Below are 66,333 nucleotides of genomic sequence, written 5' to 3'. Positions count from 1 at the left end.
TTTACTGGTTAAGCAGTTTTTTTTGTTTTTTTTTTGTTTTTTTTTTTTGGGGGGGGGGTCAGGGGTAGCAGAAGGAGGCTGACAGTGTTAAAAGGCCATAAAAGGTAGCTGAAAGAAAATTGGGAAGAGAATGAGGAGGAGAGAGAGCAGGACTGACTTTAAGAAGAGTAAGTAAGAAATGCTATACAGGCAAAAAAAAAAAGGTGTGAAGTTTTAACTCTCAACAAAACTAACATCTGGCTATTATTAAACATGACATTCCTTCAAATACACTGAAGAAAAAAAAAAGGACAGTAGTATTAATCATCCAGTATTAAGCAGAATGCCTTTTAACAAAGTTAAGAAGGGCAGCATGAAAAAGAGAAGCCACAGTATCTAATTATCCTGAGAAGGTCCCTCTAAGATCTCCCTAGTTTCCTAGCTATTATCTCTTTAGCCTTAGATACCCAAAATGTATAATCTTTCCTTAGATAAAAGGATAAGTACTTCCTTCAGGGAGTGATCATCCAACCTTCCAGGTCCATCTGCCGAGGTGACAAACCCTTCATGTGCCAAAGGTACTGCCACACAAATGATAACAAACCAAGAAGTGATCAACTAGATTAGGGAAGACTGATGTTCTTGTGCATGGGTATCCAGAACCACTTCGTCATTTGTAAGTTCAGTACTTGATATATGAGTATCTCCCAGGAATTAGTAATCAGGTTAATAGTTTAGAGTATGATTACAGAATTTTCTCTCAACTAGAGTAGTCACAAAACCTACATAAATGTAACTTTCTAAGGAGCTGAATGTATCTTCTCTCTTCAGACTAAAAAGCACATATCAACAAGACATGAAACCCTGACTGAGAGGAGTTTGTTAACAAAACAGAGCAAACATTACAAAGCAGCCAAATTTATTTGCTTAAAACAGTGGTTTTAAGCTGACAGCATGCTGCCAACTCTTCTATGTTGCATTTTTTTTATTCAATTGTTTGCATTCCAAGAAGTTTGAAAACATTTCTTTCCCTATTGATTTTGTCCTCTCCTATTTGACAAAAGCTGCATCTTGCTAAATTTCTGTGCTGCCAACACAGCTGTCTTTTGTTTATTTTTGTGTGCACCAGCAGCAGCAAGCACAGCTTGGAAAACACATTAACTGGCAGCACTGAACAGCTTGCGGGGAGGGCTCATGCCTGCTTGGGCTCTGGCGGGTCACTCCAAAATTAAGGTTTAAATGATTCTCTCTTGAAAGGTTTTGGCTTCCTGTTCTATTTGGAGAGATAAGGTTATGACAAGAGCCTATCAGCTTATTTTAGGGTATTTTAAGAAGTGTCTATGACAGATACGTGTGCAGATTCGCTCCCTCCATTTGATTACTTTTCAGCTGACATGACTGAAATCAATCAAAATAGCTTTATGCAAAGTAAAATCCATTAAACGTATTAAAACCAAACAAAATGTATGCAGAAAGTGACAGGCTTAGCTCTTCAAGCTGTCACCACTACAAAACAAATGCTCAGCAGGGCTGGCTGTTTTAGTAGCGGGGTTCAGGAAAGCAGGGAGGATGAGCCTCGTGGCTTTGGTGCTGTCAGTTGTAAAGGTTATGATGGGCTTGGCAGAAAATCAATCCCTTTCCAGCACAACTATGGCCATGCTATCCATGTCTTTAGAGAGTACATGCAGCTTTGGGTAGATTAGGAAGTCTTGCACTCATTTTAAAACTTTTTTCTTCAACTGCAACCTTTCCTGAAAGGCGTTCCAGCCATCAGGAGCCATTTGCTCCTTAAAAAAGGGGAACAGAAAGAACATTACCTCCCAGTAGGATTTTGTCTGACAGCACAGGCCCAATTGTAAGAGGGACAGTAACAGACCTAAGTAGGGAAATTTAATTCAGGCTTAACTAGAGATAAATTACATATGAATCATCTGCAATCTGCTCTGTTGTGGCTAACATTCCCCCCACCTTCTCCCTAAAGCGTTTGCTTGCTACTTCAGTACTCTAAGAACAGAAATATACCTCGCCTGGTGCTATGCATTGTCTGCGTCCACAAGAACCCAAGTAATCACACAAAGAGTGGAGCTGCAATCTTAATTTAGGCGTTAAACACCTCAATTAACTGATTCTCTCCTTTACATATTGAGGGTATTTGCTGGCTCCTTAAAGCTATGGCTTTTTGTGCAACACCGTTTAGAAACACATATGTTCCGCAGCCACTTATTCTGGAACCACATTTTTGCTTGTTTTTAAAGGACTGCTAAAAGGGAAATTTCAACCCCAAACAGCTGCTTTAAGCTATCAACTGAGAATGGGCTCTCCAATGCAGACAGCCAACTTATCTCCCGAATTCAGAAAGCAAGAGAAGCACTTTTCCCAACATCCAACAAAAAAATGGAAATTTTAGTGGTTTTTCGTGACAGAAAGCTAATAGCACTGGAAACGCTTTTAAAAAGAGCGATATCTCATCTGACTTTGAATTCAGATAAGTGTCTATTAAATGCTATTAAAGTCATCACTGTGATTAACACTATTCAACTGCCAGCTCTGATGTAACTACTCTGTGTCCAATTACTCATCTCGTGAGAGCTTACCAGCAGCACCAACTCATTAACACACTTCATGGCATTTACTCATGGCAGCAGTTGCATAGTGACCAGTGACTGCGTATACCGAATGCTCCCTCTTAGCACTCCTTTACACGTAAAGACGTTTTAAAAAAAATCCATTTAGTAGCATTAACATCCAAGACAGTGCCGAGGGGTCAGAGTAAGTCACCTAGGATGCTTTTATTGTGATTTCTTCCCTGGCTGTTTGAAGACAGAGTTACTGCATCTGAGCGTTGCCTTTTTAATGGGTGTGTTTCTAATTCTTCCAAGCACTGGTATTTCACTCTAAAGAACTGACATTTGTAGCTCTATTTTCCAGCCCACTTCCTTTTTAAAATAGGCATTAATAATACTTAAATGCACTCCTGTCTCTCTCTTTCACTCCTCCATCACTTAGAGGGTGGATTTTGCTTAATCTCCCTCTGTTCTAAAATTTTTCCTGCCTTTCTATCCTCTGTATTAGGAAAAAGGAAAAAAAAAAAAAACACACACAACAAAAAACAAAAGTGATTTGTAAAATTGTCATCTCATCTATGTCACACCCAGAAGATGTTACTGTCTTAGGCATATTTCTTTGCAGGAGAGGGTGGAGCACGGAAGGAAAGAAAGGTAGAAGTATGAATTACCCAGAACTACAAGGACTACATTGTATACCCACAAAGCAGCATGACTAAAGCTGGTTTTCAATCAAGCACAATGTGAGAATTTAAGAATGCTGTGTTTCAAAGATGCAGGCTCCTTTGAAAGGCAATTTTTCTGGTGCTGGGTGCTAATATGCAGCAGCAGACATCCAATTGAAGTCTAGTAAAATATGAAAATAATTTTTCATTGAACATTTGTCTTGAATCCTTCAGCTAACTTCTACAGCTTCATAGATTTTGACTAGACTCAAACGTTGGTTTTGATGAAGGCTCATACCCAGTAGAAAGACAACAAGGAGACAGGCAAATTAGCCAATTGAACACTGTTGGACAAGTCATAATATACTGTAGATGATGCTAGGAAGGCCTGGAGAGATGACATCATTCTCTCACCGCAACTACATACTGTTGAAACCCAAGGGAGAGAAGGAAAACAACAGAAGAAAAAAAAAAACACCCAACACCTGAAATCCAGAAAATTTTAAGAGGAATGATAAGAAAAGCTAACATAGCAGATTAGTACTTCAAATTAATAAACTAAAATACTAAACATAGCACCATTCCATATATTTTGGAATATTTAGTTCAACTTCATCATCTTCTTCTAGAGCTCTTACCCGTCTCCTCCCCACCCATACTGGTGAGGCTTCTTTTAACAGTATTATGCATTATAGCTGCTAGCTACTAAAAGTGATAGTAACGTCACAAGTGAAACAAATACTGGAGTTTGCATGCCAACCCAAGGATGGTAAGACCATCCATTGTGATTTTCAATAACATTTTGAAAGCTCTCTTCCAAAATCTATAGTTGTGTCCTTTCTCATACTTCCCTTACTGATTTACAAGTCAAAACTTTGAAGTATTTTTGAGTTATAAAAAAATTTCCATAGTTTTTAATCAGACTGTCAAGAACAGATAAGGCATCTCCAAAAGCAATTCTCCCTCCCCAAATAGTATATTAAATCAAATTTTACTGCAGATGACATGGTGAGACTTACTTATTCCACTGATAAGATACAGACTGCTATTTTCAACCTGTTTACATCTCCTACAGATCTGACCAGTCTTTTTAAAGCTAGTAAGAAGTTGCTGAAAATTGGAGAAATATTTTCTATCCCTTCTGAAATCTGTATTAATTTCAAAAGGTTATTCCTGCTCACAAGGATCAAAGAAATGATGTAATTGGTTATTCAGAAGGAAAACAACTTTTATGCTTTAGAGGAGAAATTCTGCATTCTGAGCTTAAGAATTAAGTTTATGATTACCACAGACAGCTTTGTAAAGGTGTATTTTACTTTTCTCCCATTTAAAAAAAATAATTCCAAATTTGATAAGACATTCTCACATGGCTGTAAGTCCACACTGAAAGACTGTTTCTTCTGTATTGCAAATCTGCCCAAAGAGATTAAAATAAAAGACCTATTACAAAGAATTAGGCTTGTTCAGTTCCTTCAGGAAACTTGGCAAATTTCAGAAACTAAGCTATACTATGAACTTACTGACATTTCATTCCTCCCTTCATGAATACAATAGCTTCCCCCTCTCCTGATAAACCTCGGATAGCTGTGAAATCAAACAATTCTCTATGAATCTTACTATACTAACAATTGAGAACTCTATTTCCAAGACACCAAGAGGCACTAGTGGTCATCAGAATTTAGCATGATTCTGAATATCTGGGTTAGAAATCATAGCAATGGGAGATTAATCACGATTACGCAGGACTGAAGGCTTCCTTATCTGAAGTAGGTTCACTACAAAAATTAATACCTACCCTACCAGGCTACCCTCATAGAAAGCCTTCACCACGTATTTTAGGACAGCAAAATCTAGGATGGAGAAGGGGTTACAGCCTTCTCAGTGGAAAAGCAACTGTTGTTCAGCAAAACAGCAAAGTCATTGTCTGGGTTGCTATGCAATGAGATGGTAGCTCATGGAAGAAAGGCTGTGTTAAACTGTAAGATCACCCACAATAATCTGGCAAAAGGCTCAAGTCACCCGGGTAACTGCACTGCCCACACCAGCTGACGGTTCAGAAACAGCATGGACATAAGCACACTGCTGTTCTTGCCTTTGTTTAGACATCTCAACTCTTCTACCTCCCTAAGCAACACTACATTTCAACACATTTTGATCAACAGGGCTGACATATTGCAATGCCATGTGCTTCTAAATTAGGCATACAATCTTGCTGCCAGATGTAAAACATTTCTTGTTTAGATGCAGAAATTACTAACACATTTGCCATTGAGCCTTCAGATCTTGTTGAGTTCTGCTAGCCAGGCTAGCAAAGCAGGATAAAACACAGCCAGGGGATCTAGCATGTAATGGATCTAACAGTTGCAAAACAAAATACACATTCATTAAGACTCTTTCATCCTTACCTTAGATTCACATCTCCTTAGAAAGTTTAGATCCTGAAAATTTACAAAATATGGTCAAATCAACCATATATTAATCAAAAACTATTACTAAAATGTTCCTAGTTTGTGTTATTAAATTTTCTTGTGAAGGTTGGAAGTGTATTTCTTTTTAAATAAAGTTGTGATAAATCAGACTGTTACTTTATGATCAACTAGCTAGGGCTTCTTGCATGTGGCAGGGGCAAATCACAGTAAGCATTGTGAGGCTTTTATTATAAGCCACGAAACTTGGCAACAATGAATGAGATTTTTTTTTGAAACCTAGTTCCCACTAAAATCATTCACAAAAGTGAAAGAGTTAAGTGCATTACGCATTAATATTAATGAAATAGAAAAGTCACATTTTAAAAACACTACAAGCTGGCTCACCAGAGTATGACAAGAAGCCAGCAATCCTTGGGTGAAATATTTAAGGCACTTGAGGGTAGTCAGTTTTTAAAACCAGGTAATAAAGATACAGTCGCTTTAAACTTCTACTTTAAATAAAAACCACAACAAAATAAAGTAACACTGCAAAAAATTCCTCCAACCATAAAGTTCAGTAAACAAATAAACACTTAAAATTAAAATAAAATTCTCATTTGTTATAGTACACACACACAAAAAAAAAAAAAAAAAAAGGAGTGGCAGAAACAGAGCATATTTAACTGCTAGAGCATACATACTGTAAGGATCTCTCTCATATAGAACAGTCCTTTCTTTTCAGGTTGCCAGATAGCTAATAAAGTGTGTTTGTTAGAGAGAAATAATCCAGTGCAGTTAAATGTTGGATTTCCAGTTTACAAACCAGAGCATCCCCGAAAGCAGCTGATTTTCTATCATTCTTGCTTGGGATATTTCTGGTTAGCTTTCTTGCTCTTTCTCTGGAGCATTCAGTTTTATTTTCCCCTCTCCATACACACAAAATTAAATGTCTCTGAAGAGGCCACATCATTCTCTTAATATCATCTTTGGTACAGAACAGAAGTAACTTACACAGCACAATGGTGTGCTACTTCTGGTCACCCAGTTCTCTCACGCACCAAGCCCATTCCTACAGACCACACACACAGTAACAAGCTTTTCTTTGATAGTGACAGCTTCTCTCCTCCCAAATTCCATAGTAACATCACAATTAAATATAACATATAGCATTCTTCTTAAGCACTAATTTAAACTTTCACTCAAAATTCACAAATGGGTATTCTCACCCACTAGCTTATATATATATGTTTCTTACCACCTCCAGGGCAGAGGGAAATGACCAGCAGCCCTGGGACACATTTTACAATTCTGCTCCCAGAGACAAAATAGCTGTACAAATCTCCATGTCTGCTCAGTGGTTTTTGAAGGGAGGGGAATAGAAGGAAAAGACAAATGGGAACTCAGGAAAAGGAGTCTTGGCTTTTTGTTAAATGTTTGTCCATTTGTCATTTCTTCCTGACACGTTTTGCCTATTGTATTAGAGGCTTCTTCAGTGGAAAGCAGTTCCTTAACTGAACTTTTTTTTGAACGTTGTGGATTTTGTCACTGTGTGGCTGCTGCCTCACAGCTGAGGAAATTAAAAGGTGAGCCCTGAGCATCATCACCAGCCCCAAGGCTCTTAGTGTCTCTGAGACAGTCTGCCAAGATGTCCTGTGGATCCCTCAAGAACACCACTAAAACAGTGATGTTGTCACTGGATCCGTTTTCCTTTGCAGCAGCCACCAGTCTTTCTGCTGCTTTGAGACCCACTCCTTTGGTTTGCATTAAATGATCTAGGACCAAGTCTACAACCTCATACGGCTTGATAGCATCAAAGAATCCATCACAGGCTAGGAGCAAGTAATCTTCAGAACCAGTCAGCTCAAATGAATCTCCATCTGCATCACCAGAGATGTAGGGTTTCTGACACACATCACCTAAGACAAATGATCAAAGCAAAGACTTTATTACTTCAAATGTAAGTAGTTCTTCATCCACACCTGCTTTCACCATCCTAAAGGACAGATAGATCATATTCCAGAGATACCTGATGCAGGACCAGAGTAGTGAAAAGTTGTGTGCATATATGTGTGCGTGTGTGTGTATATATATATATATACACACACATATATATACACACATATATATAGTGTATATATATACACACACATATATATACACACATATATATAGTATATATATATGTACACACACACTAAATATATATAAATAAATATAAAATTTGTATACTGTGTGTATATACACACACACACACATAAAAGTTGAATAATAAGCTTGGAAGGGTTTCGTTTCCTTTGAAAACTCTTGGGGCCTAACTAAATCCAGTAATTTCTAGAGTTACTCTAATTCAAAATCTTCCTAATTTTGCAGGGAAATGAAGGAAATTCTTTCAAAGTTTACTGTCTTTGAAATATATTTGTGGAAGGAGATATTCAGGTCTTCATTTTACAAGCGCACCTCTTGCACAGCCTTCAGAATGCTATGAAAATAAGGTATTTCTTAGCTAGCCAGAAATACAGCAAAACACCACAAGAATCTGCTTGTTGTGCTTAGTTCATCAGTTTTGTAGACACTGTAATCAAATATGGATCGCTATTGATCCAAATAGTATTATACAAATTTATAATAGTTTGCTTCCAGTCATATATTACAGTTATCTACTGCACTTGTCCAAGGTCTGTTCTCTTTTTGCCTTATCCTTTGAGTAGCAAAGCAGCCTTGTTTAATAAGATTCTGGAATACTACAACTGAAGTGCCCTACCTTGATGGATATATGCTATTTGAAGGAGGATGTGGTAATCTGATTTAAGAGCTGCAGTCAGAAGATAAAGTGAACCAAAAAACACAACAGACATTTAGACACAAATATAAAGAAAGCTAGATGAACGTATTTTTTTAATACTTTCTCCACTTTTACACATGAAATTCTCCAAGTTTGTTAAGCTACTGGAGAACAATACAATGTCAGCGACATTCCAAGGAGCAAAAGCCTTATAAAATTTGAACTGTCAAGGCTCACATGCAAGATAGATGGTAACAGTGGTTTACTCTATTCAATTGATACTAAACAAAGTGTTATTTATAGTCATACAGTCTCAGATGATGCATTTTGATCAAATTTAATCTGAACTGTACTAATTCTGATGGTTTAATCTTACCAATTGCTCTGGAGACAGCTAAGGTACCATTAACCCGCCAGCAGTCCATATAGGTTACACAGCCACCCAGAGCCTCAATACGTGCTCTCTCATCCTGAAAAACAGTAGAATACAAACGTTATAATGAGTCTACTTGTGGTTTACTGACCTTATTGTTAGTCATTCAAGTAAAAAAGACAGAACCCAAAACCAAGCACTGCCTTAGCTTCTGTATTTATAGCACGAATATAGCAAATAAACACATATCAGAATCTAGTTCAGAAACATGCACTTAATACGATTACTGGAAACAATCCACCTACTTCCCAAATGTGTCACAGCTTGTACAGAAAAAAATCATAAATATTAAGTTTCTGTCTCATCATGTTCTTTTCCATATGAAAGAGTACCCTTCCAGTCACTTCCTTCTATCCCATAAAGCTGGGTAAATATACACGTTTGGAATAAAAGACAAGACAGGTAGGCTATGTCACAATTAAATGTTGTGTTTGCATTGATACTACTTTTTCTACTTCAGTTACTACAAATATTCATGCTACGAAGGCAGATAGTCACACAATGCTATCTAAACTCACAGGATCCCCACCAAATTTTGTGTAATAAAATTCCTGGATATTTAAAATATATAGGAACTGCAATATACTTTAAGCTGGTTAGGCTAGCAGATTATCATTGGCTTTTGGATGGCAGTATAGAATATTATCGAAGTCTTCTGTGCTACTTATGTTAACATTTTAAATAGCTATTAATCTCAAAGTCTATTTATAACAGGCAGTTACACATTCACAAAAAAATCCTGTGAAAGTTTTCTAATTACTATAAATTTTGAAAAGACAGTCCGAGTAGGAACTGAAGTCAAGCCTGCCAGTACCATTAGCACTTTGTTGGAAGCAGCTTTTCAAAGCACACGAGTAGATGGAAAAAAAAAAAAGTCATTCTGTAAATCCTACTGCACTACACAGAAGTATGTAAAGCACAAAACATTTGAGCAGGCTCCATTCCAAAAGGTTTCAAGAGATATTCTGACAACACACACACAAAAAGACTTACTTCTCTCTCTGGTTTGTGAGGTTCCATTAACGTCACGGCATTTCCTTGCTGGACAAGCATTACTTGCGAGTCCCCTAGCCATGCTATGTGTAGCTTGTTCCCTACAATCAATGCAGATACACCTGTTGTACCACTCCGCAGCCTCTGCAGAATAAAGCAGGTGTGTGAGGTGAATATTCAACAAGCTCTGCTTGTCGGCAAAATTACAAACTTAAGTTAATTAAACTGAAATGCAGTGCAGTAGACCTGTGATCATAACTCAGGTACGTGAAAAGGGTACAAGATATCAGACAGATCTGAAATAAACTATTTATTCTAGCATACAGATAGCTGATACCAACTCTGTTATGTTCTTCCCTCTCTGCTCTTAGTTCCCAGACTGATCAGTTACTGCTAAACAAAAGATAACAAGAGTTTACATTACAAGCACTGTTACAATACTGTTACAATTACTGTTACTATAAACCATCCTTCCATTGTACAGATTTGAAGAAAGAACATTCATCATACCAGCTTGATTCAAAGCAGATGGATAATACTGAAGAACTGAAGTCTGTTATAGATAATTTTTGTAACTATGGAATACATTTTCATCTTGCTACCACTTGTGACATTAAAGATATGAAGAAAGAGGAAGATGGTGACCACAGTATCAGAAAACCAGAAACCTTTTCTCCAGGTAAGGAGTAGGACAACAGAACACCTAGAGACTAATTCCGGCAAAGAGGCAGCAGTGTTCTTTCAATAATTGGTATGTCAGGATCACTTAAACCACATAACACTTCTTTTCAATCACTCATCTCAAACTTGCAAGCACTGCCATTTTGTTTTTCCTCAAAGAAAGAAATAATTTGATCAAAATAAAACCTTTTCACGTAGCATAATTTCATAAAGAAGTCAGCACTTCAAAGAAGCTATACTGCCAGAATTTTCTGGATAATACCATGTTGTCCAACAGTTCTTGCTGTTATTTAAATACAATGGAATTAATCTCTACCCACTCACCTCTCTTTTGGCTTTGGAAAGAAACATTTCATCTGTCTTCTGGAAAGAACATTTCAAGGCCTTTGCGGGATTCTTAACAATCTCTTCGTGTAGCCCAACATTTACATGTAAATGGGTTGCTGAATAATTAGCAGCATCCACTCCACCATGGCCATCAAATACCGCAAAGTAAGCGCGATCGATGTCATCCTTTTGTGGGGAGGGAGGGAGAAGAAGAAATACAAGCGTTAAAAATAAAATAGTTCCTAAAGCAGTACCGGCAAGGGAGCAAAGGTTCTCTATTCTGGGCTTTCTTCCATATGATGTTGTATAGGTAAAGGCAATTTAAATCAGTTTACCCATGTGCTAAATGGATAAAATGGGTAATTTACAGGGGCATTATTTTCCTTATTGCTTGTCATTTTGTCATTTAATATCCTTGAATATTTTGGAATTGAAACATCAGGCAGTTAGTTATGTAGTTCCACTGCTGTTGTTCTGTTCCCAGTCTGTCCTTTTTTTTTTTTTTTTTTTTTTTTTTAGTTAAAACCTATCAGTTATCTGAGCCACAAGAACATTACAACTCTAGCAACATAGCAATAGGTAACTTCCCATCTCCCTACATCACTTATAACATGAAGCCCAATGTCCCAAGATCTTTCTTTTTCAGGGCATTAGTTAGCCCCTAGCAAAAGGATTCAGTAAGCACTTGCTCCAGGAGACATGATATGTACGTTGTGGCTACAAATTCTTACCATTTCCCAGATCATCCATCACTAGATCACTCTGTTTAGAGGAACATTGAAAAGCTAACAAATTGACCTCCCCAGTTTTGTCCAGACTTACTGATAAACCAAAGAGCTGATTGAACTCTGGGAGCAAAACATGTCGGTCCTCCATTTTCCGTCGAATGTTACGGATGGCATGGATGGAAACAAGCAGGAACCGCTTCAGTGGTCTCAGTGGTGGCAACTGCTTCTGCCATTCAAAGCAGACATCCCAAAGCTTGTTAAAGAAGCAGCGTTGCAGTGACTCTCCATCCAGCACTGACAGCACAAAGACAAAACAATAAGACGTGACTCATCATTTACCCCATCTTTCCTTCAAGTTTCTCTCCTTACAGCTGCATACCCTTATCCAGCACTCTGCCTCTACAAGCTCTGCAAGAATTAAAATAGGCTCCTGAGAATCATGTGGAAAAAAAGTGCCAATAATGGAGAACAGGGTACCACTAAGGACAAGAAAAGCTTCTTGTACTTACTGGTTGTCTTTCAAAAAGAGGCTCATCAAATAGGTAACTACATCAAACAACAATCATAACATGGATCCAAACATCAGTCTGGTGAGCTAGACATAAATGTGATTATTATGTAAGTAAAATGCACAAGGTATAGTGGTAGGAGTACATCCCTACAAAAAAAAAAAAAAAAAAAAAAAAAGATCAAGTGGCAGAAATTCCAACTCAATAACAGATTGCTGTTCTCTTCGACACAAGAGTTGAAAAAATATTAACCAGACTTTGGGTCAGGTTATGCCCTATTGAACCACTTCCACTGAAGCATCAAGGAAGTATGAGAATATATTTTATTGAGGTCAATAGCTCAACTCATAGTTGAACAGAACAGAATCAAATTATAAGCTGTCATCTTTATCTTTTTAAACACACAGGACTGTAAAAGCTAGAAAAAGAGACAGAAGAACACCTCTGCAACTTTCCTGCTTTGTCATGACAGAGCAGAACCATAAAGACCTACTGAGCATAGTGTGAAAAGCTCCAGCCAGACACTCAAATCCTTTTCTGGATAGGTCCCAAAGATCAATTAATCCAAACTTATTGTTCATCAGACTGAATGATTTGGTTTTTGGCATTGTATCTGGCTTTGCAATATAGCATCTCTCAGAATAGATAATAATTTGAAGTTCTGTTATTTATGAACCCCACCTCAATGCTAAATCAACTAACTCCAAAAACATTGAAAAGATCATGTATACAGCAAAAATAATATACTGGCCACTAAAGCATGTCCTGAAGAACTGCAGTGCATAAACTATCTTTTCTATTTCTCTTTTATCCTTACTCCTACTAACACTGCTAGCATTAAAGCTTCCTCAGAATTTATTTTATAACTTTTAGCTCTGAAGAATTTCTTTTCCTCAGCAATGCTAGATGGCCATCTTCAGATGCATCTCTGAGCCTGGAGAATTGAAAGCTTAGGTTTAAGCACAGATCTTTGATTAGCAGTCACTAAATGTTATCCAAAATTACTTTTGATTTGCTCAATATACAAATATGAGGTGGCAAGATATAAAAACTTTTAAATATTAAGTCATCCCATAGACAAATATACTTCAATAGGACAGCACCCTAAACAGCCTTGTCTACAGCTATTAGTCAAGACATGTACAGGTATATACCAATACTGACCAGGAGATTCAAATATATATTGCTGTTTAAGTACCAAGCTTGTGAAATTTGACATAGACTTTTGTACCTTAATGCCAGAAATTTTTCTGCAGTGCACCACATCAAACAGTAGTATTCGTATAGGTACACATACATACCTTACTTGTATATAGTCATTTCTCTTTCATTCCAAGAACGCTTTTTGCCAGAGTTGTTATTGCAATGTAGGAAGAGAGCCCATAGTGTGCTGTAGCACAAGGAACATCTTTCTTCCTAGCTGTACAAATGCACACCAGCTCACGTGTGCAATAACGTGTAACTGCTACAGTTCACATCAAATATAATTACAGGGGAGTCAATAACGGGGCTCAACAGAGCGCAAGATGCTCTGATGACCAGTGGCCAGCTGCTCTGTGAAATATTTGTGCTGAAAAACTACAGAATTATCACACGTGGGTTACAATATGTCATTTTGTATTTTCCTATATAGGTTGTGTAGTACCAAATAAAGACACACTACCGAAGCACATAGTCACAATACAATGAGATGCAACCCCCCCCAATGAAGGAAAACAGAAAAGAAGATAGTTTTGTATCACTTTTGACAAGGGAAGATCTTACTGTGCCTTACGGTTGTTCCTGCAACCACAATACAGAACCCCTGTTTATGGAAGATCAATACTTCAATGTCCTTCAGTTTCCCCTGCCCGAAGTCATGCTCTAGCACTGCTGCCCATACCTTTTTATTTTCTAACAATTGCAACAATCTAGTTGCACAAAGCTCTTTTGTCCATTCATCTCAGGCAGCATCCTCTCCAGGTTAGCTTAGGACTGAAGTTGGGGCAATCGCTCACAGACCAACACATAGAACAGAGCGCAGATACCAGTGAGACTAACCTCAAAGTGATTACAAAAGGCACCCAGGAGAATCTCTGAAGGCTTGCAGAACATACAAGCAGGTGGCAGTCAGGCATGCTGAGGGTCCAGCCCCACTGGGGGGCAGCAGAGGGTGTGATCCCCTGCCCCCAGCCCAACCCCACTCCCCCTGGGAATCTCAGGAGGAAGAGGGACAGTGTATGTTGTTTAGACCCCAGCGAAGTTGATACGAAGCCAGCTCTTCTCATGCACAGTGCTAGAAACTCGCTAAATCTCTCCAGACACAGAAAGGCTACAACATTAGGCAAGGGAAGAAATATTCAGGGTGCAGCAAGATTTAATTGTGTTTTCCCGCCCCGTTTCAGGTTTGTAAATGCCTAATGAAGTAGGCTTCTCAAGAGTGTTGTGTCCTGGCCACTGCCACAGCTCTGCTTGGAGATGCATCTGCCATGGCACACTGAACTGCCTTTGAAGTCATCCCAGAGCAATGGAAGGATGAGGATTTCCCCTTACAGGATAGACTTGTTGTCAAAGACATCTCTCTTCTCCATTTTTTAATCTTCAACTGCATCCTGCTCCATTTATATTCTTGTCATTAGGATTGAAGGTTTAGTGAAGCCTAACGTTAAGTACTTCAGCATGTAAGTGCAATATGACCATCTGTTAGAGGGCTCAAACCCAGTACTCTATCACCACGGTCTGTTCTCTCCCTGATTCAGTCAGATAGGAGAAAATGCAAGTGCCACGTAAAAGATACATGATTCAAATTCTTCATAATCCCATCCTCATGGGAGAGGGCAGGGAGAAAAGAGGGAATAATTGATAAAACACAGAGACTTGATAAACTTGCCAAGAAAAAGACCTTTAGTTTTAAGATATTCAGTTTCTGGAGGGCCCAAGATCTAGTTTCCAAGAACACACAAAAGCAACATGGAGTACATGGATGAATTTAAGGTGTTACTATGGCTGCATAATAGCAATTGTGATGATGCCAACATCAATGTATATGTATACCTAGCTAAAGTCAGTCTACCAAAGGAGACGAGGCACTTAGAAAATACTAGAGGTTATCAACTTCAGTTGCAAGTTGCAGTAGTTCATTGAGAAAAAGGAAAGTTCTTAACTAGTTCAGTTCAGGAAGCACTGTGGACATACTCAGTCATTAATTATTTTGGGGAAGATAAACACTCTTCCCTTTCCAGAAAGCCAACCCACACATTCAGTCTGTGGCTCCTGACACCACGTTTGCACAGCTACTTTTTATTCCACAGGAGCAAATACAGTTCTATTCACTACTGTTTGCAACATAGCCTAACCAAATATTCTGGGAAACATTTCAAAACACTGAAGTCTTCCAAAAGACAGCCTCCGGGAAAACCACAGAGGGAAAAAGTATACTTACAGGTGAACCTTTCCTCATCTCCTTCTTCCTCCGTTTCCACACTTTGCTTCTTAAATTCAGTCAAGTCTGTTCGAAGAACTTCATCAACTGCAGCATGGATCAATGATGCTGCAAGAAGTGCTGAAAAACCTCTGCTGGTAAGAAAAGGAAGGGAAAGACAAAATACCATTAGTTTAAATTGAGCTACAACCTCACTGTTTATGACTGCTGACCTCAGCTCAGAGTTAGAAAGCATTCAACACAATCGATAGTTCCAACTTTATTAGTAAACTTGTAGAAGAAACCATATGCGTGATGTTTATTCATACAAATGTTCAGTGCGATCTTCGGTTAGACAAGTGCTTTCTCAAGAATGCAGAGAAGTGCATGAATCATGTTTTCAAACTGTTGCCTCCCACTTCAGCCACAGATGGTATGTTCAGCTCTCCAATGGGAATGGCTACCTCCAATTCCAGTCTCTGAATGCAACGTTTTCTTTCTATCCACTACAGAACACAGCTCACTTGCAGCCAAAATGTCTCACCACAGTCAGCATAGAGATCTCTGCACTGTGGCACACACGCATCTCCAAAATGTTACTTAGGACTGCAATTCCCTTCCCGCCACAAGAGAAGTCATGCTCAGTACTAACCCACAAACCTGTCACGCTCAGTTTCTCCTGACTGGAAGTTCTCCAAAGAAATTGCCTGGGAAGAAAGCACAAAGGGTTGGCACCGGGGACTAGGCCTGATATTCAACTGAAGCTTTCAGGTGAGCTTCTAGAAGACAGTAACACTACACAACCTACAAACTCTCCTTTTTAGTCAGTGTTTTACACAAGCTGTCTGCCTTATCGAAACACGCTTGTTACAGTGCTTCTGAATCTGTGAAAAAATAAGCTCCGTCCAACTTGAAAATGGGACTACTAGAAAATGAGTCTTTTATATTCACTATATGCCCATGGCAGGCACTAACAATTACAGTATGCGACACACATTCCAGACATTTTCTATGAGCACAATGAAGAATAAGCGTGGACATCCACAAAAAGAATTTTATCTGTTGTTCATGGAGTGTTTGATGCCCACAAAGCCCCAAATTATGCAACCAAAGCAAATAACACATTAAGGCACCTGCAGCGAGTCAAGGACAAGCTGTTTTGCAGGGAAACATTTAAAAATTCCTGCATAAAACTGGCAGGCTAGAGAGTAAGAAATGGTGGAAGCAAATGGTCTCTGAAGAGGCTGAACAAAGATAACTGGTTCTGTGTGCACAGAAGAGAGGAGGGGAAGACTGTGAGCTGCTAGATCCCAGTGACAACAATCTGAAATGCATTTTACCATTGTGCTTCTGAAAGAGAGGCCTTGTCATATCCTCAGAGCCACGTACGAGTACCTCCTGTGGCAGCAAACAAAGAGCATTGTGTTAGTCAGCAGGCTGCGAACAGAAGCGTGTTTTATGCTCCGCATTCGGCAGTGGTGATGGCCTTCTCTAATGAGTCATTTCAGTACTTCAAAAAGATGGCAACGTGTTTCTGCTCCTTTCAGTGCTAGCTGCAGTCATATCATCACAGGAAACCAGCAATTGGCATTATTTGACTTTTTTTTCTTTAAAGACTAATGCATTTAGCAGTCAGTTCCCTTCCTACTTAAAAGTAACAATGCAATACGATCACCATGACACCAACAGACAATCATTTAAAAGGTCAGGCAAGAAATACATCTGAAATGGAGATGGCTAACAGTCCTCCTTCCTGTTTTCCCTAGGATAGGTGGAAAAGAAACAAACATGAGAATACAAGCCACACAAATGCTATCAGATGCACTGATGATGCTCCTGTAAGTCAGAAACATTAGTTAAAGCAGGTTCTAGCTCCAGAAGTATTAAGAGGAGCAGCTATGCATTTAAGTGCATAGAAAACCACAGCTTCAGCCACCTAGAAGCCTCTTCTGCTCCATGGGAGAAGAAATTAAAATCCAGCCTTGGTTTCCAGTTCGGCACCGGAACTGATTGCCACTTCATAGCCTTCTGCTTTACAAAGCCCCAGTTTGCTGAACTAGGTCCCTAGAAGGAACCTTAAACGAGAGGCATCGTGCTAAAATGCCATAATTCACAAATCCCACATAAACCACTACTCACAGGAAGCTGGTAACTAGGAACAGGTTTACAAGTTATTAGGTCACATCCTTCAACTGTGTCCAGTTGCCACCCAGTTCCTAAGAAGGAAATCCAAGATTCCTCAGTACTGATATGCTTCATTCAGCTTTGCTTCCTATGCATTTCCTCCCTATCCTCCTTTAAAGTTTTACAAATGCGAACAAGGAAGGACAATGCCTGCTTACTGGGACTTTGTTAGGCAGCCAGCAAGAGCAGTGGGCAGCTGGTTCTGACACACTGACATGAGGGAAAATAGAAGTTTAAAAAACATGACCCTAAGCCCAAGAAGCCCAAAACTCCCTGCTGATGGGCTGAGCCAAGCCTAACTTAATTTTCATGAATCAGAAGAAATACTGTAACTGCTTCCTAAGTGGGAAAACACCCATGTTGGGAGGAAGAAGGAAGCTGGTGGGGTGTGTTACATGGAGCGGAAGCTACCTTCTGCAGGAGTCCCAGAAGAAACATGTCAGCCCCACTTCTATGACACATGCAACGCTAACTACTTAGCCTCAGCCCACACAGGCTAGCAGTAAACAGCCTCAGAGTTTCTTTGCCACAGGCTATTTCTTTGTTAACAAAAAGGGTGTGTTTTGACCACAGCAAAAATTTAAAAGAAAAATAATACATGTTGGAACAGTGGAGATGAGGCACTGTAGCTTCAACACCAGCTAAGTCAAAACACCAGTGGCTGGGGCAGAGAGTTCATATCCTCCAGCTACTCCATGGTAAAATATAAGCCTTGTTTTAAAGACCTGAGTACAGATAAAAGCACTAAGTTGAAGAGTAAAGCCACGCTTCTGCTAATAAGTAACACAGATTTATATGCCATCCTCCTCCTGCTAATAAATAACACAGATTTATAAGCCATCCTCCTCCTTGAAAGATTCTGCACAACTGGACACATACTGTACTGTTAGAAGGAACTATGTAAAGGTTTGCAAAGCTTCTCTTGATATCCATACCTTGCAGCCAAAATAAAGTTACACACGGAAGCAGAAAGCAATTATGACATTTTGCATAGCCTCAACTTGGCATGAGTTACAGAAGTGAACTTACTTTTCTCCTTGTTCACTTAGTTCCTCTCCTGCAACACAACTTAGTTCTCTATTTTATAACACATGAAAAGAGCAACTGTCACTGACCCATACGTATTGTCCTTTGGAAATAAAAGACAATGCACACAGGTTTCTTCAGGAACCAGAAACCCTGGTAAGATCACTTTATTTGGGTCTTCAAATACCCCAGAACACCTGCGGTGAGCGTTGCCACCGGCTCCATTCTGTCCCATCAATACAAGTGATATACAAGTGAGCCTGTTCAGCAGTCTGCAGGACACAGCTGCATTTTCAAGGGGTCAGGCCCCTCCGCCTCACCCAGAGCCTCAGCTATGGCTGCGCTTCTTTCAAAGGCTTGAAAACACAACAGGCTTTCTGTTGTGCTGTGCCAACAGCTTGCGGCAGCTTTGAGGAAGCAGGGAGTACTGCAACAGGCGGCAGACTCCAAACAGCTGCTCTTCGGCACTTCCAGCAGAGGAGCAAGCTCTGTGTAACCTGGTGGAGGGTGGTACAAAGCCCCACGAGAACCTTCCGAACACCCGATGTTTACACAAAGCCTGCTGCATTATTTACTTTTCTTGGAAGGAAAATAATTCACTCTCCCTAACACACGCTCTTCCACGGCAAAGCCAGGAAGTCTCTGTGTGTACAAGGACAAGCACAGGAGATTGCCGACTGTGCTGCCTACGTTGGATGATCACTTGCCACCTCTCAAAGAAAAAAAAAAGTTGCATGACATTCTTTCAAGATATTAAAGTGCTGCCACAGCACCACTGTACAATTTTCTCTCTCTTTCAGAGTATGTATTGTATATAATCTATATACACACAGACAGAAAGAAGTATGCAAGTACAGGCTGTGCAACCAAGAGATGCTGTATCTGCTAGCAAACGCTTCTAGCTTAAGTCAGCCGTAGCAAGAGCACAGGGAAGATTTATTTTTGCTCTTATTTGCTACACAGGGTCTGTAACAGCAGAAGAGCAGATACACTACAGCTTTGCCACTAAAGCAAAAGCTCGTCACTGTGTAGTCAGTATGTGTTTGCAGAACATTGCAGCCACATCAGCAAAGCCATTTTAATGCAGGTTTGCAGATGCTAGCAGTTCTCTATCAAGTCTCTCACGATGCTGAAATAATACCAGGTCACAAGTTTCCTAATAAACAAAAGCTGCTTGTATTCACTGTTTTCTCCCCCATCTGCTATTTTTGTTTCTCTCCCCCAGATTATGTATCAGGATATATACATATACATATGTATAAAAATCTTGTCTCCTGTCAAGGAGAGAACATCTGAAATCCCAAAATGAATGGGAAGTCATTTCTTGCATTAATGACACCAGGTCTTTAGTAGATGAACACTGATGGAACTAAAACAAAACCAAACAAATATAATACAAATGCATGAACAATGAGCAAAACATCCAAGTTAAAGGGAAACACGATTTCACGTTTTCAAGCAGAGCCAAATAAATTAAGTACCCACAAGTCACCAAAAAGTTTCATCATCATCATAGATTTAATCTTTTTTTTTTCCTTCAGCGTTTACTCAAGTTCTTTTCTCTATTGCATTGCAGGCTTCCCCATACACATGCTTTCTTTTTGAAGGCAAGGTCTTCTAAAAACCCATTTACTGGGCACTAAATCAACAGTTTGTCCAGCCTCTATATACTGCTGGAGGCAGGTCAGGACTGCCAAAAATGTTATTAAGCATACACACATCCAGCGAGAGCTCCACATCTTTTCTGGCAGGATGACATACAGCTTGACAGGAGCTTCTGAAGCAGCAGCGGGCAAACCAGCTGCAAGAGAAATCACGCTGGTTTTGACCATCACCCAAAATTACCAGAGCCAATTTGTTAATCATTGACTAAATTAACTAGGAAACTGCAAAAGTGCTACATTCTTCTTGTACATTAACTTTATCAAGGCTTCCAATTCTAACATGATTAATCATAAGCTGCTGAGAACTCTGGCAGGAATGGCCTTCTCTTTCAGGAAGGCTGATGCACGTACCCTTCCACTACCAAGCACAACTGGTTCCACAAAAAGCAGAAAGTTTGTTTGAAGGCACTGGCAGATGAAATTCACTTTCCTGAAATGAACAGACCGCTGACACTGTAAACACGTTCCTAGCAAAGAGAATTATTGGTGCATTACAGTAACATACACTAAGTGGTAAAAATTAGGAGTAAGGAAGAAAGTTTTAGGTGATTCTTTAAAAGCAGAGGCCATGGTAGCTGGGTTATTAGCTTCCAGAGAGAATGGCAATAAACAGGGTTTTTAGAAGAGATTGGGTAAACCAGAGGCAACATAAGTCCCCTCCCAATCCCACTCCATGCGAACATCACATAAAAAAGCATCTTAATTGCAGAATTAACTATTCTAAAGGCAAGGAATTGCTGAAAATAAAGACACCAGGGCAACATCCTGGGTGCAAGCATTACAGTGTAAAACACAAAGACACAAAACAGGATGCTGAGGTAACTAAGAGATGAAACATTCGTTTGGGAGGGGTCACAACAGGAAGCCAGAGCTCACAACTGTTATTGTAGTAAAGTCTCCTCAAACAGGAAACCTGCTGGAATTTCACATTGTTCTTTGGCTATGTGACAGGATGGCCTTACAGGTTTCAGCTCCTTTCATGGCAAAGAAGACAAAGAAGAAACTTCTGTATTGGAGCTCTGACTTCACCTTGTGTTCTGTTTCAGACAAAGTAAAATTTCAGGTTAATTTCTAAAGTTTTGGAAATAGCTAATGGACTTCTCACTCACATTGATCTATTTTCAGATTGTCGTAAAACACAGCTCTTATCCAAAAGTGTGTTAATTAAAATTCTGCAAAGCAAGATTACTTAAACCTGCCCCAATTCTTCAGCGTTTTATGCAAGTATTTAATTCTGTACAAGGCGGGCAGTTCCATAGATTTAAATTAATTATTTAAAGTAGAAGCATCTGCAAAGCTTTGGTGTATTCGCAATTTAACCCAAGCCCTGTGAGGCAGCAAAAGTGGCTGTCTTAGAGTGCTAGCTACATTTGCAGAAGGTAGTTAAAATAACTCATTTTAGATTTGTAAAGACATCCCAGGGGTTAGCTGGACACATCCAACTCCTTCCACACAAGTGACGTGTGTAGCCTCGGAGGAATAACAGCATTCAAAATCTTGTCGTTGGACACAGATGTTATTCCCTACCCCGTTGTCTTCCCAAACACAATCCTGATCGACGGCGGAGGAAGAATGTTTCTCCTTGTAAAGACACAAAGGTTTGCACCTCCAAGCAACTAGAACATGAGCTAACCCTCACCACATGCTGTCTCAGGAGCTAAGGATATTGCCAGACCGTTATTAGCTCAGGCTGCTCAAGGCACACTCCACAGATCTGCATGGGTGTGAACGAAGTATCTGACAATGCAGAAATAAGAACTGTGCACCAAACTCAGCTCCCAGTAATGCTTTGATCTATAGACAAGTCCTTCATCATCACAAATCATCACATAAAACACGCTCTGCAATGCTGGAGTGTTACAGAACTCAAACTGAGCAAACTCAGAACAAGCTTCAACGCAAGCAGTCAGCAAGGTACACCTAACAGCACCTGCAGGGTGAGAGACCTGGGGATATTAACACTGAAATATTTTTTGAGCATGAATATTTTCCACTGAGCTGCCACCTGGGTGTTAGGGATATCACCATGATAGCCTGCAACAGCACATCCCTGGATCTATGCTACAGTGACCTCTTTGGAACTTGCTTCCTAATCAGGCATCACCTGTGCATTTTTAACTACTTTTACACAAACGTTTAAATGCTTCCTAAGGCATCCAAAGCTTTTTTTTTTTTTTTTTTTTTTTTAATTTTAGCAATCTTCTTTCTCCTATTTGTTTATATTTCCTCACCTATCTTTTGTCAAAGATTTGGGGGAGTCAGATTAACTGCAAAGTTTATTTAGCCTTAAGCTGCATTTGAGATGACATTTGGCAATTCTTCACACAGTCACAGACTTCAGTTGTGGTCCTTAGTTACATGAATTACGAGAAGAAGGCCTGCACTTCCAAATTCCTACATTCCTGTCCTGGCCTTAGTCTCTACCAGGCTCTTCCTCCACGTGCAAGAACTTAGCCAAGCCAGGGTGACACTGCAGGCTTCCTGCAATTGTAAGGCAAGCTCTGTCTGCACCAGGAGTCCAGAACTGAGCTGCAAGGCTGCTGGGATGCCTACACTTGACACTTCATGCACGCTGTACTATGGCCAAGCACACAGCTGCACAAATGCCTGATTCTGTTTCGCCTACTGGCAGCCAAGAAAATATGTAAGAACACTAACCTGACGTACTGTTGTTTTCCAAGCCCAGTTTGTGAAAAGAAGTATAAAATAGATTTTTGCATTTTTACTCTGGGTTGCTTTCTTTTGCTGCCTTCCCCTTTGTTTGTTTATGTGTATTTTTCCAGCTTTGGAGCTCAGAAGCCCCACAAAGCAGGCAGTCTGATCAGAACTGGCTGCAGGGCAGGTATGTGAAAAATGCAGTTTCTGACAGGGCAGGCCCCTTTCTGGGTAAACACCAGAAGTGACAGGTGAGATGAAAGCATCGCAAAAGCAACGTTAACTTGTTAATGTGCGTGCTAGAGAACAATGTAGTACTAAAGGTAAGTACCTCATAAATGCCATTTTTTAAATCGCTGCAGTTTGAAGAATCTATCCTGTACCTGCACAGCCTCATGCCTTCCTCCAAGATAACCTGAGAGAGCAGTACCTTGCTCCACGTGGCAGGTGGGCTGCCATGGGTCCGTTCAAGCCTGGCATCACCCTTGTTTAAAGCACTCACCCAGACCCTCTCCAGCTCCAGGGCGCTCAGAAGTGGAGCACGCAGGGTGCGTGTGCAGGCTCCTTCAGGAACACCACCGCTGCGCTTCGTCTGGGAGCAGTTTAGTGAGGGCACAACTCAGTAGCACATGGATCACAACCTAAAAGCGCACTTTTTAACGCATTTCTCACCTGTAGGTCTAGGCACAGCGTATAACTAAGCAGCGCACGCCATGGAATTGATGCTACGCCTGGAGCATCGATACACAGAAAGCGATTTGATTTTTTTAAGGCAATTCAAGAACCTGAAGATCACCGGCACCTCCAACAGCACCACCTCCTCCTCAGCGCCCACAGAGCCACCCGCGGGCAGCCGGCGATGTTGGACGAGCCTCGCCTCGCCTCACCTCACCTCACGCCGCTCCCCCAACGAGCGGCCCCCGCAGCCCCCTCAGCCCGCCCCCCGCTCTCCCCCTCAGCCCCGGGGCCCTCACCTGCCGCCCAGGAGGCTCCTCGCCGGCTCGGCCAGCGCCCCCGGCACCTCGGCCCGGCTCAGGGCGCCGCTCCCCGCCGCTCCCCACGGCGGCGGCTCCCCCGGGCCCAGCGGAGCGGGGAAGTCCCGCAGGAAGGCGCCGAGGGGAGCCGCGGCCGCCTCCGCTCCCAGCGCCATGGCGGCGCCGCGCTGAGGGGCGGCGGGAGGGGGGGGGAGGGGGAAAGGGCGCCCTGACGGCTCCTTTAAGCGGGGAGGGGGCGGGGGCAGGAGGAGGGGAGGGGCCACGCGGGCACGTGGCCGGACGGGGCGGGGGCGCGGGGAGGGGGGCGCTAGGACCCAGCGGGGCTGTGAGGCGGGAGCGGCCGTTACGGGTCTAACGGCACCTGAGGCACAGCTCACAGCGTCAGGAAGCCCCGGGGGGCTGCCTTCGCCTCACGCTGGAGTGTCCCAAGCACACAGTGACAGAGAGCCCCCAGTCCTAACCCCGCAAACGCGATAAAGTGCCAAAAACCCCAAGGAAGTCAGTCAAGAACACCTCCTTACCTCTGCCTACAGCTGCTGGGGCTTTGGGGTATTTACAGTGCACAAGCTGAAATAGAACTGTAGGTTACTTCGTCTACTGACTGACTTTTAATACCACAAGGCAGACGGGGGCTTTTCACAACTTTCATTTGTGTTAAACACATCTAAAGTGTTTTATCAAGTCATTAACCCAGATACTCGTTTGGGGAAAAAAACACTTCCGAACTCCCTCTGCCCTGCATCCATGTCTAATGCTATTCGTATTCCCCATCCCCTCCTCCATACTCGAACACCTTGACATGCACAGGTGACAAACCAAACAGGAGCAGTTTCCAAGCAGGTACAGTGAGGAACGGCTTATTGTGCTTCCAAATTCAGAGTGGTGGGACTTCCCACCTGGTATTAAAACAGCTTCAGTGGTCACTGGCTATGGCAGCACACTTTCACAGGAGGAAGGAATAAAGCAGAAGCGCTGCTTCACACTCAGTGAAATACTGCTGCAAGCATTTGCACTACCTTGGTTTCTTGTTCTCTCCTTCTCCAACATCTCTATTTCAGAGCATTGACTCATGTTCTTTCTTCCCCATTCTACTGAAAAAGCTAGCAATGTACCTCTTTTTTTTGTTTGTTTTTAATCACCAGAGAGCTCTGAAAAGAAAGCAGCAGAACAGTTACTGCTTTTAAAACTTCCCTATTTTTAATAATGGGACACTGCAGAGGGGATCCTATAAAAAACTATCAACTTTGAAAAAGAGAGTCATTACTACTTTTTTTTTTTTTAAGAGTGGGCTTTTACTCCAGTGCTTGAAAGGTCAGTTTTGTGAAGGATCTGAGTGTTTTGAACTCCTGCTGAAACTGGTAAGTGTTTAGCACTCATGCCAAGTTGAAGCATCTGGCACTAAGTTAACTGTGTTCAGCAACAGAGACTGCTGAGGTTTTTAGAGATTCCTAAGTCATTACTGTCAAGGAGATTCTTATCCCACCCCTTCCCTTCGTATTCCCATGCTAAACTACAGTGGCCTGTATCCTATTAACAGTTCCGGGAAAGCAGGCAAAGCTCTGCTGAAGGTAAGAGCAGCCTTCCTCAAAAGCAGTTGGCAGGACGGGCATCTAAACATTGCTCTTCCCTTTGCTTCCTGTGTGAATCAAGATCATTTTTTCCCAGATGGGTTGATGTCCTGATGCCCAGAACCAGACTAGATTTGGATGACAAAAATCACTGAGGAATTTGACACAACCTGAACACAACAAAATGTTCCCAACTGGGTCCCTGCTGAAAGCCACAGCAGGTTTTACCAAATTTATACTGTTTGAACATCAGCCCCAGTAGATTTGGCAGAAGAAAATCTATTAAAGTTCAAAGCAACTTCCAACTTCATTCCTCACAAAATTCATTCACGAGCATGAGCCTTGCTCAAGATTTATCCCACATGCAATTATCTTTGGAAAAACAAAAAGTACATACTGTGCAGCCCTACAGTGGCTTCACATAGGGAAGACCAAAAACTACTTTCAAAGACTGCTGGGAAACCAGCCAAGAGGGAAAGCTGCAGCATCCTTATGACCACTCCTTACTGGCAGTTCCAAGAACAAAAATTGTTTTTAAAAGTTGAATGATTTAGATGAGTAACCATAGGTATGGGATGAAGTCACCCCTTCAGTATTACTAGCCCCAAGATGGCCACTGATCACTTTCAGACATGTTTTTTGTCCGCACAGCATCTTTTCCCTGTTTCCATCAGAGATCTGACTTTTTTTTCCCCCCCTTCCTTTCCATACAACCATCAGACCAAACTCTGTATTTTGATATTTGCTATATTCCTGAGCACCATCTGTCCATTTTTTGGCATCAACTTTCCAGGGAGACCAACTGCTACTTCTCTCACACCACGGTGACAAAAGCAAGAGTCCTAGAATGTGCTACTGCCATCTCAGGGGTGGACAAGCATGCAACAATATAGCACAGATCAATTCATTTTTGTTTCATCACCTATGTGAGACAAAATAATCTCTTCTCTTTAAAACTGACTAACAGTACTTCATGAAGTAACTTACCTAAATTGTAAAAGTTTTCTCCTGAGCTTTTTCCATGGAATGTAAACCAAAATTAGAAGAGATTTATTTCATAAGCTGTAACTCCTATTTCTTCAGTAAGAATCGCAGACGCGATCCATTCAGTGCTCACCTTACTGTTAGCAACATCTCCAGCAACTTCAACATTTTTAAGAAAATTCTTGCTCTCTCACACCTCATAAAGCAATCCCAGGAATGTGCCTCTAAAGTTTTAAACAAAAACTGGAAGCACTTGTCATCTCCACCTTCTTTCCACTCCACTCTGAAGACAATCATTATCGCCAGCCTGTGTGCCAGGTCACAGCACTGAGAGCCCGCTGGGGCACATCCTGCAGTGCCTTCATTCCTCAGGCACAGGCAGAAAGATCTTCGCCATCTGTGGTAGATAAAAGGGAGCTACTCAAACCTGCCAGAACACTTAAAAAGCTCGTTCCAAGCATGACAGAAAGTTCCCAGCACTTAATGTCTGCTGGGGCTAATTCAGCAAAGAGATTTTACAAGGAAATGTTTGTCTGAAAATGGCCAAAATAAAAACATAATAAATAAATACATTTTTTTTTAAATAATAATAATTTAAAAAAAAAAAAAAACACGTTTCCCACACAGGTCAAAAGCCACATGGAATGACTAATGACAGGTTTCCTACACTTTCAGGGCCACTCAACGTATTGCACAAATCCCAGCCACTGGCATATGCAGCAGCAGAAGCTAGCTGAACACACAGGTATTTTTAAAGCAGTATCCTAGTGCATCCAAGCAAACTACAGGAGGTAAGAAAGGGCTTGAACAACAGAATCAATACAATCCCCTCTGAAAATTACTACGGTTTATGCTAAGCTTTATGGCTGAAGATGTTACAGCAAGATTAACTTCAAGAGAATAAACTACTCAATCTAAGCTAAGGGAGATACGAAGAGTTTGTTTTTACCAGAAAGCTGACTTAGTATTTGTGATAAAAACACACAAAAATTACAGGGGAAAAAAAAAATCTACTTAAATCTGTCTTTTAAGTAATACTATTAAAATATAGGTCATGTTTGAGCTGTAACTATATAAATATTTGATCAAAGGAACAGGGGGCTGCAGTGTTTTGTGTTTTCTCTTGTTCAATAACTGCACACAGTGCCAATTAGAACAGTAGGGTTGCACAATACCTTTTGCAGGGACTCATCTTTCCACTCTGTTTCGAGTTAATCACGTGTCACGTTGCTCTGCGTATTCTGCGTTCAAATGCAGCAGCCTTTGCAGCAAGTAAAACCGATGGTGTCCTCTCATCCGACCACAACAAGCACTGAAAATGTTTTGGGGATACAGATGATACAAACTGTACCTGATCAGATGGACTGGCTATGTGCACATGGAAGGAAAGGAGAGAGTATTACATACTTGCACAAAATTAGGTTTTGTAGCGTGGCACCCAGTGGTTAGATACAGCTCCATATAATGAACCACAAGGACGCTCCTCTTAATGATAAAACTCGCCAACACTAAAATGACAATATGGGGTGCAGACATTACAAACTGTATTAGATCAGGTATGATCAGCTACATGAACAGAGGAAAAGAAGAGCATGAGAGCTCTATCTGTCCTCCAGCAGTGGGAGGAGGTCTCACTTCACTGTGACTCACTGACCTAAAGATACCTGGCTGCATGGACCGTTATTTGGGAATCACTACTCAAGACAGATATTCCCCTTCATGTTTGGGATTTCCAATTTGTATGTCTATTGGCATTATTCTCACATATTATTATACACAGCAGAGAGGCAGATTTGTAGTGCTCTTATTATTGCAGATAATTAAAAATCTGAGGCTACTAATCATTTACTAGAAGATGAGAAGTCAGATAAAATAAAACAAAGCCCATTCCACATCTAAAAGAAGTAGCAGCGTTACACCAATCTTAATCAGCTATTATACTCCTGGCATTCGTTTTGCTGACAAAGGCTTTGGAAATGACAGAAGAGGAAAATTTCATTTCCTTTCTATTAGCCACAAGTAACAGTATAGGTAGACTTTTTCAGTCTCCTTCCTGTTTGTGAAGTCCACTTGGACAATTGAATTACAATTAAAAGCTTAAAGGCTTAGTCACTAACTGATCATCCTGAAGGTTTGTTTGCTGATTAAACCATGATTAAATCTCGGACTGTTATACCCCTTTAACTTTTCTAAGGGCAGGAAAGTGATAAAGATCAGAAATACTTAAAATGAACTTAAAGAGAAACAAATTTTTATAAGAAGTTTATTTTTTTTTTGTATTGTGCAGTAGTTATACAAAGTAAGCGGCCAGAGCTGCCATTTTGTCCTTGGGTTTCTTTGGATTGGGTCTTCCTCCAGGCCTCCGGCCTTTACCTCTTCCTCGACCTTGCCTTCTTCCTTGTCCCCCACGGTGCATGGGGTGCCTCATGGCTGCATGTTTCAGCTCCACCAGGTCTTGAAACACAGGGTCACAGAATACGCAGCCGGAATGCTGGGTCTCATCACCAGGTAGAGGAGATTTGGCTTTGTTAAAATCTACGTCCACAAGGGCTGCATCACACAAGTCACAGGTCTCTGGTGACACTCGGACTTTGTGGGCATTCTCAAAGAAGTGCACGATCACGTTGCATTTGTTGCAGGCCATCTTCCACTTGGGACCTGATGTCGAGTCTAGCACCAGAACCCCATTCTCACATTCAACGCACTGCCCAATTCCAAGCATGCTAAGAGAATGCTGGCATGTGGGGTGGGTGCATTCATTACAGCCCATTCCTGGTGGAAGAAGAGTAAAACTATACCACAAGGAACCCTCTACAGCACCACTACATAGTTTGCAGGAAGAGAAACACAGAACTGAAAGACAGTTTAGTATATTACAGGTTTTCTAAACCACTGCACAGAGGAACATATCCCCTAAAGGCAATCTGCCTTTTTCAGATACTCAGCATAATCCCTTCCTCTATTTTCTTTTTTATTAATGGCTTTCAGAATTCCCAGACAATGCCAATGTACAGTACATGAAGCTTGGATATATTAATGATTAAAAAAAAACAACTTGTTTTCAGTGAAATGTACGGATCCTAGCTATTTCATTTAATACTTGCACTGTACGCTAGCAGCATAAGACATTTTTAATTAAAAGATGGTAATAAAAAGATGCCAAAAAGCTCCTGATATGCAGTCAGAGCTTCCAAGCACTACCTAAAATAAGTTTTGATCTGCCATTTATTATACCAACTGCTACTTTTTCCCTTTAGTGTGCTACAAGTTGTCAAAGGACATTATCTTTGCATCAAAATACAATTCCCCTACTCTCAGGGCTGGCTTTAAACTATATCCCATCCATATATGGTGCATTAGAAAAGTCACCTTCATGCAAATAAGTTAATTTCTTATTTGGCTTCATAAAACCTGTTGTGGTCCATTCAGCATTCCGAGTTATTTCTCTAAAAATTTTAAGACGTGGCTATGTGACTAACAGTAAAGTGTTTCTCTAGCCACTCCACATAAGCCATTTTAAAAAAAAAGGTCACTTCAAAAATAGCCAATCTTGTGGTATTTGAATTCATGCACAAAACACAGCAATTTCAGTGAAAACAGCTTTCACTAAATTCTAGGGCTACTGAAATAACAAGAACAGTTTAAAACTTACTAGCCTCTCTCTTCTGTCTTACAGTGAATGTAATAAGAATAGTCTCTCTTGTATTCAATAACATACATGGGAAACTTTTGCAAAGATGACTAACATCTTTGCCAGTGGTGATTAAAGCAAAAAGTAATCGTGTTCAGAACTAACACATTTTGTTCAGCTATTTTGATACGAATTTTAGGTATCTAATATAATTTGAGTAGCCCTTTATACTAGGCAACCCTCATTAAAAACTATTTTAAAAGTACAGTCCATAACACTGTACCTAATGTATTTCAAGTGAAGTTGATGCCTGCATGTTCACAAAATTCCTACCTTTTTTCATGTCCCTGAAAGGAGGATGGTTGTAACAGTATGGACAGAGAGGGTAGCTCTTTCCTCTGGATCCAGAAGACCACAGCACCAGCTCAAAGTCATCCAGGGGGCAACGCAACTCTTTGTAGAGTTTAATTGTACCATTCTGTGGGAGACTGTAGGTGTCGTCACAGTGAGAGCAGTGCAGACGACTTGGTTTGGCCTGGAAAGAGAAAATAAATCTCCAGAACATCTGTGTTGTCAGTAGGGTTCAAAACTCACAGGAAATCCAACTGCGACCACTTTCTGGTTTGTAACCCATGGAAAAGCTCCATCAGGCTTCTTGTCTTTCCACCCCTCCCCAAGAAATCCATTCTTGACAACCACATTTGAATCCAAATTCAGTAACGGAAAGAGGGTTTCAACTCAACGTCGGCCAGCAAGTGAAGTTTAAAATACAAGTGTGACATGAACTTACCTGAATATACTTCATGAAACGATGGCATTTGCCACAGCGGGAAAGAGGTTTACCCGTAGCAGCTAAGGGTGAAAAAGACACTTCCATCAGCTCATCCATACCTGCAGAAGAGATGATTACATTTGTGTTAGAATTCTAATTCCTAGGAGGAAACCTTGCACAAAATCATCTACAGGACCCGTGAAGATGTAATGGGAATAGTCAACAGCTTATTTCAACTAGTTATTGTGAATAGCTTATTCACAATGCTCTTCTCTCTTTAAGATGACTTTTTATTTAAAGAGTTTTTCAATAGGCACACATGAACACACTGGGGTAAGTACTTCAGCTAGTCTGCAGCTTTTCAGAACTCAACACTACACAGTCACAAATAAGTTTGAAATGGAATTTTAGAGACTTGATTGAGTTTATTTCCCTTTGGAGAGAGAATTCATATGACTGGAAACTCTCAGTCATAGCATGATTTTCAGTGAGCCTAAACCCCTGAAAAAGCAACCTAATACTTAGGTAATTTCTAATAGTGTCTTTACAACAATTAAGTAGTTGCATAGAATTTTACATGTAAAACAAGTTTTACCTGCAATAGAATCCACAAAATAGTGAAATTTCCTTTTGAAGATGTCAAGGGTGTGCTCCAGGACCTGATGGTAATTTGCTTTACCCAGAGCTATTAAGTTGAGTTGCTTTTCCACAGCACTGCGAATTGTAGGAAGAACTAATTCTGCATCTAACAGAAAACCAGAGATGTCAGCAACGAAGCAGTAATGAAATATCAGAAACAGTAGAAAATTGCCTCATACATAAACTGATATAAACAAGTTTTAATTATTATAGCTTGTGGAATTAGTAATACTTTCCTAGATGCATCATTTCAGACACAAACATTACTTATACAGTGACAACAGCCTTTGACGTACTGAAGGAGCCAAAAGGTAAGAGGATGGATTTTGGGTGAAGAGTATTTGACTGACCTATTTTGTAATAACCATGAACCAGAACAATTCCAAGATTTGTAGGCTTTAGTCTCCGACCACTCTCTACCGTGACATAGTTTCGCTGGCAAATGTTGTTGATGTGGACTGGAATACTTGCATCAGTTCCTGCCACACAAAGGAAGACAATACATCCATCAAAGCTTTCACCAAATTAATTATTTCTGACTTCTCTGGTTTTATGTCATATTATAACATTTCTTAGCTTAAAATGCATATACCTTTTTATTGCTACCCTGTTTCCAATGGGTAATTATCTAGTAACGCCTATGTTCCTTTGCAGTTATGAAAAGTCTGAAATATGTATTTTGACCTAAATCCTTTCATCTCTTCCAAGGAATTAGAGATGGGAAGATAGCTATTCTCACAATCACTTGTTCTGGAAAAATACAGGGAAGTTAGAGACTATGTTGTTTTTGACTGAACTTGTTTATGAAAATGTATTGAATGAAGCAAGTCAGATCGAAAAAGAAAATTAATATTGTGATAAATTGTAGAATAAGACACAGAAAGGCTACTGGAGACAGCAGAGCTGAAGCATGCTGTTCTGACAGGTAATCATTCCTAAGAATAGTACATGTATTCTTCCACACAACACCAGATCTTTCTAACAAAGAAGCAACAATGATGGATTATGAAAGAATGTTGCTTTAGCCAGAAACTAGGCATAAGAATAAGAAGGGGAAAGGAATATTGGGAATAGAGAGTCCACTGTCCACTAAGAGATGCTATTGTGGTTCAAAAGGAAAAGGATCACTACTGAACCTATTCAAATGAATACTGAAAGGTCACTGCTGACAGAGATAGCTCAGAGAAATGATTCAGACCCTTTGCTCTCTTGATAGATGCATTACAGGATAACGTAATTTAAGTGAGTTCATACCAATGCCATGCTTTTCCATCAGAGTGATAAGTTCTGCTTCTGTCAGGTAATCAGGAGGGCTGGTTTGCTTTTCCAGCAATTTTATTTCACCAATTGGAAAAAGATCTCCTTTCTCACAGTGCGGAAGGCTCTCTTCTAATGGGATGCTGTGCCAAGGCATAATTTCTGTGAACCCTGGAGGTAAACAAAGTAATGAGAGATTATCTTCACAGCTTTCAAAAGGTCAAGATATATGCTTCTAATTTTAACATGGGCTGCACTATACAGATCAAGGTTTGCCATACATACAGACTGATGCCATACCACGCAGACAATATTTGAAATACTATATCAAGAGACAAGATCTCCCACAACACTGCATCAAATCTGTTTTGTGGGTGACTTGTGTCAGGGATGATGTATGGAGAGTAAAAAAAATAAAATAAAATAAAAATAAAAAATCTTTCCTTGAATGAAAGCATAGTTCCAGAAGTCTTACCAAATGGCTGGGAAGAGCTTGTTAAGAAAATGCAAAAAGTAAGTTGTATTAACGTAAAAGACTATTGGGCTTGCTTGCCATGAAAATCTCAGTGGTGGGGTACTACACTCTTCTTACTGAGTGGTAACCGATTTTCTTACGCTAATGGGAAAAAAAAAAATCCATCTTTGTATAAACTAAACCACAAAAGACACTTGCTGTCTAAAAAAAAGACTGTCTTTACACTGGCAAGTGTAGCATTAACTCTTGAGACTACTACATGAAAAATAGGACTTTTTCTAGTGTAATTGAAGTACGGAAACGAAGACAAAGGTTTGGTCCTTGTGACTTTAATGGCTGCAAAAATAAAAAGTCTTCAAAATTCTATTTGACCCCAAAACTTCACTTTTATATCCATTCAATGTATATATGGGAAAAATAATAATCTGTAGCTAGCTACTTACTTCCTGGCTAGTCTTACCTGGTGAAGTTACCAGTTTTCCAATACAGGTAAACCGTTCAGGGCCGATACTGAAAGAAATGGTCGTTTGTAGGTACTTGCAATCAGCGCTCACGGTGGCAATAAAATGCCTAGTTATGTACTCATATAGTCGCCATCCATCTCCACCTGAAGATAAACAAAATCTTAGTCCCACAAATCAAGTCCTGCAGCTCTACATAAAATTTGCACTAAATTTTTCACCAGATTTCCACGTCTATCACAGGAAAAACTGGTACATTAAAATAAAATTCAAAAGTCCATCAAAATCATGTAGTAGAGACGTTATACTGCTACGAACAGGAACTAATTCTTACTCTTGTGCTTTCAATATACCATCTAGCTGTGGCCACTTAATACATGGCCATTTAATAACCTTTACAGTTAGAAAAACTAAGTATGTTAAAAGTTTGAATATCAGAGATTATTTCACTGATTCCTGAAAATCAGAATTTACCAGTGTTCTACAACAATCTTCGTTATTCCTAATGAACAGCACAATCCATTTACTGTATTTTCTTATAAGTTTTAAATTATCTTTTGAGGGATTACAGCATAAAGTCAAATCTTACATTCTAATGTAAGTAACACAAACCATAGAGACCCATTTAAAATACAGTTAAAGTCTGATTTACAGACACATACAATCAAGTTTCAGTATTTAGGAGCTACTACTAAGGCGCAAATTTCTCTAAATGGAAGTTTGAAATACAATATTAAGTTGGCTACTCCCTGTTCTTAACAGTTTTAGGGTGCTAAGGATCAATTAGTGAAGAGCAGACCAGCTCTGATCTTCACTGTTATCAGAAATTAAAGTTAAGAAAGTCTGCTCTCTCACCCGTTCCTGAAATTCAGATAATTATATTTTATGTTAAAACTCAGGGATTTTCAACCCAGCCCCTATAACCCAAAGAACCAGTTTCCTTGTAGTGTTCTAGTGCTACTCAATTTGTCTATACCCAATTCTGCTTCTGTTGCAGCTTTCATTGGAGTGATGGGAGGATGGTCCCCTGCATCATGGCCTTTCCTTGGACGATTAATGCCTTCTGATAGCAATGCTTTTACCTGGTGAAGGACAAGAGAGAAAATAGACTGAAGTGGATAACAGGTCTCTATTATCAGGTTAAGAAACTTTTCAGATCAAATTCATAACAATACTATGTCCATAAGTAGAAGCAATTACAGACATTAACTGTTTGCAAAAAACTACAGACCAAGACATACCAGGTAAGACATATCTGAAACACAGACTAGAGAACAATCTGTTGAACAGTACAGGTTTTGCTTCATGTACTCACAGTTTCTGCCCAGTAGGGATTATTGGCTTGTTGTCTCAAACATCCTTTCAAGTCAAAGTTTTCTGGATAATGGGTAGTTTCTGTTCGAGGGTAGCTAATGTAACCCTGCATATAAAGACGCTCTGCTATTTGCATGGCATGCTGCGGACCCATTCCTGAGAAGGGGTATGAGAGAAGGAAATCACAATCACAGTGATACGTACATGATTTTGTTTGCTGTGTCTAGAAGTATTCATTATCGAAGCATTTAAATAAATCAGTTCAGCCTTTCTGTAAGACTTGTCACCTTGATCTTACCCAGCACTTCGCTTTTGACATGCTTTCTAAATTTGTTCCCCAAAATGATACATTATAGGGAAAGGACACTATCAAAATATGTATATGCTTATTTCTGCTGAGAAGCCAAGGTATTTTGCTTTAAATCAGTGTGAAAATCTGAACTTGTACACATACCTAAAGCAGCACTGGCCACTCGTAGCATTTCTACCGTGTTCAGAGCCAGTGGTCTCTGCTTCACCTTCTCTTTTTTACTCACAGATTCTACCTAGAAAATAGTATTTTTCCAGTAAAAGTTTTGAAGTTTGGTAACTGATAAATATATCACTTCCATTATGACTAAAACCACATGGTGTACCTAACATTACCTGTTGCTCTCATATCATATGTTTTTTTTTCTTAGAGCAGTAACCACCAATATCCATGTATTTTTACTTTAGGAAATCTGACTATAGACAGTTTTACCAAATTCTAAAGTTATAGTCCTGAGGTTCCTTTGTGCTATATGATTAGACCTGCAAGTGGAAATGCAGCAAGGTAGCTTATTGCTATCTTACTTCTCGTTTAACTAAGCAGCACATATGTCGGTGCTGCAAGGATTTAATGCTTAATCCAAGTAATGGTCCTAACTATAAGGATCCAGATTTTTAAAAGCATTATGCAGTCTTTGAACCCTGATGGCTGTAAACACTTAAATCCAAACATACTGCCAAACAAGTATTGAACAGAACAGAATTACAAGTTAATTGGCTATAAAGACTGTACCATACACATGATTAAAAATTTAACTGCAGGAATATTGCCATATAAGTAATTAAATTCTGATTTATACAGTGTCTCATGGGAAATAAGAGGTCTGCTCGGAGAGTTCTGAACTGTATTTCTCAGCAGGTTTAGTAATGAAGACTTTCTATCACGAATGATGATCATTTCCGAAGTCAATACTAAGAATGGGCTTTCTGTTGAGATGACCACACTAGCATAATATGAAATACAATCAAGAACCTCTTGCCTTTTATTCTCTTCTATAAAAAGTTGAATGGAATAAATAATAATAAAAAAGAAGATACAGATGATATTCTACACCCCTCTTTAACAAAAAACAACATGCAGCAGATGAGATATTACACAGTATTTCATTAATGCGAAACATGCTCTATCAACACTTCATACGTATTCATACCTTTGCTTCTTTTGCCATCTTCGTTATATTCAGGAACATTTGAGCAATCTCACGATCAAACACCCTCACTCTATCCCAATCCAAAGTCAGAGAACTTTCTTTCTCAGGATTCACCTAATGGACAAAAAAAAAATTAATTGCCACCAACACTATTACTGAAAGTGTGAGAATGCAAAATTCCAACAACAATCCAGCAAGCAAACCCTAATAATACTCGTTCTGCAACACAAGTGCTCCAAACATGCAGTTATACTCTTTTTCCCAGGGACTTCTGAGAAAGACAGAGTATGTTGAGTTCAGGGGCCACGAGAGTGACTAGAATTATTCTTGCAGTTAACTGAAATACCATACTTATTTTTCTGCAAGGAATAGCAAGGGCTGAAGCAGGCTGAAATTTAAAGCTTATCATTTTGATCTAGCTAAACTAATTTTTTGTATTAAAAGTACAATGTAACTAGGTCATGTTTCAAGTCCCACATACAAAAATAAATATGAACCAGACAATATGAGCGCAAGAAACTCTGAAAACAGGCAACAAATACTTCCTGGTATGACACACATGAATGAGATGCATCAGAGAACAGATGAGAGTAGATGCTAGATTTCTTCTTCTATTATTATTTATTTTAAAATCTAAAAACGGCAACTTTTTACCATCTATCTTTTATTTGTTTAAACAATCCTTGTCATCACAAGCAGTAAAATCATGTTAGTTTGCTCTCAGAGCTTGGACAGCAGCAAGGCTATAAAACTGCCATAAGCTGCCAAAGTATTCAGAGGACTCAATTGCCAATTAACACAATGAGCATTTTATTTGCTTTAAAATTCCAATACTCAGCAATGCCAATGTTTGCTGGCAGCCTAATTAATTCTTGGATTCAAATTAACACCACAGTCAGTCCAAGGACCCCAGGGAACAAAGGCAAACCGTTTCAAGTAGTCTTTCTGGCTGAGTCTAAGCTTAGCTGGTTAACGCTGAAGAATTCTTATAAGCAGCACACAATAACCACTTTAATACAAAAAACTGACATCCTGGAATCTGTTCTAGAGAGAGTGGTGACACACATGTGAACTGAATGAAAGCACACAAGTAAATTGTAGGCATTGTGAATTCTTGTCAGCAACTACAAATTTATGAATGGACAAAATGGAAATAAGCACATTTCTTTGTATACAAGGAACACATATTTTTACCAAACAAGTATTGTAAAGCTTACTTTAGCTTGCAGCACCCAGTAAGTCTCAGGCTTAAATGACTGGATTTTGTCATGCCTTTCAACACAGAATCCAAGTGTTGGCGTCTGACATGGCCCAAAGGAGATGAGAGAGCTGTCTAAATTTCCATATTTCCCCTGAAAATACTTAGTCTGAAATCTAAGAAAAAAAATACAGGAACAAGTACATTAATATGCTCATTCCCATGAAAAGCAAAAAATTTCATAAACTTTTATAGACATAAATGAATAATCTATTCAGTCATTCACGTATTTGTCAAAAAAAAAAAAAAGAGCAATCTCAGAAACATCAAGTCTTAAAGCTAAAGAAGTCATAAATACTTTGCCTCACAGAATCTTGTTTATTCAGAAAGAAATGTGGGAGCAAGTCATAAAGGAAGAGTATATAACAGCTGCTGATGTACTTTATCTTAGCTCAGTTAAAGCCGTAACGCTTTCTATAAATTTCTTTTTATTTGTCCATGCATAAAATTGTTTGGTTTGGTGCTCAGCAGAATTAGCCACTACAGCTTTAAGGCATATTTTGTGGACAGAGCAGTATTGCTGAACCTTTCACAAAACCGTCTGTAATCTGTGCTGTCACCTTGTAAATGCACAGCCAATTCTAAGGTCCAGCTCCTGGCGGGCATCCACTGACAGAGCTTCATTGCGATTGGGTTCTCCCAAATGATTCATGGCATTGCAGATGTCTGTGTCAGTAATGGAACTGAATTTAGCTCTATAAATCGTCCTTTCGGTGCTACGAGGTTTGTTCATAACAGGAAGAACAGCATCAAGAACCTAATGAAGATCAGAAGCATATTTTGTAAGTAATTGAAAGCTAAGGGCTGAAGTCATTTTTTCTCTTTAGAGGAGGAAAAAAAAAAAAAAAACACTCCCCACAAAATGTTTGCTGACACATAATTTTCTTCATTCAGAAGATGTCATGGCAATACATTAACTGATAAGAACAGCATTTGTCATGCTCTCAGAAGTGTATTAAGAATGGGCAAAATTGAAGGATTTATTTATTAAACAGCAACTGCCGGAAGTGAAGCACTATTCTTAGCTAAGGGCGAATAAATCCACCAGTGCAGCTGCAGCATCTTTTGGTGAGCATGTATCTGTTTCTATCCCAGTTTACTTCTATGTATTACCAGGGCACAGTTATGAAATAGTGGTATTTAAAGAACTTAAATACTTGATAAAATGAAGTCATTTTTTAAAAAATAAAAAAATAAAATTAAAAAAAAAGACAAAAAATAGCTTTCATGTAGACTTCTGGGAATAGGGTATTTAAAAAATAATCTTTGTGCAAAATTTTAGTTCTATACCTATTGTGGGCAGAGTCCAAACTCTTGCTGCTGTAAGCAGCCACTAAGCTGCTTAAACTCTTGCTGCTTAAAAGCAGCTTCTTAGCTCAAAAGTGTCTAATCACCTAATGAATCAAGGATGATAGAAATTAAGTTTTATACAGATAGCAAAATAACTACTCCAGCTTTGAAACAGTCTGATTCTCAAAGCACTGGAATGTTTGAACTTTTAAGAGACCTTCTTATTCATCTCAGATGAGCAACATCTATGAAATTGTTTATACTTTTTAACTGACAACTTAAAAACATTTATTTCCACCAAGGCCTCCATGCCTTTAAATCTTTATTCAACTTAGTTTAAATTGTACTGTATATCAGTACATCAGAATAACATAATGGTAGTACTGTATGCCACAAATGAATATATTACAGCATTATGAATCTTAGAACGAAATCTTACTTCAAAACAGATGTTTTCTCCTTCCTTATCACAGTCCAACCACAAGACAATGCAATCACAGCCTCTCCCCTCCACCTGTGAGAGAAATTAGCACAGTTCTTCAGCAACTCAAAAAAAAAATCTCACTAACTGTGTAGCTTTTATTTCTATTTCATAGGTAAATCATTTGGTGCAAAAAGGGTTGGAAGAATATATTAGAAGCGACAAGAAGTCTGCTGTACTTAAACAGTGGTTGAAGAAAGAAGCAAGCTGTTGTTCATGGGACCAGAAGTCTGCCTACGAGATACTTTTCTGCAGGATATGAACCTGACCCAGTCTGTGCACGCAACTTTGGGCACAGTTCTTTCCTCTTTCTGCATCTTAATTCCCAAATCATTTTTAAAAAATAATTTATATACATAAAACATCAAGAACCACTTTCCTAGCTCGTAAAGATACCATGAAGTCTACATTTACCTTACAGAAATCAGTTTTATACCACAAATACCTGCTTTCCAGAAACAGTATTATTTTGAAAAGGCATCCAAATGACCACTTTCCTCTCAGTACATGTGAGAAGTGACCAATAATCAGAGACATTTTAAAGCATTTACAAGCTAGGCCTTGCATGTGCTGCTATGAGCCAAACATGTATCCAACACTCCAATTTTGAGAAGCAAGATATTGACCGACAAAAAAAATAAAAAAGCAAAGGCATGTGTCAGTTCAACAAGGCAAAGATTTCAGAAGGCATACAAACCAATGGGTTGTTTGTTTTTTTTTTTAAAAAAAAAAAGATCTAATCTTTAACAAAAAGCCACTCTCTGCAGGGAAGAAAGCTCTCATTTAGGAATGTACTCATTTATCTTTTACTCTAGAGCAACTCTAGAATATTGTATAACATGCTGCCAAACGCTGCCCACTATAATGAAGTAGGAAAATATAAATAAATCTAACATTCAACAGCCTACAATGTGATGAACAGTGCCTTCTGATGGCTTGTTTATCTCAGAGGGAAGGTATGTAGCAAATATTTTGAAGTACAGGGAATCCTTTGCCATTACCCTCCAATAGAAGACCATCTATGGTGAAAACAGTCTCAATTTCTTATATTAGACTGAAGATAACTGATCCACTCTAAGAGCTTGTAAAGGGTTATATTTCTGGTTCTTAAACAGTGCTAGCTAAAGCGTAAGATTTTTATTTTTTATAAATAAAGCCAGGCTAATTCAGAGCAAAATACCGTTACACCGTTTTTTGAAAATTAGTAGTATTTTTTATTGCTTTCCAGGACCACAGAATAATTTCATTTGTTCCACTTTTCTTGGAACGATAAAAATAGATCTCACCACTTTGTGTTCAACAGAGGAAGAATAAGGACAACATTACCCTTGAAGAGAATATGCTCCGGAGGAAATAAACCAAAAGAATGACAAAACTGAAAGATGCATCTCAAATACATCTCATAAGAAAGCATACCTGTAAAAACTTCACCATGGTCAGTTTGGGATTAGCTTCTTTCTTTTCTGTGGGAGCTTTACTGAAAAGTTCTGCTGGATCCACCTTGTCCCAACTGTTGTATTTTCCTGAAAAGCAGAAGTGCATTAAGTTGAGCTGTAAACATATATTTAAAAAAGCAAAACAAAACATTATTTCATAAAATGCTTGGCTTTCAAAATTTGTCTTGGAAAGCCTTCTACCCTAATATATCGTGCTTTACTGGTTATCTAGGGACACCTTAACTTTTTGTGTGAATAGCGGCTCTCATTTTGAGACATGATAGACAAAAGAAAAAACACTATACACCTTTCAGTAATTTTAACATGAGCTATTAAAAAGCCTCTTTGTACAGTTAACCCGGTCATGACAAGGGGGGAACTATTTTTCCTTGTTTTCACAGCACACATAGAAGGAGCACACTGCAGACTGTTTTACTGCTCATTACTTATGGCCAGTTATTATGTCTCAGCCCTGTTATGCTGTGGAGCTTCCTGTGTCATCACTTTCTCATATCGTTGCATTTGTTCATTTCCATTTCCTAGAAGTACTTGTTGGTGATAACAGTTAGCAATTACATGATACTGTACCTCTTTAAAGCACTGCGTAAATAACTCAGAACTTAGTTCTCAAAATTGTGAGGTAGTTAGGATCAGAGAAAAAAAGAGTACTCACATGATTAATTCAACACTTCAATGCAAGTTAGTGACAGGATTCCATGCACATGATCCGTACCACATTCACACTCTATTTTGTTCTAGCTCACTATGGTGCTTTAGAGATTATGCCTTTGGACTCTGTATTCCTGAATTACCTTTCATCCAAAGTAGCAAAATATTTTTAATGCTTAATAAACTGACTTTATCCGCCTTCTTTTTCCACTAATATAATTCAAGTACTGTAAACATAAGTTGCATGCCTACAGTCATGCAAGAAGTCAGCCAGAAGACTAGAAACAAGCTAAGAACTACTGCACATAAACAATCTTGTCACCCTCCTTTCCTCTTTAGTTTTCTCTAATGTTCTTCCTGAAGAAAACAGTGATCGTGGAAATAGTTAAGTCCTTGACAATTTTACAAATAATATCACTTAGAACACTTTGTGAACAAATACCTATGAAATCCAAAGTCATGACGTGACCACACACAGATGTCATCTTGAAATGGGCGCTCTGTCCTATAAATGATCCGGTGTACTCATGCACAGAGCATGCACCATTCAGTCCTTTGCGAGAGGACATGTTTCCTGTAAGAATAAGATCATAAATAGCAATGGGATTTAAAACAAACAAAAATCACCCAATGAAATAACCATTATTTCTTGTTAATTTTTTTCCCTATTTTCTAGGTCTGACAGCTAGGGTCTTCCTGGTCACAAAATTCTACTCTCCGATCAAGTTTTTTTCCAGTCAATTATCACTTTAGAACTTTTTCTAACAGACTTCGTTTTCCACCAAAACTATTCAGAATCTCCTTTACTTTTTCCCTCCCACCAGGAGTTTCTTACGTAAATACAACCCATTTTCTGGGTCAGTACAGATAACAATTAACTCATTCTGTGCTCCACACGATTTATAAAACATTTGCCATAGCTTCAAAAATCCCTGAAAAGCAACTAGGTGCTTGGTTGGCACTTTCCAGAAAGCACGTGCACCACAATACACTACAGCTACAAAGATTCCAGTTATAAAATTGAACAGTCATTAGCACACTAAAATAAAAAGAATAAAACGAAGAGAATGGAGCACCACACAGTTATTGCCAGAGCTGCAACCTGTGCTAAGGCACTGCTCACAGGTGAGCGCTGCCCCAGAGACAACCAAGCAGCCGACCTGGGTGCATCTAAACCTCACTTCACCTCCCGTGAAGCCTGGCAGAAGAGAAGGCCCGAAGCCAATTTATTTTCTCTCCTACCCCTGGAAAGGATCTTGGCGATGGACTGAGCCAGCGAGGGCTTCTCGGCGACCATCAGCACGGTCCTCATCTTCGGCCAGCGAGCCCCGCACCGCTCGGCGGCTCGGTGCAGCCTCCTGCAGCCACAGCACGCAGCTCACGGGGCACAACCCGCTGTTGGCCTGGAGGGGAGAAAACACAGGGCGGGCGTGCTGCAAAACCAGGTCGAGCAGCACATAACCGCGATTACACTCACACACACCTCGCAGCTCCGCGGGGCTCCGGCACCCCGGGCCGGGAAATGGCGGCGGGGGGCGCTGAGGGCTCGGGGGCCGCTGAGGCGCTGCGAGGGGCGCCCCGCACCTGGGCGGGAGGCAGCGGCCCCCCTTGCGCTGCCGGGGCACGGCTCCGGAAGGGAAGGGGAAGGAAAAGAAAAAGAAAAGGATGGGAGGGGAAGGGAAGGGAAGGAAGGGAAGGGAAGGGGCCGCCCCCCGCGGCAGCGACTCCTGGCGGAGCGGGGGAGCAGCGGGGCCCGGCGGCCCCAGCCCGCGCGTCCCGCCCTGTGTGAAGGGAAGCGGCTCACCTGCGGGCAGGCTGGCGGGCGGTCAGTAGATGTGCACGTTACCAGTGGAAGAAAAGTCGAGACAAACTCGGGGCTCTTTGTTCTTTAGCATGACTGAAGTTAGGACCTGTTAAAACAAATGCGTTCCTCTGTTTCGGTGCCTGGTTCCCTTTGACATCTGGGGAGCAGCTGGAATAATCAGGAGGCGAGTTGGAACCGAGTCTTCAGATATGTCAGATACATATTTTTTAATTTCCTCTACTAAAAGCCCTGTACAAAATCCAACGCCTCTTTTCTTCTTTAACACGCAACACACGTGCAAACTCGGGCCTGTGCTTACCTGCAAGGGGCAGCCAGGGCTCTCCTGAGCGGGGCTGAGGGACTGGGTGCTGGGGGCCCCTGCGCTCTGCTTTCCTTCTACACACACATGTAGCTGGTTTAACGGGACACACCAAGACCAACCCAGCCAAAGGAGTCCCTGCTGACCAGGCAATACACAACTCTCCTTGGCCCATGTGCTGTTTTAACAGACACCTCCGTACCAGTCTTCTCCCGCTCCCCAGAAGTGAACACTGCAGCTCCACAGTCTCCCAACTGCACACGCTTGATGTGAACACTCCTGGCCTGCCCCATGCCAGCTGGGTCCTCACACGAACAGGCAGGCACTGGTTCCTGCGACATCTCTGTAAGGGCTATTTGCCACAGCTTTGGAGCCAAAGAGTGCTACCACGCTTTTTGAGCAGTTTTGTCACCAGACTTGCACCAAACGGTGCATCCCGTGCCAGCCTGGGTGCTTTGCAAGGTGCGAGCAGTCTGGCCTCCTTCTATGGATGCTGAGGAGACACATGCTGCCAAACCAGACGTGTGTGCAACACACAGCTGGCCTGCACACCAAATGTGGGGAATTAACACATTATTGCTCATTTAGGGTCAAACCACAGATCAGCATAGGTATGGGACTTCTGGTGCTGTCCTGGGTGCTCGCCCTCATGGCCTCTTCCTCTTGCTCTCCACTTCTCATGCTGAGGACGCTTTCACCATGGCAGCAGGAGGCCTGTGTGCCGGGCTGCCCCATCGCTGTCTCCAGGGTCAGTGCTGAGCAGACCCAGATCACAGAATCACAGAATGGTTGAGGTTGGAAGGGACCTCCAGAGATCATCTGGTCCAACCCCCCTTGCTCAAGCAGGGTCACCTACAGCGTGTTACTCTGACGATGAGTAGAGGCGATGGGCACGAACTGGAAGGCGAGAGCTTCCTCCTGACCACCAGCAGCACGTCTGTGCCATGCAGGTGCTGTAGCCCTGGCACAGGCTGCCCAGGGAGGCTGTGGCATCTCCTTCCTCCAAAATCTCCCAGAGCTGCGTGTGCACAGCGCTGGGCACTCTGCTCTGGATGCCCCTGCTGGAGCAACGGTTGGACCAGACGGCCTCAGAGGTCCCCGCCACCCTCAGCCCTTCTGTGCCACTAGCTGCTATTTTATTTTATTTTATTTTATTTTAAACACAGTCCGTCGGCGGGCAGAGCGGCCTGCCGGCGCCAGCCAGGTCCCGCAGCCCCGGCAGCTCCCCGCTAGGGAGCAGTGGCGGCGCGGGCAGGTGGCGCCCGGCGGGGCCCGCGGGCGGGACAGAGGCGGCGGCTGCGCCAGGCCGGGGCCGCGCGGGGCCTGGCCCCGGGCCCGCACCTCAGCTGGGCCCCGGCCCCGCTCCTCGGGCCCTGCTTTGCCCCGCTCCCCGCTCCCCGGGCCCGGCTCTCCCCAGGTCTGCCCGCTGCTCCTTCAGGTTCCCCTCTGGAAGCGCAGAAGGCCACATACACTGCTCTGCGGATGCGTGGATGGGGGCAAAATTAAATGTATTCATATTAAATAAAGCCGGGAGACTCTTCTGTGGTTTTCTCAGAGAAAAATAAGTTTTGTTTCTAGGTTTAAAGTAGCAGTTAGATTATTTTTTTTTATGCTGACTTGACCAAGGATGCTACAGCACTGGGAAAGCATCTGCACACTGGTGCTGCTGGCGGTAGAGCCCCAAGTTTTTAAACACCCCGGTTATTTCAGGGTATGGGTATTTAAGCAGCTAAAGCAGGGATGTTCAACAGATCTGTATTTGTAAGAACAAGGTAGGAAAACCTACAGAAACACAAATGATCGTGCAGGGAGCGTGATCATTCCTATTCTGCTTCCTTGGGTTCATTCTTGACCCTAGAGTAACTTTTTCCTGTTTGTTTCCAAACACACTTGAAAAGATAGCCATGAAATTAATAAGTATTGACAGGGGGGTCAGGCAGGCAGAAACACATCTGGAAGGATGCCACAGACATTAGAAATGATGAAAATGCAGGTCAAATTATTAAAATAGTTTTTCTTCTCTTCTGAAACTGAGCAAGAACTATGAGGCCACAAAAATGTGCCTGAAATCATGACTACAAATCTGGGCTCCAGATACTTCAGTGCTGGGAAGCAGGAGATGGAGTCAATCGCATACAGAGAAATAACAGCACTCAGTATTTTGTGCTGGAGTTCAAGTCATGCTTGTGCTCCTTATGAGACATTATATATATATATATATATTTGAATAATAGAAGGGACAAAAGAGTGTGAATGCTGACTGAAATGAGATACTATTAGTTGCTGGTGTTGGGGACACACATGACATACTATAGGATCTTGGCTTCATTTTCCCCTTAGGTAGCAACCCTTTAATCAAAGAGAAATGGCAAAGTTACAGATAACCAAAGCTCTATATCAGAAAATATCCAGGCTTCAGTCCCATATATATCCGATGTATATCTGCCAATGCATGCAGTACTGATTAGGGACAAAGGCTCACCTACTAAAATGATGGGGAAAAAACAGCAGAGTAAAGAGACTGTGGAGCTAAAAGTGCCCATTTATCACTTGCAGCACTTCTGCTCACTTTACGGCTTTCTTAAAATTGATGAAGGGATGCAGAAGGGATCAGTGTGTATAGGAATTGATCCACAGGGACAGAACAAGAGAATCCAAACACACATACTGTGTTCTAGTTTGGTCTTGTACCAGCCACTGTATAACCCAGCCCAGTTTTGGCATGGACAATAATCCACAGTCCAGCTCCTCTCCAAATGCAGCCTGCAATAGCAGAACAAAACAGCAGAAAAAATAAATAAATAAAAAATAAAAGGCAACATGATGCTGACCATCTAAAACCTGTGCCCCCACACACATGTAATTGCACTGCAGGCCTGAGGGTATGGCTGGGGGAGAACAGACCCCAGCTGCTTTCATGGGGTTACTTGCAAATTAACAGCAACCCACCCATGGCCACACAAGGCACCAGTCTCCAAGCAAGTAGCTGAGATCTGGGTAGTGCAGCCCATGTGGGAGCCTATCTGAGCAGAAAGATCTGCATAAGTTGCAATCTCACCACTTTGGTGTAGACATGCCCTAAGATCACCAACCATCAGCAGACTCAGCATGCTTCAACATCCGTGGAAAGCTTGTCCTGCCAGGAGAAGCAGGGAAGTCACTGCCACAGGGACGCTGATGCACAAGTTTTCTGAGAGCTGAGCTAGCACCCCAACTCCTGCACGCTTTTCCCAGCTGTGTTTGAACTTCACCTGAGAGACCTGGCTTTGCTCTTGCTCTGCTCTGCGTCCAGCTTCTCATTTTCCACCCTGAGGACCTGCTACTGCTGCCCACACTCCCTGAACCTGCCTCAAGCAGTGCTGGCACCAAAACCAAGCCAATAAATTCCCAAATGAGCTAGATCACCTGGAGGCACTCGTGCAGTCTCTACTTCATGTCCCCCAGCTATACGTACACTACTGTCCCATCTATAATACTGCAACAAGGAGACATGCAAGCTGGCCTGTCAGAAACCCAACAATGTTCTGGCAGAACAGACTGAGGTGTGCCCTGGCCATGTCTGCATTGGGTATTGGCTATAAGTGACTATATTTGCAGTTTTTAAATTCTTGTTCAAACGATACATAGATAACAAAAGAGCATGGGTAAAAAATGCTAAAATTGATACCTGGATGTGAGGAAATATGTATTTTGTAGTTTAGAACCATACAGGCATGTTTAGACAGCCTTGTAAAGTTTACTGTATAGCTAATTACTCATGTCTGCTTTCCAAGTGTCTGAGCTGTGTAAATTAGGGGTGAGGTAAATTCTTTGCTGTCACTTTGCAGAAATCTCATCTGGCTGTTGAATCAGTTTTTACTGGGTTTGGAAATTGGGATTTCTGCTCTGAGTTGGGCTTAACCCTCACTGCCGAGAGCTCTGCCAGCTGATCCCTTGTGGAGCCAGCCAAAAGCTCATCTTTGCCTGAATTTCACATCTCACTCAAACCAGGATGGGGCAGAATTCAGGACCTTGAAAACTTAATTGCATTTTTATGTTTTATCCTTTCTTATAGTTTTTCTCTATTCCGCATTTCTAAAGTTAAGATTACCTAAAGAACCATAGCTGGGCTGCTCTTTGCTCAGGGACAACCTCCCATCTCCCCTCAAGTCTAGGACCTAGCTGAGATTGAAGCAGCTGTGAAAAGCTGAAGAATGAGTCTTGGAAAAAAAATGAAGACACCTTATAACCAGAAAGTTCTCAGAACTTAGTTCAGAATTACTGTGTTCTTAAAATTACACCTAGATGAGAGCCTCCTCCTTCCTCTGCCTGTGTCCATCGCCTACCCTAATAACAAATTTTTGCCTTTGAGTTGTGGGGTTGCTATTTCACTGCTTGTGGCCCTGGCCTTTGAGCCGTGAGTCAATTTTGTTATATATTTGGAGCTAACACCCACGTTTGTGCCGAAGTCCACATTTGCCTTGCATCTCTGCTATTTGGAAGTTGTTTTGGCTCTGGACGCAGGCCACAGCTCCCTTGCCACAAGCTCCAGCGAGCGTCCTGCCAGCCCAGGCACATGCAGAGGCCAGGGAAAGGAGCCCCACATCTCAGCCAACTCGCTTGCTCTGGGCATTATAAGACCCTTTCCCTCTCTCCTACAGGAGACCAGCACTTCCCTCACTCTCTACAATTACAGGTGAAAAAGCAAACAAAAAGATGCAATGGGGTAGAAACGTGGTAGAGAGGAAGTCTGACTGTGTTAGCTACCAACTCACTTGCTTTGCAGCTCCGAACAGCCCATTGGAGCCTACATTGGCACAAACTGGCTTCAAAGTCCTACCAGATACAACCTCGTGAGCAGAGTACACCCTTCCTGATGGGTTAGCCGTGATACACACTGAGAGCCCTGAGAACGAGACCCCAGACTGCTTTCTTCTGTCAAAGCTTGAGTTCATGCCTGCACAGCTTCCCCACCTGCCATGGGCTCTCCGCAGGCTTTTGCCTGCTCCCTGTGCAGCTTCACCATTCTCGTGTCTTTTCTCCCCACTTCACATCTGCGGCACAGTGGGGGATCTAAATGGGGAGATTTAGAATCTCCCACAGAAACCTCTCAGGGTTGGATTTACAGAACTGCTGCATTGTGGCTCTCACTTGCAGCAGAGTTAGCATCTTTGTGAAACAGGTCCCATTAAGACTATTACTACAACAATGAAAATCTCTTACTTGGGTTTTATTCTCCAGCTGCAACTACCTAACCCCACCTGGATAGTAAGAGCCATACAACCTCCATTCAGAGTACCTTCAATGAGTTTGTTAGCCCAGAAATAACATCAATCAGCGATTGTTTTTGAGGTAGGGAAGTAACTTGACAGATTCTTTCAAAGGAGAATTAGGTTCCTAATTATCTGTGACCTTGCGTGTTTCAGAATCATTACAGCCATTACAGGACATCACTTGTCTTTACTTTGACTGTTCCTGCTTCCTTTGCATTCCTCGACATTTTCCTATTGATTTTCAAAGAAACTGATGGGGTCACGCTGTGGCCCTCAGCGGAGGAGATGAATCCTCAGTACCTCCAACAGCTCATAATCAGAGCGTGGAATGAAAAGCCATATATTGCAGGATTGCTTAAACTCTGAGCCCTGTGCTGCTGGCTGGGAGATTGAGACAGAAGCAATGTCCACGCTGCATCGGGGTGGGCTTGCCAGTTAGGGCAATAGCCTGAAAAATGGGCTGGGACCCTGCTGGGATAATTCAGCCTTCCTGGGACCCTCCTGACTGTGCTGCAGATAAACCAAGGTCCTGGAAACCGACAGTCAGGCACAGAGCCTGTATTTGCTGGATTTCCCAATTTCTCATTGCAGGCACTTGGCGGGAGTATAGCTGCAGCTCTTACAGGGAAACCCGAACAAAGCGGAGAGCTTTACATGGTGACGGGGTGGTGCGACTGTTCCTGTCTGAGTATTTTGAAATCGCATTCCTCTTTGCAATTTGATAGCTCTGGAGGTATTTTAATGCACAGCCTGCTGCCATCATTGTATCACCTGAAGTTGATGGGAGAGAGGCTGGATGAGCCAGTGGCAACATGGTATTTTAGACATATATTAACTATGAGCTGGAGCTGAAATCAAAGAACAGCCAGCTGTCGAGAACATTTCCATGAGAGGTGCCTGAGGTCATTTTTCCATCGTTTTCAAAATAACTCTTCACATCTCCGCAGAATTGCCTGGAAGACGCTGCCAAGGACACTTACACTCCATTTTGAGCCTCCATGGGTGGAGTGATGGAAAGGGTTAACCGGGCAAGAGGATCGTGAATCCTGGAGACATTTTCAGATACCTGGGGTACCTTCGGCTCCACAGTGTTGACCTCTGACTCTCGAAGTTTATCAGCACGTTCACTAATCAGGGGTGTTTAATGGAACAGCCACACAGATTCCTGGCATTCTTGAAACGTTATGACCCTGTCAGTTGTATGAAGACTAAAAGTCTCTCGCTTTTGAACTCGCTAGAGTTTGCACTGTCTTAGAAGCCTTTGATAAATACTTGCTGGATTTCTTACCTAGCTGCTCTAATCTGCCCAAGGTCATCATTCCAGGAAAAGAAAAAAAAAAAAAAAAAAGGTTTTATTCTGTGGGCATTCATCACTTAAATGGATCAAATCAATGTTTTCTCAAATTGTGGAGTGGAAAAAAGCATTGTGTGCCTTGTTTATGAAAGCCAACAGATAAAAGATTTATTTTCATGTTGCATGTGGGTTTTTTTTGTGTGTTCAATGCCAGTCTCTAAAGACCAGTAAAAAACAAATGTCAAATAAATTTTTCCACAAAAAAAAAAAAAAAAAAAACACAAAAAAAAACCTAACATTACTTAATTATCTCACACAAGTACCCAAAGGTTTTATCAACAGAGTCCACGTGGGTGTTCTTCCTTCACAGTTCACACTGGAGAGCTTCAGCACAAAGGTCTGGATTCAGTTACAATCAGGGATCCAAGCCTGGCTGAAGGAATGTACGATCCAAACCTTGCTCAGAATTTAAATGGACCTAAATTCAAATGGGTCAAATTGCCCACAAGTGAGGTGCCCAAGTCACTTTCAAAAATTAAACTAGTATTTGGCAGTATTTTTAATTCATTAATTTATTTTTATTTACTTCAAGTCCAACATACAAATATAGGACATCCACCTTCAAGTAAAAGTGCTTCAATTTTGATCAAGAAATATTTTTGTCAAATTTCTTGTGAATAAGTTCCACAGAGAGAAAGCCTTGCTGGCACAGATCGTGTGGGGAACCAAGCTTAACTCACCAGGGTAAGAAAGCCTTGTAATCAGAGTATGGCACAGCAGGCAAAGAAAAGAGGCTGGAAATATCGGGAGTTAACAGGTGACTTGATATGGATGGCTGTCTCTGCTACAAAGCTTTTAAAAGCAAACAGCTCACATAATTTATGAATGGTTTCATAGGAAGGCTCACATTTATCCTAAAAGGCCATGCCTCAGCATAGCAGACCTCCCAGGAGACTTTTTGGGTGACTCTTCCTTTATCAACTTCATTTTATTACTCCTAGTTCTATTCTTCTGCCATTTCTCCTAAAACAGCCTTGATATTTTTAAACCTTTCACCTACTGGCAGATTATCATTAGATTACATTGTTCGGCTGAGCTCCATACCTCTGTTTCAAGATGGACAATAGTAAGGGCTGACCCTTCACGGGGCAGGGGAGAAGTGTCCAAAAAGAACTGAGGAGGGCAGATCCTGCACACGGAGGGAGCCAAGATGCTGCTGCTAAGCTGAGCACTGAGCAAAGCCACGTCTTTTGTGGGTGAATCTAATGCTCACCTATCACTTCACACGCATCGTCCTCCACCTCTAGCTTTTACCCAACGCTGCGAGGAGCCAAAGAATGGAGACACAGTGAACAAGGCACTTCCCCTGTGCTCGACGCCACCGGCACCCAGGCAGTGCAGCAGATACCTTGTGTCCTACTGAGCCTCACAGAGGGGGGCTCAAGCCCAGGAAGAATTTTGTAGTGATCCTTGGAACATCTTGCTCTCCTCGTTACCTCTCCTGACCTAGAAAGAGGTGGGATCTTTGTATCTAGGTCAGATCTTAATCTTTTTTCCCCCTTTACTACAGAATCACTCCCTCCTGTTTCCTCTCAGCTCTTTTTAGGGTTTGCCCTTCAACTGCTAGTCAAATGCTTGTCTGTCATTCTTTCCTCCTGCCCTCTTCAGCCCTGGGAGAATCCTCTGTACTGAACAGGATGGCACTTTTCTTCATTTTTGCTCACTTTTCTTCTCCCCTCCCTTCTGCTCTGCCCCCACATCTGACGGATGTAATACAACGAGATATTTAAAACCACAGAAACTGTTGCAGAAGTGCCCACGCAAACCAGATTCTTTATTGCTCCTTGCTTACCTACTGGCAGAGCAGAAGTCAGCTGAGGACCCACTGGTGTAAAAGTGGGATAAAACTCCCTTTACCAGTGAGACTTATCTGTCCCCGGCCTCACGTTCCTCTGGTCCATGAGGCCACAAAGCAGATACAACCACTCTGTCTGCAATCCAGCACACAAGGCCATGGAGGAGGATCAGGCAGGTCATTCAGTGCCCTTCCCTTACAGCCTGAGGGACACGGTGCCTTTCCCTCCATCCGCTCTGATGCTGGGCATACCTCTGCTGCCAGACCATTGATCCTACTCGGAACTGCATCACCCTGAGCACGTTTACAGCTGCCCTTTCTGGGTGACTCAGTCCTGAGCTTACTGTACCTCTGTGCTCCAGGTCCTTGAATCTCGCTGTCACCTTCAGACTCAATACGCCCGAAGACACAGCATCTCCCTTGAAAGCAATTCAAGGGCAAAACAAACCATCAAAAAACCAACCAAACCTCAAGGCCTGTAGTCACAAACACGTCCCGTGAAGTCCTGAGCCTTGCTGTATGCTCTAAAAGCTGCAAACACCATCAAAATGCAACAGAAGTTGCAGAAAGGAAGGCCTATGCAGGGGCTGCCCAGCTAGCAGCTCGGTTGTATGTCAAATCCCAGGGCTGGCTAGCAGATACATTTCATGTGGTGTCCCTCCTTAAGAGAGCTTCACACTCGGTCCTCAAATACCTAGTTTTTACCTTGCAATCACTCCAAAGATACCCCTGAGACAAATAATTCGCACAGTCACCAGCTCTAGCTCCTCTATGTGAGGATGTTCTTCCTCTCCGACAGGGAGCCGAGTGCACAGAACCAAGCAGGTAGCTCTGGTCTAAGATCCAGCATAACTACTTGGCCACAGTCTACAAGTCCAGTCCTCGTTGACATTTTTGTCTACGCCTTCTATGGCTCCAATCCAGGTCAGCTTCACCATTAGCATCTTACAGAAGGAACCACAGAAGTCATTTTGATCTAGAGTTTGCACTCACGGCTGTTGCCTGAACCAACACCAAAAGCCAGCCCACAGCTGCACTGGGACTCACCCCACATGCACAGCCCTTTGAAAACCACCTTGCAGCCCTGAATTTCCCTGGAGCAAGTGGCAGTTGGATGAGGAGACCATTGCTAACACAACCCTGGCACGCGCTGCACAAGGCTTTGAGTAGAACAAAATGTCATCACTGATTTAACAAGTACCAAAATAAACTCAGAAATTACCACAATAGAGGGAATTGCAGAGCAATGGCACCACAAGAGAAAAGCAGAAAAATACCACGAAAGCCTCAAAAGGCAGCAGCAGCCAGGCCAAGCACAGTGCTCGTCCCAACCCCGCTTTCCTTGCAGAGGCAAGAAAGCAAGCCAGGGCTGAGCCTGCAGCTCCTCACCCATCCTAGGTGCCAACAAAGATGTTGATTTAACCAACTAGCTACAAGTAAAGCTTTTGAAAGGAATATCAAATAAACCATGGAAGCCCCATGTGTAAGAGCAGGCAGCGTGGCAGTGCAACTCTGCAAAGGCCAGCTGAGACCTGTGCTAACCCAGCCAGAATCTGGCACTTGAGAAATACCAGTGGGACAAGTCTGGGAGGCGACTGCTGACTTGTACAAGAACTGCTGCTATGATCTCCCTCTTCTACCTATTCCTGTCGGGCAGGAAGGGCTGGACCAGCAGTCCCAGCTGCTCTGTTCCTCCTTTTCTTCTCCCATCGAGCCTGTGGACTCTGATCTGCAGCAGGGCCAGGCTGTGGGCACTCGCCCGCTTCCAGTCGCCAGCATTCGGCTGAGAGGCAGCTCTCCTGGTTTGCCCTCATTTCTCCTCTCCACAGCCTCCCCCTGCCTTTTAGAGATTATTGCTGTCTGAGAGCTGAGCATCTTCTGTGTTATTAAGAGCAGCTGAGTTAGTTTAAAGCAGCAGAGCGTTGCCAAGCTGACCTGGCTCACCTAATTCAGGCTGTGCCATGAAGGGAACAACAACTGCAAAGGGAAGGACAGCCGGGAGCTCAGCCCTGGGGAAGGCTGGAAGAGAAACTGGAAGGGGGGTGCAGCTACAGGTACAACAGTTAATAGAGCCCTGGCTGTCAGACGCCAACTCTTCCGTCAGCAGAGACAAGTAGATCCCACACTTTGACCATGTACTTTTTTATTTGCTGTTGCAGCTACTTTGGTTGCACACAGGGATGTGTCCAGTTGGAGGGTCAGCTTGGACATCAGCCCATCTCTCAAGGACCCAGCTCTCAAGGACAGAGCAGGAAACGAGCAGGACAGCAGCTCCTACCTGGCACCTATCCCCACCCCATCCCTCTCAGCTCTTCCTCTAAGAGTGAGTCCTGCTCCCTGAGAGTCTGGGCATTGCATGCTCAGTAACGCTGGGCAAGTACTGGGTTTTATTCCTTCACATCTGTTCTTTCCTCCCCTATTCTTCCTTTTAGGGAAGGGGCAAGAAAGTAAACTCTAGAAAGCGTTTGAAACCCGCCAGCCCCTTGGAGGCTGGAACATTTTCCACTCACAGGAATGTTACTGGTTTAAGGCTATATGGCAAATTGCTCATTTAAAGCGAAGCTCGTGAAACGTTAATGTGTCCATATCCCTGCTAAGGCTGCAGGATACTTTGGCTGCTGGTGAAAGTTTAATCGTCCAAGCTAAAGTGAACAATTTAGCTGAACAGTTGGTTTCATGCTTCACTTACTGAACCACTCCGAGCCGCGAGGCTCCCCGTTAGCTGTGCTGGACACTGCTTGCTCTCCACGCGTGCCACTTGTGCCTGCTGCTCAGATTCCTGTGTGCGCTGTTAAATCGGCACTGCGAGGGACTAAGGTGGACAAGCCGACAGCTGGGAACTTCAGTCACTGCCCCAACAGCTGGCACTCACGGGAAGCGCCACGATCTCTGCGGGTTGCCAGCAGAGGCAGCTCTGCCGAGGGCTGGCTGGAGGCTCCATCACTCGCACAGCTCTCCCGTTTTTGCTCCTTAGATGAGAAGTTATTTTTGGCTCTGTTTTGCTATATTAAATATTAGCTCTAGGCTTTCCCCTATGTGCTGCATAATCCTGTTCTGTATGGGTTTTTATATATTGTTCTTTTGACATTATCACTATTGCGTATTAATAAATTAAACTTTCAATTCACGCTACTCTTATGGGCCAACGTATATTGCTAGGGGGTGAAAAGAAGGGATTATACTGGCTTAAGGTGTTCTGCTCTCGTATCGCATTACAGCAGATACGTAAGAAGGATCAGGGAGTTTTCTTGGCTCCGAATCATTATATTAATAGAAGAATTGCAGGGTCATAATTTTTATTACACTCTTTTAATAAGCTATTGATGTAGACACTTTTTACACCTATGGGGAATATATAATTATGCTGGAATTGTAACATTGGATGTTCTTAGTGGAATATCACAAGGTATTAGGAGGAGAACAAGACTTCACGTTACATTGAATGAAGTATTAGCAAGCCTAGGGGGAAGCAAAGGTTTGAGATAGAAGAAAGAATAAAAATGTCTGAATGTCACAGTGTCTGGGCTTTGCAAGTTTGCAATTAGCATAGCAGTCAGGGAGCTGGTGCCATAGGCTGACCTCCTTAACAGGAGCACATGCAGGTAGGTGCCTGATATGATGCTGCATACAGTCAACAGGATCCAGTAAGAAGAATGCACCGGAGGACAGCCCCCTGGTAGCATGTAGCTTATGCAGGGGCTTCGAGGCATATGTTGCATCTCTGCCTTATGAAATGCAGGGCTGAGTTGTACAAAGGTGAGGTGTGGAGTAAAGCAGTGTCAGATGCAAGTGCCCCACCAGCCTGCTCCGAAACAAGGGAAAGGCTAGAGGCAACTGATTTTCTTTGAGATGGAGCCTGATGAGGTAAAAGAGATTAAGCACTACAAAAATCCCTAAGAAAAAGCAGAATTATAGGATTGAAAGCTGGAGTCAGAGAGGCAGAAAGCTCGCTCCGAGGCGGGCAGCTGCTCTGCGTTAACTCCGGCACACGTCCAGCCGCACTGCAAGTGCAGCCCTGGCCAAGCCACCTCCACTTCTGCACTAAAAAAACAGCAGCTGAAGCCATGTGCTTCCCCCAGAAAACCCATGCCGTGTCTGACTATTGCAGGGCATCTGCTATAGCAGGCACCTCATTCTGAGCACATCTGGCAGCTCTTACAGCCAGCCTTACTGCCAGTTTGTTTCTTGCTCCAGCAGCCAACACCGCAAGCCCTGCATCTACACTGTCAAACACATTCTGTCCATGGCTTAAAGACTGTCCCCAGATCGGATGTTCCTGTAGCCTCAGAATCATACAACATCTGAGATATTTACAGTTTCATAAGGGGCCTTTAGGTGGACAAATTCAACTCGCATTTCCTATGCCTATTATTATGATTATTTTGTATCCTGCAGGACTCCAGATGTGACAGGCTCTTTACAAATGTTAAAGTAAGTTGGTTCCTCACTCTGAAAATCTCAGAGAAGAACAAAAACCTGTTGCCTTAACTGCTTTGTTGTTGTTTAGCACTTGGCACCAGCCACCAGCTGAGATGCAAACAAGTTCTGCAGAGACCTTTGCATTTGAGTCCCAAACAGTGGCTCCTGGGTTATGATTCCTGCTTGAAGCCCTGTCAAATGTATCTTAATTTGTTAACGGTTTTGCTCCATTAGGCTGACTTTGCTAAAAGGCTATAAAAAGTAATAGTCCATTTGTGAGTTTACTACTATTAGCTACAAGTGTTAATTCATGCGCAAAAAACTGTACAGCTATATACATCCAGCCAGTAATGAAGTAGGGGAGATTACAGAGTGGGTGAGGAAATTATTCCCACTGTAGATTTGGTGCTTATTCATCTGTAAACAGCCACCCCTCCTGCTTCAAGAAAAAAAAAAGAAAGTAATAACTTCTTGGTTTTAATCACACTCTGTCAGTTCTAATTGCTTCACAAACAACATCACGGGGTGGGTAATTGGCTCCTCAGTTTCTCCATCCTAATGGTGTGACTACTCAGGAGAGGGAAACATCCTCATCCAGTCCAAAAGCTAAAATACACCAGTAACAAGCGCATGGAAAACGAGCCTTCTAATTTCTGTGCGAGTCATGAGGTACCTCTGCAAGGCAACACTCGCATGCTAATGCTTAATTAGCGAGTGAGAACAGGGATTCCCCCCAGTGAGCCAGCCGATGAGCCTGCAGACACAAAACTCTTGCATTTGGAAAAGTGCAGGCTGGAGCCCATCACCGACCTGCACAGCGGTGTGAAGGGAGATAAGCCCTTTGCCACCTTTCCCTGTCCTGTTTGCCAGTGCTTTTCCTTTTCCCAGGACACGCAGAGAGGAAAGTGAAGCCTGGCAGGCGCTGGGCCCTGCTCTGCTCTGCATGTGCTCTGTGCCTCAGTGCTGGGCAGAGCCAGCACCAAGGCGACCAAAGTGCTTTTGGAGAAAACTTGCAGGAGCATCAGATCTTCCAGCTAAACCCCTGGCAAGCTGGCATCACCAAGCACTTCTCCTCTCAAGTGATCCCCTAACTGAGCCCTAACTATTGAGGATAATTTTTATTTTCACTAGCTAGAACAAAATTCCTCAAAACTAAAAGCCAGCAGATACCAATAAAACACGGTATTCCCTAGTCTTGAAGATAAAAGAATTGTAGTCTTCCAAGAAGAGTTCCTAATCATGTTGTGTTTCAGGAGGCCACAGAATGAGGAAAGTCTGATAGCACAGCGTCCCATTGCCACAGCTCACTAATTACTCAAACACATTGCAAAACAGCATCAAGGAAAGGCCCCAGCCCAGCAAAGCACTCGCTCCGTGTGCATGCAGCTTCACTTGTACCTAAGCCAAGTGACTTGGGACTCTTGAGAAGAATTTTCTGGCTTTCTACATCAGCTCTGTAGCACTAAGAAATTTTTGCCTGTCTTTAGCAAAATAAACATGGCTGTGAAGATAAGATGAATAGGAAAACAAAAGAACTTATCATAGCTAAACCGAGCCTCAAGTGAGACCACATGGAATGAGACAACAGGGAAGCTGAGAAAAGAAAAATATTAGAAAAATGCGGGTTGTATTTAATGAAACAAGATCGTGAAAGTCAGTGCAAAGCCATAGTGGAGGAAGGGGAACTACTCAGAGAAATTAGATGTTTTCTCAAGAGCTACATGTGCGGGATATCCACTTATGAATAAAAGACTCCAGTAGAAACTGTGCACAGAGACCTGGGATCAATGCTGATCAACATTGCAGACTTGCTCAGAGTAAGAAGCTACAGAAACAAGTACGGTTTGATTATTTTGAGCCATTAACCAAGTGATATTTCTCTCTCTAAAGCCTTCCTATGGAGCAGTTGGGTTTCCTGAGAGATATGAGAGAGGAGTAGGGAAGGAGCATTGCGCTCTGTCAGTCTGTGTAAAGCTCCTTGGCATTTTCATCAGGGCCAGGGAGACTGAATTTGCTCACTTGTCCTTATTCCAGGCCAGGTAGGCACATTCTGCCTGCTCAAGGCAACACTGCAATGTCTGTGCTGCCTGCTGTGCCTGAATGCTCGAGGAACAATGCTACAGAGTGTTAGGTCGCTCCTGCTCTCTCCTAGGCAGATGGGTGAGCTCAGGGTGGGCGATATAATCAATTGAAAACATGAAAATGTTTGCAAAGCAGTACCAGTTCCTGTAGGATACCAAGTACCAAAAACCTGCCAGAATTTGTTATCCTGTGTTAAAAATTTATAAAGTTTCTAATTGATTTATACTGATTAAATGGCAAGTCACCGTAGAAAGGTCTCTGGAAGAAGATAAAACAGGTTGTGACCAAGGGCCAAAAAATAAAAATAAAATAAAATTAAAATAAAATAAAAATAAAATAAAATAAAATAAAAATAAAATAAAATAAAATAAAATAAAATAAAATAAAATAAAATAAAATAAAATAAAATAAAATAAAATAAAATAAAATGCATGCAAGAATCTTGTGCTATATCACACAGAGCAGAGAAAGCTCAGGAGAACTTAACATCACTTTGACTGCCCCATGTGTAGAAGTAGGAGACACTAAATCCAATATTAGCATTTATCTGGAGAAATTTCTAAGCCCCAAGGAAGTTCTCACTACCCCCTATGAGAATGGTGAAAACAGGACACGTTTTGTGATTTGTTGATCAGCAGCAGCATGTGGCCACCCATTGCCTGCCCACAACAGCCTGTGTTATGGTCAGAGGCACACAAACACTCTGGCACCTTCCACCATATCAAGTCTGCCCTGGTTAAGACAGGTCTGGGAATATTCCAGAACATATGCTTAGCTCCTGGGGAAGAAAAGAAAATGACAACTAAATTAAAACAAACAAACAAACAAACAAACAAAAAAGAACATCACCACTGTTTGCTTGGTCCAAACTTCTTGCTCACTCTTGTTTGAATGAGTTTTAAGAGGGTAACTTTTAATGATGTTTTCATTGAGTTCCGCCTTGTTTGCATTACGTCACGCAAAAATGCACTACAGGAAGGTTCTTCATCATGCCATTATGCTATTAGCGATAGTGGGAGAAATTGCTATATTTGAGTATCAACAGAAATAGCTTCATTGCCTTTCAGAAGAAATGGGAGAGGAAAGAGAAAAAGGGACAATCAGCTGATATGTCAAACATCCATATACAAATGATGATTCAGAGAGGGGTTATAATGGTACCAAGGCTAATGAGACACTACAGATAAAATAAGAGACACAAAATTGAGTTCACTTTACAATCTGAGTGTATTATAGAGCTAATCAAGAGGAAGGAGGAAAACAAATCATTTCTTGGAGAAGTGGAGATGGGGAAAAATATAGTCAGATGACTCAGTGCTTCTGGGTCATTGCGGTTTCAACTGTCCATCAACCTGCCTGGAGAAGTTTGAAGAGCACTTTTAGGAATGTTTTTAGAAATACTTTCTTGACTGATAAGGCAAAATGAGGACAAGGAAGTGGGATATGTTTCTAGATCTGACATTTACAGCTAGGGAAGAAGCAGAGCAGAAGAGGGAATCTTGACAATGGCTAATTAGAGAAATAGGTATGCTTGCTACAGGGAAGTATGCATTCATTATATCACCTGATATTGCTCCATTGATCAAACTTTTATAAAAGTGTTTTGCATATACTAGTGTTTTACATATACTAGTCTTTTAGTAACAACTCTTTTGGGTTTAAGTTTTAGATTTGCATCTCTTTCATTGCTTTCCCTGTACAAGAGGGAACATAATGCTTTCACATGCTCCCTGCTAGCCAAACCTATGAACAAGGCAAACATCCAGCAGTTAGTAGTTTGACAGATTTGAGAAACACGCAACCAGGATTCACATCTGGACACTGGAAATAAAAGGGAGACAGACTCAAGGTGCAAACTCGCTACCTCTGGGAACAGAGAGTACAGTGAAAACCTGATGTTTCTCATTGCCTGCCTGGGTCCTGAGCTTTCCTGAAAAACCACCCTTGATTTGGAGCACTGAGTTAGAAATGTTTCATGCTATGCTTTCCAAATTTCACAGAAGCAAAGAGACCATTTTACGACTTGTCTAATGAAGTATCTGATGCATTCTGTTTACACTGGATATCAGCACTGCTGGGAGACTCTGGGTTTAGGTTCTTCAGACAAAACTTTTTGCAAGCTTATGTAACCAGAACCTGTTCATCTTTGATCCAGTTTAAGAGAAATTCACTCGTCTATGCCCATCACCAGCGTTTTGTAGACGATGCACTAGATTAGCCCATATATCTTGTCATAATATATTCTAAGTGATATGTGATGACGGCAAATCTGTTATCCATTAAAAAGGTGCTGAAGACCAGCTTGTCGGAAGACTTTTTTTCCAGTTTTGCTCCTCATTAGTTTTTGAAGCCTGGAAGTTATAGAACAAAGTTCATGTTAAAGGCTACCACTAATATTATCATGCTGCTTTAATGCTGAAGTAATCAAATATGTGAAAACTATATTCCCAATTCCTAGCACCACATTTTTATTCTAAACATTAGAAGAGCACACACATCCTGGAGAGAAAAATGTTTGCAGCTGACTGATATTTATCTGAAAAGTGTGATTTCCTCAAAAGCAGCTTGATGCAGCTTCCTGCCTGCATGTCTCACACTGCTGGGGCTCTCATTCAATACTTGCATGCTCTGCAAGTGGACACTAAAGGGTGTAAATTCATTAACCTCTATTGATGATATGCTCCCTTCATACGCATATGCTGTTATAAAAAGTGAAGTCAGAATAAGACTCCAGGCTTTATTTAGCAGTATAATTATTTTTTCATGACCATGGAAAGGTACTTCATTTGTTCCCCCCCACCCCACCCCCAATAACAATGCAGAGAGGTAGAATTAGTTTTATTCTCTAAACAAATTCTAGTGGCTATGACTATTTTTCAAGGAATTGATTTAGCTTTAGGCATCAGGCACTTCCCTCTGATTGAACTGAACCCAATGCTTTTCACCACAACCTTAGGAACTAAATTTTATAGTTTTCTTCTTATATCAACCAGCAAAACATCTCAGACATATCCACTCCATCCTTACTCAAGGAATTCAAGATAGATGAGAAAATATTTTGCACATCCATCATTTGGAAGCAAATGCCTCTATGCCAAAATTTTCCAATCATCTTCACATGTTGCTTCGATACCTTAATACACTTCAAAAGTCTATTATAGACTTTTGTAGGAACTATTTGGAGAGGTTTCAATACCATATATCAGAATCTGTGATGACTTGGAACTATTTTATAAATCAGAGAGTTTGGCAAAGACATGAGCATATCTCAGTGTGATCTTGTTCTGACTGATGCGACAAGAGAAACTTCACATCGGAGCACAACGTGGAAACAGACGCTTGTGGAATTCAGGGGTCTCCAGCAAAGCCACAGTCCTGGGCTGTGCAGGGGGCAGAACAGAGAACACTGCACATCTGGTAGAGGACACAATGAAACTCAACTTGTAGGGCTCCGAGTGGTCACTTCCAAGTATTTGGAAGTGTTTTTCAAGTAAGACATGCAGAGTTCACAGATTTTGTTTGATGCAAGTAACATTTCGTAATAATAATAATAATAATAATAATAATAATAATAATAATAATAATTCTAGAAAGTATATTATGAAACACTCAATAATCAGCATTATTCAGACTTCTCACCACCAGAGATACTCAGGTGCACAACAAAGGACTGGAGCCTGTAGCTGTAACAGCAAGAGTGAGGTCTATCACAGTAACAGAAGTGGTTCTCAGAGCATTACCTGCTCGTGTGAAAACAGCAAGTCTTGGAAGGGACCCTCAGAAAGCTTCCCTGGCCACATTCAGCTCTTCTTCACTCCCCAAAAGCTGCTCTCCTAAGACATCTCTTTGTAAGGACAACCCTGCATCAGCACATGGCAGCTTTCCAGTATTAACATTCTTTTCCTAAAGGTACAAACAATGATCTTTATCAAGAGGTTGGGCTTTCCTGACCCTTTAAATGATCACTTGAAAATCCCTCCAGGTATTTTTAAAGGTTTTTAAAGAGGTCTCTTTCAAAGAAGGAAGCACAACAGCAGAAGCTCTCTCGTGGCAGAGAGTTCCAGAAAGATTTTGCACTTCTGTTCCTCAGTAGTCACCGTCAGCCTTACTCTTGTAAGTGTTGGAGCCCTTCATTCATATCTCTGAGTATGAGGAAGTTCCAGCATCATTGTAAAGGGTGGGAGCTGACGGCAGGCACCACCTACAGATAGGACTGTTTATGCTGACGCAGGATAAATGGATGGAGATCTCCATTAACTGTAACCACGGGGGTAAACCTGGAAGTGTTTTCTTGCACAGAGAGATAGCACTGCCAGCAAGGAGTGCAATGGAAGCTGCACTATAGCTGCAAGAGGTGCTTCGCAAGGAGGGTTCCTACTATTAATATTGTCACTATCATACCAGATAATACAGTAAAAAGCAGCAGCTTGCAGAAAGGCTTAGGCTAGAGTAAACTGAGGAGTACTCTTTTGATTACAGTGTGGGGTAAAGTCCACGGGGTGTTCTCATATCTCTGCAAGCTAAACATTTGTTGCACACTGGGACAGCCCTGCTGTGTGTATTGCAGTAACACCTAACTAACACCTAATGCAAGAACCGGCAGCAGGGCTGCCTGCTGGGTGCTGTGCAAAGCAGTGAGCATCAGGGCACGGGACAAGATAAAGGCTGGGAAGTGTGAAAGCCCTGCTGCCCATCACAGCGTGCTGACGGGCAGGGAAGGCAGGTGTCCTGCTCAGCCATACCTACAAAGCAGGGTCCCAGCCAAAGGTACTCAAACCTGAAGCTATCCTGGTCACCCTGATTGTCCCCGTGGTTCTCCCGGCTGGGAGCAAATGCACAGGGAAGGGCAGACAGCAAGCCTGGGAGAGCAAACATCCCTGGTTCTGGCTCCCAACCACATGCTGATAGAATGGTACTTGAGGACACATGTAGGATATCACTGGAGCACCCTGATCTGCCATGGGAGGCAGATGAGAGCAAAGCTGCTTGGGGACAGTCCCACCCGCTCCCATCAGAGATCTCTGTGGCAGACAAATATTTCTCACCTCCAAAAAGAGCTCCAGCACAAAGCTTTGAGTCTCTGGCAGAGGTGTAGCTCTTCTTTCCACGCACCATGTATTTCCAGATCTACTTTCAGTTCCCTCCTGCAAAGCAGCACTATGTAACATGCAAGTCAGTGATGAAGAACCTCCCCCTTTCTGAAGCCTTTAGAAATGGCTAATTTACTACAACACAGAGAGGAAGAAAGGACATTGAAACACAGCCCAACCTGGGCCTCGGAGCCATCTCGGGTTCGGGAGGGAAGGAAAGCACAAATAGCTCAGAGACCCCCCAGTCTGGCTTTCTGCAGGACCTCTACATATCAAATTGAAATGGGCCTCTTTTTGCCCCTGGCTGTTCCTATAGTTTAAATGCTTTAACCTTTAAAGGTAGCATTCAGGAACCATGGTACTTAAGTGTTAAAACTAACTCGGAGTGCATTTTTGCAAAGAGGAAGGAGTTTTTCAGGGGCTTTTACCTCCCAGACATGCATTTCATTTCAGCACAGGTCATGTGCAGTGCTGGCTCTGCCCGTAACCTGCCCACGGTCCTTCACCTCCCCAATTTCCTCAGCCTTGTCCTGAGAGGATCAACAGACTAGGTACAGAGGATTTAAGACTTCTTTTACAGTGGTGCTGAGCCCCCGCTGCTCCTGGCAGTTTTGGTAGGAAGGGTGCTCAGCACTTCTTGAGGAGCAGGCAGTTCATCAGCCATTTAAGCTCCCCGAATGTCAAAGTCCCACTTCTCTGCTCATGCAGCTGCTTGTCCAACCCCCTGCTCCTCATTCCCGATCTCTGTCCTCTCTCATTCTGTCTCCACTGTTACTTCCCACTTCTTTTGCTTGCTGTCACGTCTACAGATCTTGGAAAAGGCTTTTCCTGACATGATCAGCTTCGTGCCTCCTCCTTCCTGTTGTTTTCTAAGCTTTGCTGTTCTTCTGTGTCAAGTGCCCTCTCCTCCATCCTCTGCACATGGCTACAACCATCTCCCTCCCAAATCTCTCTTCTGGTTGGGGTACCAGCAGTCTCCTTACAGCCAGGCCAAATGGGGACCTTTTTCTTCTTGCACCTGAAGATCAAATCTTCCTTGGGCCAGGGGGTCAGCGTTCCTTCTTTCCAGACTTCCTCAGCTACTAATTCCCCCTTTTCCCTGTCTGAAGCTCAGGCTTCAAGTAATTTTTTTTTCTGTCCTACCAGTATGCTGGCCCTCCATAGACTTCTGTCCATCTGCTATGCTCTACGATACATTTTTCTCTATACATTTTAACCACCACCAACTACCTCTGCAGGTGAGTCCCAGCTCATCTTGCAGTGAGAAAAGAGCTTGTTTTCCAGGACAAGTCACCCCTCACAATTTGTTTGCTGAAATCACCCACAATAGCATTGAAAAGATATTTTTTTCTCGTAAGGATACATCTACATTGAGAACAAGAAGCAATCAGTTCTTTTCATGCTCTGATTGCCATTAAAGTAGTTAGGCTTGGGGTTTGCAAGTAATTACCTGCATTCCTTATATAACATGAATATAGCAAAATTTCAGCTGCAATCTCCCTAGGACCGAGTAGCCACCAGACAAAAGGCAGCTGCATCTCAGCCTGCCTTGCATTTGAGAGCAGGGCAGAAAGGTGAACGTTTCTATATGCCATTACAAAACCAAGCTTCCAACCCAGCACAGCAGCCAACAGCTTCTCAGTGTGCCCATGGCTGTCTATCACAGAGCAGGTACCGGAGTACGCATATGGGGCAACCAAACCCACTCACCAGAGACCCAATTTCTGTAAAGCCTCCAAGAGCAAATACATTTCATGTTTCTGGCCAATTCTTCTCTAAAACTGGAGGATAACAGGTGATATCTCCACCTAACCAGGTATAACAAGCCAAATCTACTGTCACCAACACTTCACCTCCTAACTCCTGCCATACCCTCCTAATTTTCCTATTTTATTAGTCACCTCTCTAGACAGAGGCAAGACACAGCAGCAGAATACCTTGATTAGAAGCCAAAGCAAGAATTAAGTTTTGGGTGTAATAGCACATGGACACAGCTTGCAGTCAGGTCCCAGAAAAAGACAAGACATTAAGAGAGGGGGAGAGCACAAACTGCAGTTCTACCTTGTCCTCCAAAATTCAGGAGGTAAGACATAAGCAAACTGCTTCAGGGTGGGGGGGAGCACAAAATAACCTTATAAAAGAGTAGCCCAGCTGAGTCCCAGCCCCCAGAGCTCACCAGATGCCTCAAAACAGTCTTCAAGCAAATGTACTCTAAGGAAAGAGGAGAGGCTGAAGGAACTCAGCACTGTTGAATGACTCCAGTGCTTGGGACAACAGCAAGTGCCCCCCAGCTGTGGCATCCCAAGAAGGTGCAGCATGAGGGACACATGGAATGAAGAAATAGCTAGCCAGAAAGCAAAGCCCCCTTAAAAGCGTGTTTACTGCCTGTGGATCTGCACTTGGTTGCTACTAACAAGCTTAAATGGGTTTCCAAGTCAAAGGTGGTTATTCTCTTGAATGCATTTTTCCTCGTTTTTCGTTTTCCTTTTTATTTTCTTTAAATAGCTTTTTACTAAATAATCTTCATCTT

At 41.9% G+C, this 66,333-nt stretch overlaps 2 protein-coding genes across 2 annotated transcripts; both read right to left on the bottom strand.

Annotated features, from left to right (window-relative positions):
- Positions 1–6,238: 6,238 nt before the first annotated feature.
- PPM1F (protein phosphatase, Mg2+/Mn2+ dependent 1F) lies at positions 6,239–24,159 on the bottom strand. Its single transcript, XM_032199286.1, has 7 exons — positions 23,973–24,159; positions 15,491–15,621; positions 11,655–11,854; positions 10,830–11,018; positions 9,825–9,968; positions 8,775–8,868; positions 6,239–7,532 (listed from the first exon to the last, which is right to left on the bottom strand). Exons 1-7 carry the CDS (start codon positions 24,146–24,148, stop codon positions 7,159–7,161), a joined length of 1,308 nt encoding a protein of 435 aa, XP_032055177.1. The 5' UTR covers positions 24,149–24,159; the 3' UTR covers positions 6,239–7,158.
- Positions 24,160–28,822: 4,663 nt separating this feature from the next.
- TOP3B (DNA topoisomerase III beta) lies at positions 28,823–43,305 on the bottom strand. Its single transcript, XM_032199297.1, has 18 exons — positions 43,172–43,305; positions 42,931–43,091; positions 42,131–42,262; positions 41,000–41,106; positions 39,542–39,616; positions 38,373–38,569; positions 37,772–37,928; positions 36,555–36,668; positions 35,549–35,639; positions 35,096–35,250; positions 34,757–34,862; positions 33,780–33,926; positions 32,842–33,015; positions 31,938–32,066; positions 31,544–31,693; positions 30,967–31,067; positions 30,510–30,711; positions 28,823–29,317 (listed from the first exon to the last, which is right to left on the bottom strand). The coding sequence occupies exons 2-18, from the start codon at positions 42,998–43,000 to the stop codon at positions 28,836–28,838; spliced, it is 2,589 nt and encodes an 862-aa protein (XP_032055188.1). The 5' UTR covers positions 43,001–43,091; positions 43,172–43,305; the 3' UTR covers positions 28,823–28,835.
- Between the last annotated feature and the right edge of the window lie 23,028 nt (positions 43,306–66,333).

Source organism: Aythya fuligula, chromosome 17 (assembly GCF_009819795.1).
Source record: "Aythya fuligula isolate bAytFul2 chromosome 17, bAytFul2.pri, whole genome shotgun sequence".
Lineage (NCBI taxonomy): Eukaryota > Metazoa > Chordata > Aves > Anseriformes > Anatidae > Aythya > Aythya fuligula.
This window is presented reverse-complemented; position numbering and strand designations above follow the sequence as displayed.

What these genes read in the sequence shown, in the direction of transcription:
- PPM1F (XM_032199286.1), bottom strand. Translation starts at nt 24,148, where the DNA reads ATGGCGCTGGGAGCGGAGGCGGCCGCGGCTCCCCTCGGCGCCTTCCTG. An exon ending in AGGAGCCTCCTGGGCGGCAG is followed by an intron (nt 15,622 to 23,972) that starts GTGAGGGCCCCG and finishes TCTTACCAGCAG; the next exon opens with AGGTTTTTCAGCACTTCTTG. An exon ending in ATCAGCTCTTTGGTTTATCA is followed by an intron (nt 11,019 to 11,654) that starts GTAAGTCTGGAC and finishes TCCCCACAAAAG; the next exon opens with GATGACATCGATCGCGCTTA.
- TOP3B (XM_032199297.1), bottom strand. Translation starts at nt 43,000, where the DNA reads ATGAGGACCGTGCTGATGGTCGCCGAGAAGCCCTCGCTGGCTCAGTCC. An exon ending in CCATGGTGAAGTTTTTACAG is followed by an intron (nt 39,617 to 40,999) that starts GTATGCTTTCTT and finishes TTTCTCTCACAG; the next exon opens with GTGGAGGGGAGAGGCTGTGA. An exon ending in TCATGGTTATTACAAAATAG is followed by an intron (nt 31,694 to 31,937) that starts GTCAGTCAAATA and finishes GTTTTCTGTTAG; the next exon opens with ATGCAGAATTAGTTCTTCCT.